We start from the raw sequence: 72,089 nt of genomic DNA, 5'->3' as shown, positions 1-72,089 counted from the left end.
ACAGCTCTCTCCCCTTGATGTGCGTCGCAATAATGGGTAAGGCCCTTACCAGCAGCATTGGGTCACCAAGCCAAGGTGACCCTGATATGGTAGTGGATCCGCGCGCTGCTGAATAATCGGGTAAGTGGACCTACATGCTGTTAAAGGCCGTGGGCATGCATGTTGACATGTTTTTGATTCAAGAACACAGTGTGGTAATTTAAATCTTTATTGTTAATCAGACGGTGGTTCTGAATTGGGTGCCATGGGAGGAAAGACTGATGATGGCTGCGCACCCGGCATCTCCGATGCTCCTTGTGCCTCAAGTGCTGGAGCCAATGTTACAGGATGCTTGTGGTGGTATAATTGTGTGGGGAATATTTTCTTGGCACACATTATATTCTTTAGCACCAATTAAACATGATTTGAATGCCACAGTGTACCTAAGCATTGCTGATGACCAGGTGCATCCCTTCATGGCTACAGTCTACCCTTTGTCAAAATGGTTCTTAATGCAGGATAATGCAGGTGCAGCTGTTCACTCTTACCATCAATTCTCAAAGTGCATAGCATGTCAGAGATGTGCAGATCAGGTGAACCCAAATGCAGAATAGCAAGGCAGGAGACAGGCTTCGAAATCAACAAAGGCTTTACTGGTAGTCTCAGCAGGCAATGAATACAGAACATAAGTCTAGACTAACAAACAAACAGAGAAAGGTGGGTGGCTGAGAACTTAAATACTGGACTAGCAAATTAACTAACAAGACACAGCTGGGGAGGCACTGGAACAGCATGTGGGGAACACCTGACTCATGTTGGAAAACCCCAAACAAGGTAGACTAAGGGACAGATGAGAAGTAAACAAAGGAAACTGAAGCAGGGCCAGGTGTGGAGTCAGGGAGACAGAGGTTGTGACACAGCAGACGTAGTACAACATGGCAAAGTTGTGCATGCAGTGTGGTGGAACTTGGATTGTTAATGGCGGCGCTACCGACGTTTGTGGTGGCCTCTCTCTAGTGCCGAAACCACAGTGCCTTTGTTTTACTTGGCTGTGTCTAAGTCTATGTCTTTGTTTTCATGTGGAATTAATCCCCATATGCATGGGAAATACGTATACGACCGACAATTCCTCCTGGACATCGGTAACAAGAACCATTGCTACGAGAAACGCTGGCTGGGAGAGCTGAGTGTACTCAGCAAACTTAGTCTGCTATGCCCAACAGGCCCCAAGGAGACCACGGTCTTGCAAGGAACTACGCCAGTAAGGAAGCATCGGAAGCGGTGTGACAGGACGCGGAAGCAAGGCAAGCGTGGAGAAGTGCAGGCTAGGCTAGCAGCTAACCCGAACAAGCCGGCAATTCCGACAGTAATGCTAGCCAATGTTCGCTCACTGGATAATAAAATGGACCACATCAGACTTTCGAGAGCTTCACTGCATAACGTGAGAGATTGTTGTGTTTACGTGTTTACCGAGACGTGGCTGAACACATATACCGCGATCCAGCTGGACGGGCTAACACTATACAGAGCGGACAGAGTAGCCTTGCTATCTGGTAAGCTACGGGGAGGCGGTCTGGCTGTGTATGTAAACAAATCGTGGTGCCAGGACACTCAGGTAGTTTCCCAGTCTGTTCACCACATGTTGAGTTCATGACTGTGAAATACCGACCCTTCTACTTGCCACGGGAATTGATGGCGATTGTTATAACGGCAGTCTATGTACCCCCGAGCGCCAATGTGAAGGAGGCTATGAGTGAACTCTACAATGCCATCAACGAGCAACAGACGGCCCACCCCGACGCTTTCTTCATTGTTGTTGGAGATTTCAACCAGGCAAGTCTCAAGTCTGTCTGTGCCATCCCCACACTGCAGGACTGTTTTGAATCCACACAGTGGGAAGTGTTCAAAGTGGCTGCCACATGTGACAACAGCATCGACTTGGAGGAATACACAGAGTCTGTCATTGGTTACATCAACAAGGGTATCGAAGATGTGACTGCTGTGAAAACCACCAAGACGTGCGCCAACCAGAAACCCTGGCCGAATGGGCAAGTCCACTCGCTGCTAAAGATCTGGAATGCTGCTTTCAGAACCGGAGACTGCAGCGTACAGACTAGCCAAAAAAAATCTGTCCTGGGGTATCAGGGAGGCAAAGAGGAAGTATGGGCAGAAACTCAACAGTCACTTCACGGACAATAAAGACACACGCCGCTTGTGGCAAGGTTTCCAGACCATCACGGACTACAAGCCCGCCCCTCAAACATCTATGTTGACAAGACCAAGGAGATGGTCATTAACTTCAGGAAGGCCCGCACAGAGTACCACCCCTGCTGACCATAGATGGCGCGGCCGTGGAGAGGGTCGGTAGCATCAAGTTCCTGGGATGTACCTGGCGGACGACCTGACCTCGACCACCAACACCATGGCCATCGTCAAGAAGGCCCAACAGTGGCTCCATCCCCTCCGGAGGCTCAAGCAGGCCAGTCTCCCCACTCCGGCCCTCATCACCTTCTACAGGGGCACCATTGAAAGTGTTCTGACCTATTGTATCACTGCCTGGTTCAGAAACTGTAAAACTTCCGAACAGAAACAGCTGAACAGGATAATAATGATAGCATTACAAGAAATTAGAAGAGCAGGGTGGAGAAAAGAAAAAAAAAATAGTGATCAATAGTAACAATAGTAAACAATAGTAATCAATAGTAATAATGATGGCATTACAAGAAATTATAAGAGCAGGGTGGAGGAAAAAAAAAAAAAAAAGATAAGTAAAAATAAAATAATGATAATAACAATAATAATAATAATACTAACAACCCCCCCACCCCAAAAAAAAACAATAGTATAAATATAATATAATGATATTTATTATCTATTTAGCTATTATCTTATTATATTATCTATTTATCTTATAACTTCGAAATATTATTGATAATAATAATAACCATAATAACAATATATTTGATTAGAAATGAAAAGAATATTTAAGGAAGTAGTGAGTATACATAATAATAATAATGATGGTTCACGGAAGGAGTTAAGAGGGAAAGAGAGTGAGAAGAGGGGAAAAAATAAATAAATAAACAAATAAAAAAAAATATATATATATGCAGACACACACACATACACATATATATATATACACACACACACACATATATATATATATACATATACATATACATATACATATACATACACATACATACATAAATAAAAATAAATAGATAAGTAAATTCCCCGTGTAGTGTACTCTATGAATAATCTTGTATTGTATGAGTTGGATGTTTGTGTTGGTGGATGTAGAGAAGATGTTTTTGCAGATTTGGGTCCAGAAGTCGGCACCGGGGATGATCTGTAGGTCTTGTTGCCATTTTTTTGAAGGAATGGATATTGTTAGGTCGGATGTGGAAATTATCTTGTAGATTTTGGATAGTAGTTTTTTTTAGTAGTGATGTTGATCAGGTCTAATGTTAATGGGGGAAGATCTAAGTTAGATGATTTAATGTTGATTTTGGTCTGAATAGAGGATTTGATCTGGAGAAATTCTAAAAAGTGATTCTCCCCAATGCCGTACTTCTGGACCAAATGAGGGAATGAGACCAGAGTGCTATTATGGAAGATATGTTTGAGGTGCATGATACCTTTACTAATCCATGATGAAAGATTTTGTGGTTTTCTGTTCATTAAGAAGTCAGGATTGTTCCAGATGGGAGTGTGTTTGGTAGGTGAGATTGTGGTGTTAGTTATTTGGTGAAATTTCCACCAGGCTGTCAGAGTTGTAGCTATGGTAGGGTTTTTGAAATGAGAGACATTGTCATCTCTACAAGCAGAGAATACAATGGGGACTAAGATGACAGCTTTTAATAAGATTGAACACACATTACAGACAATGTCATCTTCATATTTAATGTCTGCCCCAGTCTGTTTAAATACAAAAAATAGAAATGCATGCTGTATTGAATTTTGGGTTTTCTTCTGCTGTGGAAATGGTATTAATTTGCTGAGGTCTTAAAAATGTATTAAAAAGCATTGCATCTTATTTTAAAAAATTGTGCAGCAACCCTGATCAAAATCCTATTACTTTTACTTACTGGAAAACTGTGTATCTTTAATGTTGACTCTTTGTCATCAACATGTAGGCATTCTGATGTTAACTGACCAATACAGCCACCTAGAGGCAACTACTATCAGGTAGGTTTCTTAAACAGTACATAAATCAAATAAATCAATAACAAATGCTACATAAATCTATGTCCATGTATTATAAGCAATATGTATTATGTATTAAGCCCAAACCAGCCTACATAAAACAAATACAACAGGGTGCTCAATAGACTCCATGGTAAAACCTCTCACGGCAATATTGGATGCCTACAGCTTTCTCTCCTAGACCACGGAACATGGAAGCGTTACAGAGTCTAGCCTACATTTTCAGCCCAAATAAGGGATTGCTGCATATTAAGCCTTCAAAAGTTGCCCGGGGTCAGGGTTCTGCCATTGCTGCTCTCACAGAAGTGGATGTAGGCAAGGCAAGGCAAGGCAGCTTTATTTGTATAGCACATTTCATACACTGGGGCAATTCAAAGTGCTTTACAGTAAAGGTAAAAAGTGCAAAAATACAGACAAGAGATACAAAAGATAAAAGACTTAAAAGTAAACTAGTGCAGTTCAAATCAAATGAGATAGAAAGATGAAAGAACACAACAAATACAGCAAATACTTCCACTTTTAGATGCACATTGTGAGTGGACTGTGATGCAATGGGAGAGACCCTTGATTACAAACACATATTCAAAGCATTCACTTCAACCTGTTAGTGGCATTTCCCTTGGTTAGGAAAGCTGAGCATTTCCACTGACAGCATAGGTGGTACATGAGGATGGGTCTGATGGTTTGGTCTCTTAGGCCATAGATGAGAGCATTCAGACACCTGGGGAGGATACTGAAGCACACAAAGAAAACACTGTAGAGACGCACAAGAACTAATCTGTCTCCTGTTCTAGCAATGGCTATGATCATGGTGGAGTACAGGGTAGAGATGAGAATCAGGCCCAGCTGAGACAGGTGAAGCAGAAGAGTTTGACTAGCCTTTCTGGTCGAGGCTTTGTCTGTTGAGGCAGACCTGGCTACAAGCATCACACCCATATAGGAGCAGATAATTGCCACACCCACTGACAGGAAGAGAATGCCTGCATATGCTTTGTCAAAATGATACAAGATCGATGCAAGAAACATGGCTTCTTTGGAGCAGAAGTCCTTCATCTGCAGAGTCAATGAGAATTTAGTGTTTGAATATAACAGCAACACACGAATGAGGATGTTGAGGAAACTGAAGGCCCACACCAAAGTGATGGATATGCCTGTGCTTCGGATGGTGATGATGGCAGTGTGCCTCAGCGGATAGCACACAGCCACATATCTCTCCAACGACATCACCGCCAGGGTGAGAGGGGAGATTGTGGTCATGAGAATTGAGAGCATGATGAGGGAGCCACATACATAAAATGTCAGTTTTATCCGACAAGCAGCCAACACGTACAGCAGCAGGTTTGATACCAGTTGAAGAGTGTCTGCGAAGAGGAGATTGTACAGCAGGATGAAGCGGGAGGTTTCACGAAACACCGTCTTACTCCTCAAGGTGAAAAGCAGAACACTGTTAATGTAGAGGAAAGTGCAGCTCAACCCTGCACACACAATAATAGATATTGTTAGATCCTGTGATGTTTGATACTGCAGGCCAGCAGTGATATTGGCCTTAGACTGTGGCATATTCAACATGTCAGAAATGCATCTGAAGAAAAAAGAATATCTTTCAGCCTGGTTCTGTTATTGGAGCAGAAGACTACAAAGAAAACAAAGAAAAGTGCATCATCCCAGAATAGTTAAAAAATGATCCACACCAGAGATACTTATGTCGACCTATTGAGTTTGCATGCAGAATACAAAATCATTCATCAATTTTCCCAGTGCAGACAGTTAACAGGTTAGAGGTTGTGCTGATTTCCACAAAAGCAGAGCTGGTCTGGAGGGTTTGCCTGCCCTCCCATCCTGTATATGAGCTTTGTCCTCACACCTACACACATGACACCGTCACATGTGCCAGCATGGTCACCAGATTAGAAATGTGTGATGTAATCTTTCTGCCACCATTTCCCCAATACCCTCCAATTTTCCCTACTCTCCCTGTCCTTCTTAATGAGTTTATGACAAGTGTTCCTTCGAAGCTTTGAAAGGTTAGAGTTAGGGTTAGGGTTGCCCTCACCCTCCACACTGCCCTCTCCCACATGGACCAGAGGAACACATATGTGAGACTGCTGTTCATCGACTTCAGTTCAGCATTCAACACCATTGTGCCCTCTAGACTGGTCACAAAGCTCAGGGATCTAGGTTTCAACTCCACACTGTGTAGCTGGATCCTGGACTTCCTGACGGGCAGACCCCAGGTGGTGCGGAGGATGGAGGGTAGCGTAAAAAAGGTAGGGTAAGAAATAGGAGGGAAGGTGAGGCTTTCCAGGGGGTTGCTGGGGAGAGAAGGTCGAGTGAATGAATATAAGTATAACACCACATTATACAGTGAAGCATCGACATTCTCCCATCTCATTCTTTAAAATGTCCATAATTTGAGCTTTAAAATCAGATATGGTAATGAAAGCCTGTAGTTTCAGAGTTTTTTGAAGTCCATTCCAGGCAGATGGAGCAGAGAACATGAAGGCCCTTTTCCTAAACTCAGTGCGGGTTCTGGGTACTGAGGCATATAAATAGTCCTGTGATCGTAAGCTGTAAGATGGGTTTGATGTGATAGTGAAGTATGAACAGAGGTAAAAAAGGGAGCTGAACAATGATTGCCTTATAAATGAAGGTATACCAATGAAGCAGCCTATGGGCAGTCAAGGACGGGCAAGTGCAATGATGGGCAAGTGATCTATAACCGGTAATAAATCTTAATACACCATGGTAAGCAGTGTCCAACATGTGTTGTGAGGTGGAATAGGCATTAATGTATAAAACATCACCATAATCTAATACTGGTAAAAAAAAAAGTGGCAGCGACTAGTTTATTTTTTGCAGAAAGAAGCAAGAAGAAAAGCACGACTTGTTTCTGAAAAAAAAAAATATTTTGAAAGGTGTACATATATTTTATTTTATTCTATTTATATATTCTATTTTATACTGTTATTTACTCTGCCACTTTATATTTGTATTACTTCCTGCTGATGGTCACTTTAACATCAGTTCACTAGCTCTAGGCTCAAGAATTTCATAGCTAGCATCTGCATCTTGATGTTTTGTTGCTTGATTGCTTATGACAATAAAAAACCTTGAACCTTGAACGTAGAGGTGCTAACTTGTCAACTTTTCCAAACTCAGAGACCTCAGTAGTTTTGTCTTTTAAACACTTTATGCTGTATTTGCTCTAGACTTGTGGGGGGCCCAAGCGCAAATGCCTCAGGGATACAGTCAGCAAGTGGCAAAAACCACAGGTGAATTCTGAAGCCAATACTGAAGTGTCCTGAAGTGAAATGTTCCTCTAACGTCCGCTAGAGGCCGGCTCCAAAAAGACTCCAAACTGCCCAACTCTATCAATCAATCAATCAAACTTTATTTGTATAGCACATTTCATGCAAGCAAATGCAGCTCAAAGTGCTTCACAACAGATAAAAAAATTCATTAGAATAACTAACCGAAAAGGAGACAATGTATATAAGAGTAGAATAAAATGGGAACATTAAAATTTAAGATAAAAGTAAACAATAGTAAAAGATTAAAATAAAAAACATTATACATAAAAATATTGTAAAAAAAAAACCCTCCGTGAAGTCAATGGGACCACAACCCAACTTCTACTAAAAATATAAAGTCAATAAAATTTTTCCACAAGAGTGTGTCCTTATAGAGATTTTCAAAATAGCCGTGTCATTAACGGGATATAATGGATATAAAACGGTGTTGTTTCGGGTTGTTTGCCTAGTGATTGACAGGTGCATCACCTATTATGGGCCAATAGCAGGCAGCACTGTGCCACCATGGCTCTACGCTTTGCCTTGCTTTGGTCAGTGGGTGATGTCTAAGGGCGTCACTTTGTGTTGAAAAGTGGTGGGGACGTAAGGGCTCAGATGAAAAAACATTTTTTGAATGGTCTTCAACATATGCGATTTTAGGCAATGTACCAGGGGGATTGGTATGAGGTCAGAGTAGATAATTATGGCAAGAAAAAAATTGCATAACGGTGCATCAAACGGGCATAGCCTTGGCTACTACAGAGTCGACAATATGAAAATACTCAGCATAAAACGCACAACATCGACCGAGCTCAGCGATAACAATATCCAATATCACTGCCCTAAAATATGACTAAGTAGAAACAACTGAATGCATAATGTTAACAATGTTAACTAAAGATAATAAATCAGCCTTACCTTTAGATGGTAAGTTAAACTGCCTTGTTGTTTCGATGCTGCATACTTTTTTTAGAGAAACAGAGAGTTCACAACAGTTCATGGGTCAAGTTCAACCAATCATGACTCATTCTAAGCAGAAGGTTTAAATATCGATATGTGAGAACATGAATTAAACTGGAGCAGGGATTAGATGTGTATGTTTTCTTATTGTGCAAGTAAACCTTTCTCAAAGCGTTCCCATTTGTTAGTTAACATTTTTTGGTGCAAGCTATTTTTCAGAACATTTTTAACAAATTATGCTTTTAAAAAGTGATGGGGACAAAATCGGCCATTTCAAAAAGTGGTGGGGACATGTCCCCAGCGTCCCCAGTGTAAATGACACCTATGGTGATGTCACACTCACTAGTCCATCTGTTTTTACAGTCTATGGTCAGCACAGCGGTGTGAAACATTGCTGAGTTGTATTTGCAGGCCAAAGAAGAGCTATTTGCTGTAAATCAGCACAACAAATGTAGAATACAAAGTGTTGTATTTATTTTCACCATGAACACAATGAACAACAGCAGCTCTGGCTCTTCCACTACACACATCATGCAGCTGATGGAACATCCAGCCATCCATTACTCCAACAAGGCTGTTTCAGGCCTTGCCAGGTGTAATTCCAGGCTTCCACACGGAAGAACCTGTTGACCTCCCTTGAGAAATAACAGCTGATGAATGAATTATTGATATGTTTTAAAAATGGAGCAGGGGAGGCTTCTGACTGACACCTCCCTTCTAATTGGCTCCTCAGGAGTGGAACTTTTCCTCGAACTTGTCAACAGGTCTCAACGTTCAGGCCTTGACAAGTTTCGGCGCTGCGGGATTCATTCATGCTAGCAAGGACTACAGTTTCACATGGGTGAATCCATCTAACTATGAACTAGATAAAGCATGCAGCATTTCTACAAAAGGATTAAGGTTAATTCACATTTCCAACTCTGTTGCTTGTATGTATCTTGACCAGTTTTCAAAGTTGGTTCTCTGAAACAGTTCCCAGTCACAAAAGAGATAAATGGAAGTGAATAAAGATGGAGGCTTCCTGGATTGACATGTTGAGTCTATCCAAATCCCCATTAGCTGGCACCAAGGAGACGCCTATTCTTCCTGCTTTCCACATTAAAGTAATAATCTGTGGCATTTTCATATAAATAAAATTTTGTTACTTTCCATTGCAAAAAGATATAACACAATAGTGATCCAACCTATATCCACTTCATGAAAGTTTTTATGCATATATTGGGAATGCAGAAGCTGAATACAATGGAGGCAGACTTGTTTTGCATTAAATCATTGATAAAAGAGCAATCGTATGGCGTCAAAAGACTTTTGAGGATTATGAGGATTATGCTGCATGAGCTGAATGGAGAACATTTGTGGACATTTTTACCCTTTTTGAAGCCTAAAGGACTGGCCTCCACTGGTTTGGAAGAAAGCTTCTCTGGCAGTGAGCCTGGCGAACTCCTGGTACGTTGTATGAAGAAAAAACTCATCAACTCATTTGTACTGGCATGAGGATGAGTAGATAATGACCCAATTTTAATTTTTGGGTGATCGATCCCTTTAATGTTACCACAGACTTTGGATGGGTTACAGACATGCAACTCAAAAAATTCACCTTTGCCCCTAGTGGTCAAATATGGTAGTATTCTCTCTCACAGAGTTACAGTAGAATAGGACTCTATGAAGTGTCTTATGAATGATTGAAACCTCCAATTGTGGATTGAATTTACTGACATGTATAATACAACCCATATAGTATTTCCCGTAGATCCGCTTGATCATATGTTTTGTTTCTGATAAAAGGTGTGCTTTTGTCCATTTCCACATGGTCTGATCAACATGATTTCCAGTTATAGCAAACTTTTTGTTTTCGGCAGTAGTGTTTTGCTGATTGTGGAAGTATCAAAGACTCTGGGCCATGATTTTATTATTATTTTATTTTGCCTTATTTTATTTCTTTTATCTATTTTTTTATTAAGGTTATTCTGTTCTTATTGCTGACAAGTAAAAGAACAAAGTGGCACATCATCGTTTTCGCTGAAATCTTTGATCACCCACTTTGTACATGCTGGACTTGTCCACCTGTCACTGGATAGGCAGCACGTCAGAAGCAAGCACAGCTATGCCCTTATATCTTATATCCTGAACGTGGGAATGTAGTACATAATTGTATGTATCTAAACAAGCTGACATTATCTAAACACTAAATCAGTGAGATAGATCAGTGATTAAATGATCAGTTAAGTCAAAAACAGCACAGAATTTAACCATGTCTATCTATTTTGATGGACAAGTTATACGATTAGAAAAACATCAACTGTTCACACCCACTGCTGGGTTAGGCCCTGGCCCAAGAGCTGAGGACCTTTAATATGGCTGCCAGAGGGTGAGTTATGTCATCTGAAAACCCTCTATTGCAGTTTAACATATGGTTAAGATACAGAATAAGAGAAGATTGTCCATTCTTTTTGTTGGCAAAAGGAAATAGCTGACTCTCTTTTAAGGTCTCATACCAAAAACAAAACAATACGGCAATATGGACATAAGTCAGAAAAGGTGGACTTCTGCTGACTACTCCAAACAATGAAGTTTGTTACTATTGTTGTGGCAAAGTTGTTTTTCCACTGCTGAAATACTCTGAGGTGTCAGAGAGAGAAATCCCTTCTGTCTGATCCGGTCCTCTGGTAACTCATTTACACACATTAAATATTCAAACCCTTACTGACCTTTCTTCAGGGTTGTCATGAATGTTTTCAGTAAATATTGACAGGATTAACGCCTACCATGGATGTGTTTATCAGGCATCTTCATGGAGATGATGTACAGGCTACCTCTGGGGAGACAGAATCTGCCAAAGTTTACCAAGACACTGAAAGTACAAACAAGTACAAAGTGAAAAGAGAAAACTTCACTTGGACCTGATGCCCTCAAAGGTTAAGGTTTTATATCATGTAAATAACTGCACTAGGCAAGATTTTTTACGCAAAACTCCAACTGTCGTATCAGCTAAATCATAAAGTGGGGCTACAACAGAGAACAGCATGGTGGGAAGTCTTCCACACAGGAGGTGACGAATCCAAACTTAGCAGTGAAATCCAAAAGTGTCTCCTAAACAGCAGAGAACAAGCGCTTCGTCCAGAGAAAGCTGGACTCACCAGTGTTAGAACTTTTGTCTCTCTCATCCCTTTGGTATCCTTTGGTATAGGGAGCCGAAGTCAATGTCATCCCAGCCCGGCTGTGGTTCACTCCTGTCTATTCCAGTACGTTGCAGATTACTTGAAACTACAAACTGTACGCTCCTCACACTAGATTACCAGTATCTGCTCACCTTTGCTGTGTTTGGTGCCTAAGAACAAATCTGCACACTGAAGAGGGCACTAGCCGAAACGGTTGCATTTATGAGAACATAAAAGTTTCTTTTTTGAGTGCGAACCATTTTCTCGACTGACAATTTAGTAGTTAGAAATGTTCCAAATACGTGACAGTGACAATCATTCATATGAACTCGCGATATACAGCATTATCCGTGGTGAAAATAATTACAAATCAAGCCATGTTGAAGAGTTTAGGCAATATCAGGGGCGGCTACGATGTCTATTCAGAGCTAGCCTGAGGGACAAGTTTTACAAAGTCTAGTGTACACTGTCACCAACCAGAATAATTTTGATACACTCCTTACTGTGAAGAGAAGCCATTTCATGGGAAATGTAGTTCAATAACTACAGTTGTAAGTACACAATCTTGTACCCAAGCCTTTTCCCTAGTCTCTTAATTGCCTATGTAACTGTGGGACACACAAGATGGTTTTGAACACAATCTATTGCTTTGTGTAGTTGATATAAGAAGTGCCTCCCTCCAGTTTACTCACATTATTTTACAGGATTTTTGTGTGGCTGCCAATGTGCGAAGTTGCCTAGTTGCAGCTTTAATCACGCCAAGCTACGATGAAGATAAGATGAAACTTTAATGACAGACAACCCATTTTCCCATGGGGATCATTAACGTTTCATCTTATCTTATCATAAGCTGTAAGCCAAGCTGTCAGAGTTAGACATCAAACATGTAGAATGGACTTTAGGGGGGCAGCAGCCTTGAGGTTTGAGAAGTGAGCGGAAAGTTTCTGGTTCGAATACCAGCTTGGAGGTGGTGAATGAGAAATGTTCTTCCCTTGCTGAACAACTATCATTGAGATACCCATGAGCAAGGCACTAAACCCCCAACTGGTCCATTTAGGCCATAAGGTGAAGCCGTTTTTCGTTTAATCCTGTTCCCATATATGTGGCACTAAATCATTTTTACTTCATTAAAAGATCTATTGCTTTCAGCGAGAAAATAAAAGTTCTCCATGTGTCATCCTGCAGTTTTTTTTTATTAGTGTTTAAAGTCGACAATTTCCTCTCATAATCATATTTTGATCACGAGTGATGAGGCTTTGCGGACCAATTGCCACGTGCTTCCCGCTAGACCAATCAGGTGGCCGCTTTTTGGAACAACAACAACCAGGATCCAAAATGTCTGCTCCGTTGTTATCAACATTGAGTAGCGAAGAAGAGGAAATTATGGCCAGACCTCCTTCAAAAGTGCATAAAAGGGATTATAAACAATGCTATATGCTATGCTTGGCTTTCAGGGTGAGAATCAGAGAATAGCAGAACCATACAAACATTGTATAGAAATCGAGTTTGACAATGTTCCCGAAGACGCTGGGTTTCACTCCACTTGCTACAGGCGTTTCATAGACAATAAGTGGAGCTACTCAGTAGACACCAGCTGAAGTAAAATATATGATCTGGATTAACTGGTGTAATGGAGGCTCATGCTCTGTGGGGCTTGTGTAAGCAGCAGAGACAGACACAGAGCAGATGCCTTGAATTCTTTAGTGATGTAGTTGCAGGGAGTTACAGATGAGATGAGAACAGATATATGGACATTGAGTTTGATTACGCATCCTGAGTCAAGCAGCCTTTGAACCTCAGCATTGTAGATGGCAGCCTTTGCAGGACCTTTAGTCAGTCTCTTCTCAGGACTCCTGAGATTTGCCATTACAGACTCCTTGGTAGCCTGCAGAAGGGGAGCACCTATAATGCGCAGCAACGGGGTAGCCTTATTGTGTCCTTGATTGCAGTGTGTCTATGGCCTCTTGGTCCTGACAGGACCGTGTGAAGGTATTCCTTGGGGGTGGCAGTAGCATCTCTGCCGATAGGCGACAGGTTTGCTTTGTGGAGTAGGCGGCTCATCAGCCTGATGGCGCTGTGTCATTTTCAAGGACAGACGGTGGGCTTCTGCCTTAAACTGAAGCCATGAACCTGCAAGTGCTCAATGAAGCTATCCGTGTACACCAGTAGAAGTCAAAATGAAACGGAGATAATGAACATTGCTTATGTAATTAATCTATTTTTTCTTTTAGAAAATAAAAAAACACTACAGCAATGCTTAGCACCAAAGATGGAGACTAAATCAGTAAAGCAAGAATCTGAGCTTTCTTGCTGAACAAATTTAGACAAAACACACAGAGAAAAATCAAGAATAACAAACACTCTCATTCACACACACATGCACACACACACTAAAATGTTCCAGGTTACTTTGTTGTCCCCCACAATGAAATCGGGGCAGGGACTATAGATCGGCCCTGGGGCCTCATGTATAAAAGTCAGTGTAGATTTCATACTGAAAGACGACGTACTCCTGCGCACCTTTCCTATACACATCCTAATCAATGTGAAATTGAGCGGACATGCATGAGCCTCTCACCCCGCCTTGTCTCCTCCCAGAATTTACTATGCAAATGACTATAAATGCCCCCTCTTGTCACTTTCTTGTCAAAAAACAATGGTGAATATGTGGCATGTTCAGTGCTCCCTGCTCCAAATATTTCCAGTGTGCTATCACACACGCAGTGTCTTTGTAAATAATGTAAAATTGCACAAATAAACTGATTCAAAGATAAAAACAATATGTGCTGTGTTCAGTGTTCTCCGCTCTGCCGCTCCAAATATGGACAATGTGCTTTTCCACGTTTTTGTTGTTTTGATTTTGTTACTTTTACGAACAGGTTGCCTTTCTTCTCTTACCGTTCAGTCCTACAGTCAGCGCACAGCTCCGATGGTTTGTGTGAGCAGGTACTACACACAAATCATTTGGACATCACACAGTTGTTCCAGGCCGTTGGCCCACCTGACACTGCATTTTCTTCCCAGGAGAGATGGATCTCTGTGCACCTCAGCAATCGTACAGTCCCTGCTGTGCATTAACATGTCCATGTCACATAAACAAAGAAAACCGTCTTTACTGGTGATCTTGGTTTTGGCACAGGAAGTGGGGCCTGCTGTCATCTGTGGGAAATTAGTTTCACTAGGTTTTCCATTGTGCTGTCTGTCTCAATGGGTCAGCTGTTCACGTATTTCGAGCGAGCCGGAGGACAGAGAGACACACATTAACACATACCCACGTACTGAGGGTTTTATATAAATTGCAATGAGTGCCTGTATCTATTTCCTAAGCCCTCATTTTTAGGAAACGTTGTGGTAGGAGCACGAAATTGCATTTTCAGTGTTGGAGGAACATAAAATTGAAAATAACAACGCCAGATGGGCTTTGGCCTTTCTATGTTTCAACTGAAACGGGCCCCGCCCTCCCAAAGGGCCCCCGACTGACATGCAAGCATTGAATAATTCACCCACTTTTTAGTATTGTGGCAAGCTGTGGTTACTTCAATCAAAGATATCGCACTGGACACTGTTTCAAAGCTAACAGCCGTCTTTAATTGCAGTTAGAACCAGTTAGCAGTTCAATATTCACAGCAAAACGGTAGGCGGGTCATTTCTTTCACTACGAACATTACTAACCCTTTAAATAGCAGGAAAATACTGCGGCATTGACTTTAGACCAGGTTTTTGTTGGTCAATGGCGCAATCGCTTTCCGCTGTCTCAAGATAGCAATGCGCCAACAATGCGCCTGACCACACCTCATTTTAAGACCAACACGTGGGCGCTGGGCGTGAAAATGACAACTGCGTTTCTATGTTGAGCTGTCCATGATGCTGAAAGTACACATAATGCATTTAAGTTGAAGTCCGAAAATATATCATTATTGATGCAAACCAACTTGAATCCTCCCTTTTTTTTCTTTTATGCTTTTTTCTTTCGCACATTAGCTCTTTAAACGGGCCCCCAGATGCTTAAGGCCGCCTCTAGCCTTTCTAGTGTTAAACATTATCCATATAAATAACCACACTATTATGGTGTATCAATGGAAATAATTATGGTTTTATCATTTTTGCCTTTATTTGATAGTTCAGTAGAGACTGACAGGAAAGTGAGGGCAGAGAGAGGGGGATGACATGCACCAAAGGGCAAGGGCCAGATTCAAGCCCCCCGGCGACAAGTTTACCTGTTCCTCACCGTCATTGGTGGCTGGACTGTCGTGTGGAGGTGTGACTTGAATGGTCAACTTTTTATAAGAGTCGGCTCGGTTTGCTCAGCACATCACCTATCAACTTTCAACCATGACGGTAAAGTTATTTCATTATGATAATATTACTGTAACAATGAACTACTTTAGTTTGTTTAGTGGGCCTGAATAGAGACAGAAGTAGAACTCTTCCCTCTGTTATAGTTTCCTTTGTTCAAAAACACTGAATTATTGTTATTGTTATTATTGTTATTATTATAGGGTTAGAGTTGGTTAGGTGTAGGGTTAGGTTTAGCTACTAGTACAACCACTACTACTAATTTATTACAACATTATAAATGTTATTGTCTTTGTGGAAAGTTATGTATTATATAGTAGTAATAGTAGTAGTAATAGTAGTAATAGTAGTAATGTTATTTGTCATTTTTGTAAAGTATTGGTCTTTTTATCCAATCGCTGAATCAGAGTTTTTGCATTTGAATGATGTGAAAGCGAGTTTTACCAAAAGGATGTGATGTTGGTTGTGTTGTTTTAGGTCTGAGAGCATCAGAGCGTCTGTGTAGAAACCTGGTAAGTTACTGGCTTTATCAAGTAGGCTCCTAGATCAAAAATGCTTTGTTGAATGGTTGATTCAGCACAGCACCTCCAGAAAAAAGGGATGGTTATTCTGTTTTGATTGACCAAACCACACTAAAACATGCAGAGGTGGTGTGTTGTGTGTGTGTGTGTCTGTGACAGATTTTAACCTCATGGCCTGAAATGTAAAGAGTAAAACTCTGCAAATGAAAGGTTTCATTCCAAAGCCATATAATTTTTCATTTTGGAAAAACAAACTTCTCGAAAAAAAAAAATCTATATTTAAAAAACAACAACAACAGAGATCACGTCGTCTAAAATGGTACAATTTTCTAAGTGAAGGCCTCCGGGAAAATTATCACTTCAATAATATTCAACAGTAGGGGTGTAACAATACACTCAGCTCACGGTTCGGTACGATACACGGTACAGGCTTCACGGTTCATATAATGACAATATTTTTAACAAAGTTTAAATGGAGACAAATTATGACTGTAGAAAATTGTTTCCTTATTGCTTAGACATAAAATGTAAAAAAAACAACAACAATATCTTCAACTTGAAGTTTAACCTATTCCTACAATTTATTTTATAATGGTTTCTTTCTTTGGGTTAGGGTTAGGTCTAGGGTTAGCTAACCCTTACAAATAATAGAATCTGTTGAATAAAATAAATCAGCTTTTAACAGCGGATGCTTGTCTAAATGAAATAAATTGTAAATTAAAATAAAATTTCCAAACAAGAATGTCCTCTTTGCAACTAAGTGCAAATGTCTGAACATTGATCTAACATTCTCCAAACACCTTAGTTGGACATGCAGGCCACAAAACTTCAACTTAAATTAAAACAACAAATATGTTCAGACACTGATTTTGTAACCTGGGAGGACATGTTTTATTTTTTTAAGAAAATTAGCATGTCAACATTTTCAGGCAGCAGCTGACACCTTTGACAGTTAGCTATGTACACCATAGAGATATAACACTAGAGGGAACATGTCATAGAGAATTCCTATTCTGGAATGGGACCATATGGCAGCCACCTTACTTGGGTCAACTTCTCAAATGACTGTAATTGGAATCAATGGTGATAGTGCCTTATGCTGCCATTATAATGCATCACTACTACTTTTTATTTAGCTGACTGTATACAAGACAATTGTGACTGTCTAAAATGGTACCAAACATGAGCATTTTTTGTAGTTTGTAGATAAAAATATCTAAACTATGTTAAGTAATTATGTTTTAAATCATAAAGATTATCTTCTGGAAGTATTTTAATGGTGCATTTACTTTACAGAAACTATGAATCCTTTTTTCAACAAGACTATAATTATCAGATTTCTTTGGTACTCTTTGGTACTGAGTAGTTGTATTAAGAGTATATATGAAAATCTGCTTATTTTTTTATGTAAGCCCCCAAATGATCTGTTATTGTAGCAATAGACAGATGTTGACAGCAATTAAATATCACCATCACTGAAACACACCTAACAATACACCCAGATAAAATATACAATAAAAGGCAAATGTAATGCCATTAAGTGGTTAGTGTGAGCTTTAACAGTGATGCCCCCAGACATTTTTCATAGGGGTGGCCACATGGGGCCACTGAAAATCTTGGGGTGGCACACCAAAACCTAAAGCCATAACTGAATTTCAGGAGTTCTATTATGCTGTTGTAGTCTATAGGCTATTTGAAAACTATGTCAATATGAGAGTTAAAGAATCGCACACTGATATACTTTGGTTTCTTATTTTATAGTTAATGTTACTAATTATCTGATGTGCATAGACTAATACTATGCACATCAGTGCATAGTATTAGTATTAGTATAATAATTAGTACTACATACGGTTTGTCGCCAGCAGACCACCACTGTGCGGAGACCACAATACTGAGCATTTCGTGCATCATGATAAAGGGCTATATTTGAAAAGGCGATATTATCTATATCAATACAGATGAAATCAGTCAGGGATTGCCATTGCCATTTTTAGCACTTTAATTTGGTAACTTTCAACAATAAATATTTAAATTAACCAACACCAGGTAACAATAAATTCTAATAAACTATAACGTTGTCTAATAACAAACTATAAACAATTAAAAGGTGGAGTAAAGGGATGGACATGTAGAGAGAGGCACTGAGCCTCTTGATGCCGTTCCACCGGCAGTGGAAATGTTGTTGGTGCTTGCACTACTGAGGTCGTCAGTAGTTTTTGCACATTTTGATGTCTAAGCTTCACAGGCCTTTCGTTTTTGGAAGGATTCCTTTCCATTTTGTGAAGTTTTACTGCTGTCTGATCGCGCTGATCAGCTCTTCTGACGCTCCATTCGCGAGAGGTGGAAGCATAACTCACTTACCGCTCTCTCGCTCGCTCACTCACCTGTCTCTCTCTCACTCTCTCTCGCTCACTTTCTCTCTCTCGCTCACTCACCGCTCTCTTTCGCTCACCCACCTCTCTCTCTCTCTCTCTCTCTCTCTCTATCTCTCTCTCTGTATAACTGTAAAATAGTGGGGCGGCATAGCTCAACATATCATAGCAATTGCTCATTTTGTGATAAAAGCACCAAATTTGGCAGATGTGTTGATAGATATATTGGGAACAAAACTGGATATTGGGCCATCACAAACTCGAACCCTGGTGGCCGTGGCAGCCATTTTTCAAAATGGCCACCAGCGGTTGGTCAAACCTTCCTATCCCATTGGACCAAGATGCAGTAATGGAAATAATCTAGATCCTAGTAACCCTGACTTTTACAAAGTAATTGGTCATTTCATTATATTATGTGTGTTCATTATATTATATCACTATATTATTATATAGTGCCGTGAATCAGTAAAAACCGGTCTTGTAGTATTATTTTGTCAGATGGTGGATACTACATCAAACGTTTTTGCTGGACATGGAACAAAGGCAGCATGGTCAACATGGAAGTCACTGCCGGAACTGACAGATGCACTACTGATGCTGGCAAATGGACCAAAGGAGATCCCAGATGATGCTACCAGGGTGGTCACATCTGGGAGAAGACACTGCTACTAGACCCTGTGCTGCCATCACCAACTGACTAGGGGTGGGTGAAGACAGAAGGAATGTATGAGCCCTACTCGACGACGTTGCCACAAGCATCAAAATCCTGCCACAAGCTGATCTCTTGTGGCTGCAAGAGTGGTTGCAGAAAGTGCTGCAGGTGCAAGAAGGCTGCACTTTAGTGCACAGGCCTCTGCTTCTGTGAGGGAGAATGTGGCAGCTGACTCTAATGCTGCTTTTCCACTGCATGGTACCGGCTCGACTCGACTCGACTCAATTTCAATTCAATTTCAATTTCACATTTGGCAGACGCTTTTATCCAAAGCGACTTACACATGAGATTTGCATACAACACAAGCAAGTTTCTAGATAGGAGAGAACAACGAGAGTAAGTGCTATAGAGCTAAGTTCTGGTCCAACAGGACAAAGGTGCTACGAGACAGTGCAACAAGCTACGTTCTGGTCCAACAGGACATAGGTGCTACGAGGGAGTGCTACAAGGCAGTGCTATGAGGCAATGCATAGAGTGCATCAAAATTTTTTTTTTTTTTTTTTTTTTATGAAAGGAGGTATTCGCTAAAGAGCTGGGTCTTTAGCCTTTTCTTAAGGATAGAGAGTGATTCTGCGGATCGAATGGAGTTTGGCAACTCGTTCCACCACCGGGGAACCACAGAAGAGAAGAGTCTGGCTAGAGACTTAGGGCCTTGCTGTGGTGGCAGCATCAGGCGCCACTCCATGGCAGAGCGTAGTGAGCGGGAGGGAGCATAGACCTGAATGAGGGAGTTCAGGTAGGTCGGAGCCGTTTTGGTTATTGTTTTGTAGGCGAGCATCAAGGACTTGAACTTGATGCGGGCAGCAACTGGGAGCCAGTGGAGGGATATGAATAGCGGAGTGACATGTGCTCTTTTGGGCTGGTTGAAGACCAGACGCGCCGCCGCGTTCTGGATCATCTGCAGAGGTTTGAGAGTACAGGCCGGGAGCCCTGCCAGTAAGGAGTTGCAGGAGTCAAGGCGTGATATTACAAGAGCCTGTACCAGGAGTTGTGCTGCATGCTCAGACAGGTAGGGTCTGATCTTCCTGATATTGTATAGAGCAAATCGGCATGACTGAGCAACAGAAGTCACATGCTCCTTGAAGGTTAGCTGGTCATCAATCATGACACCCAAGTTTCTGGCAGACTTTGTGGGTATGAGCTCAGTTGATTCGAGCTGGATACTGATTTGTTGTTGTATAGAGGACTGGCTGGGATGACAAGGAGCTCAGTCTTTGACAAGTTAAGCTGAAGGTGGCGTTCCTTCATCCAAGCCGAGATGTCGGCGAGGCATGCCGATATCCGCGCCGAGACTGTGGGGTCGTCTGGCGGGAACGACAGGAGGAGCTGGGTATCGTCAGCATATGAATGATAAGAGAAGCCATGTGAGTGGATCACTGCACCCAATGAGGTGGTGTATAATGAAAAGAGAAGGGGTCCAAGCACTGACCCTTGAGGTACCCCTGTGGACAAGTAGTGGGATTTAGACACTTCCCCTCTCCAAGACACTCTGAAGGATCTCCCTGAGAGGTAGGACTCAAACCAGCAGAGGGTAGATCCTGAGAAGCCGAGCTCAGCGAGTGTGGAGAGGAGGATTTGGTGGTTCACCGTGTCAAAGGCGGCCAATAGGTCAAGTAGCAGTAGGACAGAGGACTGACCGGCAGCTCTAGCTGATCGCAGTGTTTCTACTACAGACAAGAGCGCAGTCTCTGTAGAGTGTCCGCGTTTGAAGCCAGATTGGTTGGGATCATACAGGCGGTTCTCAGAAAGGAATGCAGAGACTTGATTAAAGACCGCCCGCTCAAGTGTTTTGGAAAGAAAGGTGAGTAGTGAAACCGGCCTGTAATTATCAACCTGAGATGGGTTGAGTGTAGGTTTCTTTAGTAGCGGGGTAACCCGCGCTTGCTTAAAAGCAGTGGGGAACACACCCGCTGAGAGTGAGGAGTTGATGATGTGCGTGACTGCAGGGATAAGTGTGGGAGAGATGGCCTGCAGGAGGTTGGAGGGTATGGGGTCCAACGGACAGGTAGTGGGACGAGAGTCAAGTAATAGTTTGGAGACTTGCTCTTCAGTGAGATGGGAAAAGGACAGGAGTGAGGTCCTGTTAGCTGGTGGCAGCAGACTGAGTTGGTCAGGCTCAGAGAACTGATTACTGATGGTAGAAACCTTATCAGTAAAGAAGGATGCAAGGAGGTCAGCCGTGAGCAAACTTGAGGGTGGGGGTGGTGGAGGTTTGAGGAGTGAGTTAAAAGCTGAAATAATTTGCGAGCATCCTTGGCGCTGCTGATTTTATCCTGATAGTATGGGAGAAAGTGGAGTCAGCTGAAAGCGCAGCTGGTGTGGCTGTGTTCTCTGGACGGAACCAGGTTTCGGTCAGGGCTAGGACCTGAATGTTGGATAGGTTTGCAAGTGCTTGGATAAATTCTGTTTTATTTACAGCAGACTGACGATTCCATAAGCCAAAGGAAAAAGCAGAGGAAGTAGCTGAGGCTTTTCTGAGAGAGTAGTGATTCTCAGGATTGCGCTGTCTTTTATGACCGATGCGTTTTTTGCGGTTGCCGTGGATGACAGGGATATATTGATAGCACATGGTGAGTGCGAAGGGAGGCCAAGAGAGTAAAATGAGAGTAGCTTATGTGTGTCCTTGCTCAGTGGACTCGCACAGGTAGACTCGAAGGTCTTTACCCAATTAGGTCTCGCACAGGTAGACTCGAAGGTCTTTACCCAATTAGGTCTCGCACAGGTAGACTCGAAGGTCTTTACCCAATTAGGTCTCGCACAGGTAGACTCGAAGGTCTTTACCCAATTAGGTCTCGCACAGGTAGACTCGAAGGTCTTTACCCAATTAGGTCTCGCACAGGTAGACTCGAAGGTCTTTACCCAATTAGGTCTCGCACAGGTAGACTCGAAGGTCTTTACCCAATTAGGTCTTCATACAAGAAGGGCTGCCATACAAGGGCTGACGCTTCCGCTGACGCTACAGCACAGCTTACTTGTTTAAATACCAGGAAATGCCACGGCTGTGCCCAATCACGGCTCGTTAGCAGGGCTGAACCCGCCCCATTCAGATTTCCACAACAAAGCAACAGATAGAGGGCGTGACCCGCGTCAGCTGACCCACCTATTGAAACTCAGAGAGTGAAACCAGGAAGTGCTCAGCCACAACAAAGCCTGACAACAGCCTAAGTCCAAATCTAACACAGAAACAAAGATTCTAAACTCTTACTGACCAACTGCTGTTTCCTGTCCTAGATCCGAGCTTGACTCTACTTGCCTTTTTTGGTTTTCCATTGGGCAAGTACCAGGTACCAGGTACCATATTACCTGGTACCTGGTACTTTTTTTGATAGCACCTCCGTCAAGGTTCCAAGCGAGCTGAGGCGATACCAAAAGGTGACGTGAAAACACTGCAGACTACTGATTGGTCAGAGAGAATCGTCATCACGACACGGGACATATATGCTAATGTTAGCTACCAGGTTAGCTTACCCTCTTGCATCGCCTTGAGCAACCAGAGAGCAGTCTTTTGTCTTGCTGCCTTCAGCCTCTTCTGAAATAAAATCTGTCTCCTTGCTGTGACTAACAGCCACATACTGAGAATCAAGAACATCCCTTCCACATCCTCCATTATTGCTGTGTGTGTCGCGTTTCATGCAGCGTCGCGGCGTCGCTATGACGACCAGTTGTGGGGGGTGGGGCACATTGAGGGGGTACTATCTGCAGTGGAAAACCAAAATGGTACCACCAAAAGCGAGCAGAGTCGAGTCAAGGCGAGGCGAGTTGAGCCGGTACCATGCGGTGGAAAAATAAAAAGGGAAAATATGGGGAAAATTACCAAACGGGAGCACGGCGGGAGAGGGGGTGAAAATACAGGAGAAACCTGGGAAAAACAGGAGAGTTGACAGGTCTGAGCTCAGCTGCTGCTGTCCATGAGGCAGACTGTCATCTGGCAGCGCACTGTGCAGCAGCAGCAGGCCGGGGGGGTCGGCGTGTGACGCAGTGACGGACGGTCAAAAATCGGCTGGCTGGCTATGCATTCGTTATTTTCTTTCACATGAACTACTATGAAAATATACATTATTGATTTAAATGAATAGTACCTAATGTAAAATATCAGATAGAAGCATATTATGCATACTCAGAAGCATGGTATGCATACTCAGAAGCATATTATGCATATGCGACTAGTGAGGGGGGGCCAGCGATTGTTTCAGGCCTGGCCACCTCTTGGCAGCGCCATCGAGCTTTAAGCCAATTTAAGCAGGTAATAATGGATATAAGCCCTCACATTTTTTTTTAACTTTATTGGCAACCCTAACCCATAGAAAATGTGAGAATGTCTCACAACACTTACCTCCGTCTCTTTCAAAATAACGATGCTAATGTTACGTAACGTAACAAGTGTATTTCGATATCACCGCTTTCCATTTTCCTGTTGCACGCCACACACCTGGCTCATCCGGTCTCGAGTGAACGTCAGTGTCAACGACGTCATAACACCAGTCAGGCAAACTAGGATCTAGGATTACTGATTCCGCCCTCTGGCGTTTAAAGTATGTAAATAACAAAGAGTAACATTTTGGTGGCGCAGCTAACTGATAAGCTTTACTTGATATCGCAAACCATTTTTCATCTCCACAATGCCTATCGTCACGTTTTTGGATAACGAAATTTAGTTCCACGATATATCATTACACCCCTATTCAACAGGGATTTTTATGTCGGGAATTATTTCAAATGCTAGTTATCGCTGTCATGTGAAAACCTCATAACTCTGTGCAACTTTCATGCTTTGTTTGAAGGATTAGCTGCTCCTCTATGGGTTGAGAAATTTTCACAAGCCTTTCAAACCCCATTGGATAAAATCTAAAATGCATTGTCATCAAGCTAAAAACAAGGCTGTTTTTCTTAGCTCCTGAAAAGTTGACATTTTGATTATACAAGGTTTTCATTGTGATGTCATTTTTGAATGAAACTCTCACAAACATACACAGCACACGCTAGGTATATTGGGGGTTTGACTCCCTGTAACAGGAAGGAGAACACACTGATGGGCAGGTTGTTCCTGTTTCCACTGTCGCTCCTACAATACAATACAACACAATACTACAGTATGTAGAACTGTCTCTGTTTCCACTGTAAGTTGTTTTATCAGCATTGCACTCTCCAAATAAAGTGGAACCAAAATGTTTCTCCTTCTGTCTGTTTATTTCAGATGCAGTGTGTATCTGTGCTGACAGGCTGTCTGTGACCAGCCAGCATGTCCAACACCATCCAGTCATGGGAAAACTCTTCAGCCAGTCAGCAGTATGAGGTGGAGCTGGTGAAGGGGCTCTACCGCTTCCTATCGGCCTTGCCCTGCTTAATCTTCCTCTACATCAACAGCATCATGCTGTTCACCTTGAGGAGCAAGCCGGTGTTCAGCGAAACACCCCGCTACATCCTGCTGTACAACCTCCTCTTTGCAGACACCGTCCAGCTGGCACTGGGCCAGTTACTTTACATCCTAGCAGCAGCCAGGGTGTACATGGCACGCTACGTCTGTCTCATCATCACCATGGTGACGGCACTCACCACTGGCATCTCCCCCTTCAACCTTGCCGTCATGTCCCTGGAGCGCTATGTGGCAGTCTGCTTCCCACTGAGGCATGCCAGCATTGTCACCATCAGGAACACCATTGCTGCGGTTGCTGCCATCTGGGCTGTTTGCTTGGTGAACATGCTTATCCGCCTGCTCATGCTGGTCTTCCTGGATTCTATGCCTTTCCACCACTTCATGCAGGACTTCTGTGCCAAGGATGCCCTCTTCCAACTGAAGATTTTTCACGACTTTGAGAAGGGCTTCATGTGTGTGGTGTTTGTGTCCGTAGGCATGGTCATCATCTGCTCGTACATTGGCGTGATCGTCACTGCCAGGTCGGCCTCGTCAGACAAAACCTCAGCCAGCAAGGCTCGTAAGACGGTCCTGCTGCACCTGATCCAGCTGGGTCTGACTCTTGCATCCACACTGCATACCACCATCATGGTGGCCCTACACAGAAGAGTCGACCGAGTCACCATCGTACGCATCCGCTATGTTCTGTTCCTCTGCCTCATCAATTTACCCAGATGCCTCAGCTGCCTCATATATGGCCTGAGAGACCAAACCATCAGACCCATCCTCATATATCACCTCAGCTTCTGTCTCAGATGTCCCATGATGTCTGTTAGATCGTTGAAAAAGCGCTGATTATTACAAACTTTCAAACTACTGGCCTCGTTACTTTACTTTTTCCGGTGCCTTTTCCCCAATTCCACATCAAGAGGGATTCCTTCTCTTGCCGGGCCATCATTGTAAATAAGAGCTATTTGTTCTTTATTGACTAGGGTTAAATATATAAATTACAATTACAATATTATAGAAAAAACGTATTTCTCTAAAGGGATCAACAAGGTTTCACATAATCACAACTAAAGACTTTCTTGTCCTTCTTGTTCTTGTCTTTTTTGATTGTGCTGTGTGTATGTGTTTTACAGGCAGTTGTGAATGTTTCCTTTACAAAAGCTACTGGAGGAGCAGCCACGCACCTTGGCGGGAGCCTATGAGTTGGTATACAGGTATGAGACCCCCTGGAGAGTAAATGGTTACCCAGCTCTGTTACATCTGCCTCTGCTGTCACTCCTTCCACTTCCCGTTCTGTCTCCTAACCTGCTGCCACGCCCCCAGTTGCTCTCTCCCTGTGTGTCTGTGTGATTGTGTAGTGGAGTCAGGTGTGCTGGAGTCAGAGCGGAGCACCACCAGCTGCAACCTATCCTGTGATCAAGACCTCTACAAAGACTCAGCTCTGCCACATCCACCTTGCCAGATTGTAGTACTAACTCAGTCAGTCTATGTCTAGCTACTCTCTTGCACAATTGCTTATTGCCTGTTTCTCTCTGCCTGATTCTGTCTCTCCTGTTCCGCAGTTCCGTCTGCTCCGCTCTGCTCCAGCCCCGTCTCCAGTCCTGCGTCCCGTCTGCCCAGCTACTCTGCTCCAGCCCCGTCTGCCCAGCTACTCTGCTCCAGCCCCGTCTGCCCAGCTACTCTGCTCCAGCCCTCTCAGCCCAGCTACTCTGCTCCAGCCTTGTCTCCAGTCCTGTGCCTCGTCAGCCCAACTCCTTGGCCTTGGACCACCTCACCTTGGTCTCTACTAGCCAGCAATAAATACCTGTTTGCCTGATTCCTGTCTCCGGCTTGTCTGTGTCCGCACCTGGGTTCACCAGTGTTAGTTGCCACATAACAAGCTCATGCGGGTGGGTGCACGGGCAGCCACAGTACAGGAGAATGCAAACTCGGGACTAAGTGGTGAAGAGTGCAGCCAATTCGCCAACTAAACTGCCTGCAAGGGCACCAAAACCCCACCAGCAATTGAGACCCAAGAAAGGTAACTATATGAATCTTGAGAAAACAGAAGAAAAAGTGTCACACACTCCAGCTCCATAGAAAATACTCTTTAATTGATAATGTTTTGGCCTTGCGGCCTTATTCTAGATCAAGAGTGAAAACACAAGCCCTGGTAAACTATATAGACCAACAACACCTGATGGTAATCACACAGTCAGGCTATACCATTCAGGGTAAAGTAGGAGGCTCCAGGCCAATCAAATTACTTTTAAGAAAACGACAGAAAATCAAATAATAAACATAGATATATACACATCAAAAATACACTGGTCAGTAACATTATAGAATAAACAAATGGATAAATATATCTTGATTAGATTTCTCATAAACATACAGAAAAAAGTTTAAACATTAATTCAAAGAGAACATCATAAATAACTTGATCTGTACGTCCAATAGGTTAAAGTGCATTACAAGAAACTTTTCAAATCAAAATCTATATTTAATCCAAGAGGTGCCAGAGCTCATTAATGGCTTGGCTCAGAGAACTGAACAACTGAGTACGCCACTGTATCATCCGCGTAAAGGTGCAACTTATATCGGCTCCAAGGTGCGTCGGCCCACCGGGAAAGTGTCCGGTATGCCAGATTACCAGTCCACCTCTGGTGTACACTGTCACCAGCCAGAATAATTTTGGTACACTGTGAAGAGAAGCCATTTCATGGGAAATGTAGTTCAATAACTGCACTTACAAGTACACAATCTTGTACCCAAGCCTTTTCCCTAGTCTCATAATTGCCTATGTAACTGTGGGACCCACAAGATGGTTTTGAACACAATCTATTGCTTTATGTAGTTGATATAAGAAGTGCCTCCCTCCAGTTTACTCACGTTATTTTACAGGATTTCTGTGTGGCTGCCAATGTGCGAAGTTGCCTAGTTGCAGCTTTAATCACGCCAAGCTACGATGAAGATAAGATGAAACTTTAATGATAGACAAAAAGAGTAATGTGCTCCCTCTTTTTTGACCTTGTCAAAACTGTTGCTGCTGCATTTTCAACTAGTTGAAGACGGGATAAACAAGACTGAGTGATACCAAAATATAACGAGTTGCAATAATCAAGGCGGGATGATTTGAAGGCATGGATGACTTTCTCCAGGTCAGATGTACAGAGTCCTGTGATCGTAAGCTGTAAGATGGGTTTGATGTGATAGTGAAGTATGAACAGAGGTAAAAAGGGAGCTGACCAATAATTGCTTTATAAATGAAGGTATACCTATGAAGCAGCCTACGGGCAGTCAAGGACGGCCAGTTTACTTTAGCATACAGAGTGCAATGATGGGTAAGTGATCTATAACCGGTAATAAATCTTAATACACCATGGTAAGCAGTGTCCAACATGTGTAGTGAGGTGGAATAGGCATTCATGTATAGAACATCACCATAATCTAATACTGTTAAAAAAATGGCAGCGACTAGTTTCTTTTTTGTATTAAAAGAAAAGCACGACTTGTTTCTGAAAAGAAATATATTTTGAAAGGTGTACATATATTTTATTTTATTCTATTTATATATTCTATTTTATATTGTTATTTACTCTGCCACTTTATATTGTTTTTATAGCCGTGTCATTAACGGGATATAACAGATATAACACAGTGTTGTTTCGGGTTGTTTGCCTAGTGATTGACAGGTGCATCACCTATTATAGGTCAATAGTAGGCGGCACTGTGCCACCATGGCTCTACGCTTTGCCTTGCTTTGGTCGATGGGTGATGTCACACTTACTAGTCCATCTGTTTTTACAATCTATGGTCAGCACAGCGGTGTGAAACATTGCTGAGTTGTATTTGCAGGCCAAAGAAGAGCTATTTGCTGTAAATCAGCACAACAAATGTAGAATACAAAGTGTTGTATTTATTTTCACCATGAACACAATGAACAACAGCAGCACTGGCTCTTCCACTACACACATCATGCAGCTGATGGAACATCCAGCCATCCATTACTCCAACAAGGCTGTTTCAGGCCTTGCCAGGTGTAATTCCAGGCTTCCACACGGAAGAACTGGTTGACCTCCCTTGAGAAATAACAGCTGATAATGATGTAAATATTTACCCAGAGCATTAGTGATTACCTGGAGGCTTATGTCTCCAGTGATTAAATGAATTATTGATATGTTTTAAAAATGGAGCAGGGGAGGCTTCTGACTGACACCTCCCTTCTAATTGACTCCTCAGGAGTGGAACTTTTCCTCGAACTTGTCAACAGGTCTCAACGTTCAGGCCTTGACAAGTTTAGGCGCTGCGGGATTCATTCATGCTAGCAAGGACTACAGCTTCACATGGGTGAATCCATCTAACTATGAACTAGATAAAGCATATAGCATTTCTACAAAAGGATTAAGTTTAATTCACTTTTCCAACTCTGTTTTCCAAGTTGGTTCTCTGAAACAGTTCCCAGTCACAAAAGAGACAAATGGAAGTGAATAAAGATGGAGGCTTCCTGGATTGACATGTTGAGGCTATCAAAATCCCCATTAGCTGGCACCAAGGAGACGCCTATTCTTCCTGGTTTCCACATTAAAGTAATAATCTGTGGCATTTTCATATAAATAAAATGTTGTTATTTTCCATTGCCAATAGATATAACACAATTGTGATCCAACCTATATCCACTTCATGAAAGCTTTTACATATACAGTATATGCATATTGCGGAAGCTGAATACAATGGAGGCAGACTCGTTTTGCATTAAATCATTGATAAAAGAGCAATCGTATGGCATCAGAAGACTTGGATTATGCTGCATGAGCTGTATGGAGAACATTTGTGGACATTTTTACCCTTTTTGAAGCCTAAAGGACTGGCCTCCACTGGTTTGAAAGAAAGCTTCTCTGGCAGTGAGCCTGTCGAACTCCGGGTACGCTGTATGAAGAAAAAACTCATCAACTCATTTGTACTGGCATGAGGATGAGTAGATAATGACCCAATTTTAATTTTTGGTTGATCGATCCATTTAATGTTACCACAGACTTTGGATGGGTTACAGACATGCAACTCAAAAAATTCACCTTTGCCCCTAGTGGTCAAATATGGTAGTATTCTCTCTCACAGAGTTACAGTAGAATAGGACTCTATGAAGTGTCTTATGAATGATTGAAACCTCCAATTGTGGATTGAATTTACTGACATGTATAATACAACCCATATAGTATTTCCCGTAGATCCGCTTGATCATATGTTTTGTTTCTGATAAAAGGTGTGCTTTTGTCCATTTCCACATGGTCTGATCAACATGATTTCCAGTTATAGCAATCTTTTTTTTTTTTTCGCCAATAGTGTTTTGCTGAGTGTGGAAGTATCAAAGACTCTGGGCCATGATTTTATTATTATTTTATTTTGCCTTATTTTATTTATTTTATCTATTTTTTATTAAGGTTATTCTGTTCTTATTGCTGACAAGTAAAAGAACAAAGTGGCACATCACACACATTGATGGACAAGTTATATGATTAGAAAAACATCAACTGTTCACACCCACTGTTGGGTTAGGCCCTGGCCCAATTTCCCTTTAATATGGCTGCCAGAGGGTGAGTTATGTCATCTGAAAACCCTCTATTGCAATTGAACATATGGTTAAGATACAGAATAAGAGAAGATTGTCCATTCTTTTTGTTGGCAAAAGGAAATAGCTGACTCTCTTTTAAGGTCTCAAAACCAAAAACAAAACAATACGGCAATATGGACATAAGTCAGAAAAGGTGGACTTCTGCTGACTACTCCAAACAATGAAGTTTGTTACTATTGTTGTGGCAAAGTTGTTTTTCCACTGCTGAAATACTCTGAGGTGTCAGAGAGAGAAATCCCTTCTGTCTGATCCGGTCCCCTGGTAACTCATTTACACACATTAAATATTCAAACCCTTACTGACCTTTCTTCAGGGTTGTCATGAATGTTTTCTGTAAATATTGACAGGATTAATGCCTACCATGGATGTGTTTATCAGGCATCTTCATGGAGATGATGTACAGGCTACCTCTGGGGAGACAGAATCTGCCAAAGTTTACCAAGACACTGAAAGTACAAACAAGTACAAAGTGAAAAGAGAAAACTTCACTTGGACCTGATGCCCTAAAGGTTAAGGTTTTATATCATGTAAATAACTGCACTAGGCAAGATTTTTTACGCAAAACTCCAACTGTCTTATCAGCTAAATCATAAAGTGGGGCTACAACAGAGAACAGCATGGTGGGAAGTCTTCCACACAGGAGGTGACGAATCCAAACTTAACAGTGAAATCCAAAAGTGTCTCCTAAACAGCAGAGAACAAACGCTCCGTCCAGAGAAAGCTGGACTCACCAGTGTTAGAACTTTTGTCTCTCTCATCCCTTTGGTATCCTTTGGTATAGGGAGCCGAAGTCTATTCCAGTATGTTGCAGATTACTTGATACAAGCAAACTACAAACTGTACGCTCCTCACACTAGATTTCCAGTATCTGCTCACCTTCACTGTGTTTGGTGCCTAAGAACCAATCTGCACACTGAAGAGGGCACTAGCTGAAACGGTTGCATTTATGAGAACATAAAAGTTTCTTTTTTGAGTGCGAAAAAAAGAAACTGCGTAAACTAAGCTTTCAGAGTTAGACATCAAACATGTAAAAAGGACTTTAGGGGGGCAGCAGCCTTGAGGTTTGAGAAGTGGGCTTGTGAGCGGAAAGTTTCTGGTTCGAATACCAGCTTGGATGTGGTGAATGAGAAATGTTCTTCCCTTGCTGAACAATTATCATTGAGATACCCATGAGCAAGGCACTAAACCCCCAACTGGTCCAGTTAGGCCATAAGGTGAAGCCGTTTTTCGTGTTGAAATCCTGTTCCCATATATGTGGCACTAAATAATTTTTACTTCATTAAAAAGATCTATTGCTTTTGAGCAAGAAAATAAAAGTTCTCCATGTGTCATCCTGCAGGGTTTTTTTTATTAGTGTTTAAAGTCGGCAATAGTTCTTTCCTCGTGTAATCATATTTTGATCATGAGGCTTCGCGGACCAATCGCCACGTGCTTCCCGCTAGACCAATCAGGTGGCCGCTTTTTGGAACGACAACAACCAGGATCCAAGATGTCTGCTCCCTTGTTATCAACATTGAGTAGCGAAGAAGAGGAAATTATGGCCAGACCTCCTTCAAAAGTGCGTAAAAGGGATTATAAACAATGCTATATGCATCTCATGTCCATAAAGAAAGAAGAGACAAAGGATTTTACACGCACACGGTGGGATACATTCAGAAACAGCGTCAAACGGTGGCTTGGCTTTCAGGGTGAGAATCAGAGAATAGCAGAACCATACAAACATTGTATAGAAATCGAGTTTGACAATGTTCCCGAAGACGCTGGGTTTCACTCCACTTGCTACAGGCGTTTCATAGACAATAAGTGGAGCTACTCAGTAGACACCAGCTGAAGTAAAATATATGATCTGGATTAACTGGTGTAATGGAGGCTCATGCTCTGTGGGGCTTGTGTAAGCAGCAGAGACGGACACAGAGCAGATGCCTTGAATTCTTTAGTGATGTAGTTGCAGGGAGTTACAGATGAGATGAGAACAGATATATGGACATTGAGTTTGATTACGCATCCTGAGTCAAGCAGCCTTTGAACCTCAGCATTGTAGATGGCAGCCTTTGCAAGACCTTTAGTCAGTCTCTTCTCACTACTCCTGAGATTTGCCATTACAGACTCCTTGGTAGCCTGCAGAAGGGGAGCACCTATAATGCGCAGCAACGGGGTAGCCTTATTGTGTCCTTGATTGCAGTGTGTCTATGGCCTCTTGGTCCTGACAGGACCGTGTGAAGGTATTCCTTGGGGGTGGCAGTAGCATCTCTGCCGATAGGCGACAGGTTTGCTTTGTGGAGTAGGCGGCTCATCAGCCTGATGGCGCTGTGTCATTTTCAAGGACAGACGGTGGGCTTCTGCCTTAAACTGAAGCCATGAACCTGCAAGTGCTCAATGAAGCTATCCGTGTACACCAGTAGAAGTCAAAATGAAACGGAGATAATGAACATTGCTTATGTAATTAATCTATTTTTTCTTTTAGAAAATAAAAAAACACTACAGCAATGCTTAGCACCAAAGATGGAGACTAAATCAGTAAAGCAAGAATCTGAGCTTTCTTGCTGAACAAATTTAGACAAAACACACAGAGAAAAATCAAGAATAACAAACACTCTCATTCACACACACATGCACACACACACTAAAATGTTCCAGGTTACTTTGTTGTCCCCCACAATGAAATCGGGGCAGGGACTATAGATCGGCCCTGGGGCCTCATGTATAAAAGTCAGTGTAGATTTCATACTGAAAGACGACGTACTCCTGCGCACCTTTCCTATACACATCCTAATCAATGTGAAATTGAGCGGACATGCATGAGCCTCTCACCCCGCCTTGTCTCCTCCCAGAATTTACTATGCAAATGACTATAAATGCCCCCTCTTGTCACTTTCTTGTCAAAAAACAATGGTGAATATGCGGCATGTTCAGTGCTCCCTGCTCCAAATATTTCCAGTGTGCTATCACACACGCAGTGTCTTTGTAAATAATGTAAAATTGCACAAATAAACTGATTCAAAGATAAAAACAATATGTGCTGTGTTCAGTGTTCTCCGCTCTGCCGCTCCAAATATGGACAATGTGCTTTTCCACGTTTTTGTTGTTTTGATTTTGTTACTTTTACGAACAGGTTGCCTTTCTTCTCTTACCGTTCAGTCCTACAGTCAGCGCACAGCTCCGATGGTTTGTGTGAGCAGGTACTACACACAAATCATTTGGACATCACACAGTTGTTCCAGGCCGTTGGCCCACCTGACACTGCATTTTCTTCCCAGGAGAGATGGATCTCTGTGCACCTCAGCAATCGTACAGTCCCTGCTGTGCATTAACATGTCCATGTCACATAAACAAGAAAACTGTCTTTACTGGTGATCTTGGTTTTGGCACAGGAAGTGGGGCCTGCTGTCATCTGTGGGAAATTAGTTTCACTAGGTTTTCCATTGTGCTGTCTGTCTCAATGGGTCAGCTGTTCACGTATTTCGAGCGAGCCGGAGGACAGAGAGACACACATTAACACATACCCACGTACTGAGGGTTTTATATAAATTGCAATGAGTGCCTGTATCTATTTCCTAAGCCCTCATTTTTAGGAAACGTTGTGGTAGGAGCACGAAATTGCATTTTCAGTGTTGGAGGAACATAAAATTGAAAATAACAACGCCAGATGGGCTTTGGCCTTTCTATGTTTCAACTGAAACGGGCCCCGCCCTCCCAAAGGGCCCCCGACTGACATGCAAGCATTGAATAATTCACCCACTTTTTAGTATTGTGGCAAGCTGTGGTTACTTCAATCAAAGATATCGCACTGGACACTGTTTCAAAGCTAACAGCCGGCTTTAATTGCACTTAGAACCAGTTAGCAGTTCAATATTCACAGCAAAACGGTAGGCGGGTCATTTCTTTCACTACGAACATTACTAACCCTTTAAATAGCAGGAAAATACTGCGGCATTGACTTTAGACCAGGTTTTTGTTGGTCAATGGCGCAATCGCTTTCCGCTGTCTCAAGATAGCAATGCGCCAACAATGCGCCTGACCACACCTCATTTTAAGACCAACACGTGGGCGCTGGGCGTGAAAATGACAACTGCGTTTCTATGTTGAGCTGTCCATGATGCTGAAAGTACACATAATGCATTTAAGTTGAAGTCCGAAAATATATCATTATTGATGCAAACCAACTTGAATCCTCCCTTTTTTTTTCTTTTATGCTTTTTTCTTTCGCACATTAGCTCTTTAAACGGGCCCCCAGATGCTTAAGGCCGCCTCTAGCCTTTCTAGTGTTAAACATTATCCATATAAATAACCACACTATTATGGTGTATCAATGGAAATAATTATGGTTTTATCATTTTTGCCTTTATTTGATAGTTCAGTAGAGATTGACAGGAAAGTGAGGGCAGAGAGAGGGGGGACGACATGCACCAAAGGGCAAGGGCCAGATTCAAGCCCCCCGGCGACAAGTTTACCTGTTCCTCACCGTCATTGGTGGCTGGACTGTCGTGTGGAGGTGTGACTTGAATGGTCAACTTTTTATAAGAGTCGGCTCGGTTTGCTCAGCACATCACCTATCAACTTTCAACCATGACGGTAAAGTTATTTCATTATGATAATATTACTGTAACAATAAACTACTAGTTTGTTTAGTGGGCCTGAATAGAGACAGAAGTAGAACTCTTCCCTCTGTTATAGTTTCCTTTGTTCAAAAACACTGAATTATTGTTATTGTTATTATTGTTATTATTATAGGGTTAGAGTTGGTTAGGGTTAGGTGTAGGGTTAGGTTTAGCTACTAGTACAACCACTACTACTAATTTATTACAACATTATAAATGTTATTGTCTTTGTGGAAAGTTATGTATTATATAGTAGTAATAGTAGTAGTAATAGTAGTAATAGTATTAATGTTATTTGTCATTTTTGTAAAGTATTGGTCTTTTTATGCAATCGCTGAATCAGTGTTTTTGCATTTGAATGATGTGAAAAGGAGTTTTACCAAAAGGATGTGATGTTGGTTGTGTTGTTTTAGGTCTGAGAGCATCAAGAGCGTCTGTGTAGAAACCTGGTAAGTTACTGGCTTTATCAAGTAGGCTCCTAGATCAAAAATGTTTTGTTGAATGGTTGATTCAACACAGCACCTCCAGAAAAAAGGGATGGTTATTCTGTTTTGATTGACCAAACCACGCTAAAACATGCAGAGGTGGTGTGTTGTGTGTGTGTGTCTGTGACAGATTTTAACCTCATGACCTGAAATGTAAAGAGTAAAACTCTGCAAATGAAAGGTTTCATTCCAAAGCCATATAATTTTTCATTTTGGAAAAACAAACTTCTCGAAAAAAAAAAATCTATATTTAAAAAACAACAACAGAGATCACATCGTCTAAAATGGTACAATTTTCTAAGTGAAGGCCTCCGGGAAAATTATCACTTCAATAATATTCAACAGTAGGGGTGTAACAATACACTCAGCTCACGGTTCGGTACGATACATGGTACAGGCTTCACGGTTCATATAATGACAATATTTTTAACAAAGTTTAAATGGAGACAAATTATGACTGTAGAAAATTGTTTCCTTATTGCTTAGACATAAAATGTAAAAAAAAACAACAACAATATCTTCAACTTGAAGTTTAACCTATTCCTACAATTTATTTTATAATGGTTTCTTTCTTTGGGTTAGGGTTAGGTCTAGGGTTAGCTAACCCTTGCAAATAATAGAATCTGTTGAATAAAATAAATCAGCTTTTAACAGCGGATGCTTGTCTAAATGAAATAAATTGTAAATTAAAATAAAATGTCTAAACAAGAATGTCCTCTTTACAACTAAGTGCAAATGTCTGAACATTGATCTAACATTATCCAAACACCTTAGTTGGACATGCAGGCCACAAAACTTCAACTTAAATTAAAACAACAAATATGTTCAGACACTGATTTTGTAACCTGGGAGGACATGTTTTATTTTTTTTAAGAAAATTAGCATGTCAACATTTTCAGGCAGCAGCTGACACCTTTGACAGTTAGCTATGTACACCATAGAGATATAACACTAGAGGGAACATGTCATAGAGAATTCCTATTCTGGAATGGGACCATATGGCAGCCACCTTACTTGGGTCAACTTCTCAAATGACTGTAATTGGAATCAATGGTGATAGTGCCTTATGCTGCCATTATAATGCATCACTACTACTTTTTATTTAGCTGACTGTATACAAGACAATTGTGACTGTCTAAAATGGTACCAAACATGAGCATTTTTTGTAGTTTGTAGATAAAAATATCTAAGTAATTATGTTTAAAATCATAAAGGTTATCTTCTGGAAGTATTTTAATGCTGCATTTACTTTACAGAAACTATGAATCCTTTTTTCAACAAGACTATAATTATCAGATTTCTTTGGTACTCTTTGGTACTGAGTAGTTGTATGAAGAGTATATATGAAAATATGCTTATTTTTTTATGTAAACCCCCCAAATGATCTGTTATTGTAGCAATAGACAGATGTTGACAGCAATTAAATATCACCATCACTGAAACACACCTAACAATACACCCAGATAAAATATACAATAAAAGGCAAATGTAATGCCATTAAGTGGTTAGTGTGAGCTTTAACAGTGATGCCCCCAGACATTTTTCATAGGGGTGGCCAAATGGGGCCACTGAAAATCTTGGGGTGGCACACCAAAACCTAAAGCCATAACTGAATTTCAGGAGTTCTATTATGCTGTTATAGTCTATAGGCTATTTGAAAACTATGTCAATATGAGAGTTAAGGAATCGCATACTGATATACTTTGGTTTCTTATTTTACAGTTAATGTTACTAATTATCTGATGTGCATCGCCCACTCTTTTAGCTCAGGTCAAAGCAAGCAGCAGAGCCGTCTTGACCGACAACAGCTTAAAAGAAGTCTGCCTAATCGATTCAAAAGGCTCCTACACAGAGCCTCCAAGACCAAAGACAGTTCCCACTGGGGGGTGGTGGAACGCACCACTGGGCGTTTTCTCCTAGCCCCCTGCAAAAAATGCTTCATGAGGGGGTGGCCGAAAACCGACCTCTCTCCAAACCCCTCATGTCAGGAACAGACTGCCGACGCATACACTTTAATAGTGGAGTGCGCCAGCCCCCTTTCCAGCAGGCACTGGAGGAAAGAGAGAACATATCCAATTGAAGCATCAGAGAGGCTGGAGCTAGAGGCCTTGCAGCGGAGGGGCTCCTTCCAGGATGCTTCCACAGCTGCCCAAACCTTGTCCAAGGCGGGAGCGACGAAGACCGGCTTGGTCTCTGCTGCCCTCTGATACACTCCCTGGGCCAGGTGATCAGCGGCGCAAGGGGGTTCGGGGGGTGGAAGCGGGATCCCGGCGTTCTCGGTGGCCGTCCTCATCAAGTTGGGGAAGTCTAATTTCAACGATGGATGAGGTAGAGCACCGGAGGTGAAGGATGCAGCCGTGACGGAGACAGAGGAGATGCTGTCATCACTGTCCCCCGGCGGCATCCCGTCTTCATCCTCCACCACCAGGGGAGGAGCCAGCAGCGGAAGCGCTGTGATAGGGGCAGAGGAGCCGGTCTCCGCCTCGCTGTCATCACAGCAGAGCTCATCACAGCAGAGTTCAATTTCAGGGGAAATCTAACGCTGATAGCGTTTGAAATGAGCCCAACGCTGCCGGCGTCTCACCCTGGTGAGAGCCCTGCAGCTGCTGCAGTCCAGCGAGTCGGAGACACTGTCCATGGCGTGTTCCAGGCTGAGGCACTCGAAACACGCCTCATGGGGACTCGAAACTCGCCTCATGCGGATCCGTCGTCGTGATCAGGCCGGGGCAGCCCAGGCAGTCTTTGGCGATGTTGGTCTCAGATGATGCCATCCTAGGCAAACTTGTTCTTCGCTGAAGAAAAAGCGGATGCTGAATGAGGGGTCGCTTGCCATTTATAGTGCGAGGCCCCTAGAGGGTGTATAGGCTCGTCCTGATTGGCTGAGCACGTGCATGCAAATTTCAGTGCGCTGAGACGACTAGATGAGTGGCTAAGCCAAATGAGCCCTGTTAGAGGGCGAAACCTGTGTGAAATAGAACTGTTTGTTGGCTCAACGACACAGACGGCAAGTAAGGAGAAGCAGCAGCTGACATCAATGAAAAGTGATGTTGAGCTGTTCTCACAACTCTACATGACGAGAGATGGAAACCTGGAAGACTTCTTTCAGCATGAGAACCAAGCATGGCCACCAGTGCTCTCCGATGGAGGAAGATTACGACTTGGTACCAAGAGTGACCTTCTGACATGCCTGGAGGACCTGTCCTCAGCTCAGACTAAGGCCTGATGCTACCTGTGTAGTTCTTGATGGAGCTGCCATCATTCAGATGATGAAGCCAGCAGGTGCCAAGACATTTGATGGATATGCCCAGCAGTTATCCATCCCATATATCTCTTCTCAGCTGTGCAGTGTGTCACATGTGGACCTCGTTTGGGATACTTACAAGGATGACTCCCTGAAAGGCACAGCAAGAGCCAAGCGCAGAAAGGGCATAAGGAGACGTGTGGTTGGGAAGGCTGCCATACCAGGAAACTGGCAGAACTTTCTGCGGGTTGACAGCAACAAGACAGAACTATTCAGTTTCCTGTCCAACGTCCTCCTTCAGGCGTTCTGTGAGGAAGATAAGGAAGTTGTCCCCACTGATGGGAAGGGGGTGCTCAGCACACAGCTACTGCAGGATCTCCACACCCTGGCCCCATGTAGCCATGAAGAAGCTGATAGTCGTATGCTACTGCATGTATCACACGCTGTACAGCATGGCCACCACCAGATGCTCATTCGCACTGTTGACACTGATGTTATGGTCTTGGCTGTGTTTGCCACAAGTCAACTACCAGCTGGATGTGAACTGTGGCTAGCATTTGGAACTGGCAAGAGCTTTCGCTACCTGGCAGCCCACCAAATAGCTGCGTGCCTTGGACAAGAGATGTCATGTGCCCTTCCAATGTTCCATGCTTTGACAGGCTGCAACACCGTATCCAGCTTTGCTGGACATGGAACAAAGGCAGCATGGTCAACATGGAAGTCACTGCCGGAACTGACAGATGCACTACTGATGCTGGCAAATGGACCAAAGGAGATCCCAGATGATGCTACCAGGGTGGTCACATCTGGGAGAAGACACTGCTACCAGACCCTGTGCTGCCATCACCAACTGACTGGGGGTGGGTGAAGACAGAAGGAATGTATGAGCCCTACTCGACGACGTTGCCACAAGCATCAAAATCCTGCCACAAGCTGATCTCTTGTGGCTGCAAGAGTGGTTGCAGAAAGTGCTGCAGGTGCAAGAAGGCTGCACTTTAGTGCACAGGCCTCTGCTTCTGTGAGGGAGAATGTGCCAGCTGACTCTAATGCTGCTTTTCCACTGCATGGTACCGGCTCAACTCGACTCGACTCTACTTGCCTTTTTTGGTTTTCCATTGGGCAAGTACCAGGTACCAGGTACCATATTACCTGGTACCTGGTACTTTTTTTGATAGCACCTCCGTCGAGGTTCCAAGCGGGCTGAGGCGATACCAAAAGGTGACGTGAAAACACTGTAGACTACTGATTGGTCAGAGAGAATCTTCATCAAGACACGGGACATATATGCTAATGTTAGCTACCAGGTTAGCTTACCCTCTTGCATCGCCTTGAGCAACCAGTCTTTTGTCTTGCTGCCTTCAGCCTCTTCTGAAATAAAATCTGTCTTGCTGTGACTAACATCCACATACTGAGAATCAAGAACATCCCTTCTACATCCTCCATTATTGCTGTGTGTGTCGCGTTTCATGCAGCGTCGCGGCGTCGCTATGACGACCAGTTGTGGGGGGTGGGGCACATTGAGGGGGTACCACCAAAAGCGAGCAGAGTCGAGTCAAGGCGAGGCGAGTTGAGCCGGTACCATGCGGTGGAAAAATAAAAAAGGGAAAATACAGGGAAAATTACCAAACGGGAGCACGGCGGGAGAGGGGGTGAAAATACAGGAGAAACCTGGGAAAAACAGGAGAGTTGACAGGTCTGAGCTCAGCTGCTGCTGTCCATGAGGCAGACTGTCATCTGGCAGCGCACTGTGCAGCAGCAGCAGGCCGGGGGGGTCGGCGTGTGACGCAGTGACGGACGGTCAAAAATCGGCTGGCTGGCTATGCATTTGTTATTTTATTTCACATGAACTACTATGAAAATATACATTATTGATTTAAATGAATAGTACCTAATGTAAAATATCAGATAGAAGCATATTATGCATACTCAGAAGCATGGTATGCATATGCGACTTGTGAGGGGGGACCAGTGGTGGGGGCCAGTGGGGGGGCCAGCGATTGTTTCAGGCCTGGCCACCTCTTGGCGCCATCGAGCCAATTTAAGCAGGTAAAAATGGATATAAGCCCTCACATTTTTTTTTTACTTACCTAACCCATAGAAAATGTGAGAATGTCTCACAACACTTATCTCCGTCTCTTTCAAAATAACGATGCTAATGTTATGTAACGTAACAACTGTATTTCGATATCACCGCTTTCCATTTTCCTGTTGCACGCCACACACCTGGCTCATCCGGTCTCGAGTGAACGTCAGTGTCAACGACGTCATAACACCAGCCAGGCAAACTAGGATCTAGGATTACTGATTCCGCCCTCTGGCGTTTAAAGTATGTAAATAACAAAGAGTAACATTTTGGTGGCGCAGCTAACTGATAAGCTTTACTTGATATCGCGAACCATTTTTCATCTCCACAATGCCTATCATCACATTTTTGGATTGCGAAATTTAGTTCCACGATATATCATTACACCCCTATTCAACAGGGATTTTTATGTCGGGAATTATTTCAAATGCTAGTTATCGCTGTCATGTGAAAACCTCATAACTCTGTGCAACTTTCATGCTTTGTTTGAAGGATTAGCTGCTCCTCTATGGGTTGAGAAATTTTCACAAGCCTTTCATTCCCATTGGATAAAATCTAAAATGCATTGTCATCAAGCTAAAAACAAGGCTGTTTTTCTTAGCTCCTGAAAAGTTGACATTTTGATTATACAAGGTTTTCATTGTGATGTCATTTTTGAATGAAACTCTCACAAACATACACAGCACACGCTAGGTATATTGGGGGTTTGACTCCCTGTAACAGGAAGGAGAACACACTGATGGGCAGGTTGTTCCTGTTTCCACTGTCGCTCCTACAATACAATACAACACAATACTACAGTATGTAGAACTGTCTCTGTTTCCACTGTAAGTTGTTTTATCAGCATTGCACTCTCCAAATAAAGTGGAACCAAAATGTTTCTCCTTCTGTCTGTTTATTTCAGATGCAGTGTGTATCTGTGCTGACAGGCTGTCTGTGACCAGCCAGCATGTCCAACACCATCCAGTCATGGGAAAACTCTTCAGCCAGTCAGCAGTATGAGGTGGAGCTGGTGAAGGGGCTCTACCGCTTCCTATCGGCCTTGCCCTGCTTAATCTTCCTCTACATCAACAGCATCATGCTGTTCACCTTGAGGAGCAAGCCGGTGTTCAGCGAAACACCCCGCTACATCCTGCTGTACAACCTCCTCTTTGCAGACACCGTCCAGCTGGCACTGGGCCAGTTACTTTACATCCTAGCAGCAGCCAGGGTGTACATGGCACGCTACGTCTGTCTCATCATCACCATGGTGACGGCACTCACCACTGGCATCTCCCCCTTCAACCTTGCCGTCATGTCCCTGGAGCGCTATGTGGCGGTCTGCTTCCCACTGAGGCATGCCAGCATTGTCACCATCAGGAACACCATTGCTGCGGTTGCTGCCATCTGGGCTGTTTGCTTGGTGAACATGCTTATCCGCCTCCTCATGCTGGTCTTCCTGGACTCCATGCCTTTCCACCACTTCATGCAGGACTTCTGTGCCAAGGATGCCTTCTTCCACCTGAAGATTTTTCACGACTTTGAGAAGGGCTTCATGTGTGTGGTGTTTGTGTCCGTAGGCACGGTCATCATCTGCTCGTACATTGGCGTGATCGTCACTGCCAGGTCGGCCTCGTCAGACAAAACCTCAGCCAGCAAGGCTCGTAAGACGGTCCTGCTGCACCTGATCCAGCTGGGTCTGACTCTTGCATCCACACTGCATACCACCATCATGGTGGCCCTACACGGAAGAGTCGACCGAGTCACCATCGTACGCATCCACTATACTCTGTTCCTCTGCCTCATCAATTTACCCAGATGCCTCAGCTGCCTCATATATGGCCTGAGAGACCAAACCATCAGACTCATCCTCATATATCACCTCAGCTTCTGTCTCAGATGTCCCATGATGTCTGTTAGATTGTTGAAAAAGCGCTGATTATTACAAACTTTCAAACTACTGGCCTCGTTACTTTACTTTTTTCCGGTGCCTTTTCCCCAATTCCCCATCAAGAGGGATTCCTTCTCTTGCCGGGCCATCATTGTAAATAAGAGTTATTTGTTCTTTATTGACTAGGGTTAAATATATAAATTACAATTACAAAATTATAGAAAAAACGTATTTCTCTAAAGGGATCAACAAGGTTTCACATAATCACAAATAAAGACTTTCTTGTCCTTGTTCTTGTCTTTTTTGATTGTGCTGTGTGTATGTGTTTTACAGGCAGTTGTGAATGTTTCCTTTACAAATGCTACTGGAGGAGCAGCCACGCACCTTGGCGGGAGCCTATGAGTTGGTATACAGGTATGAGACCACCTGGAGAGTAGCCAAAATGGTTACCCAGCTCATGCGGGTGGGTGCACGGGCAGCCACAGTACGGGAGAATGCAAACTCGGGACTAAGTGGTGAGGAGTGCAGCCAATTCACCAACTAAACTGCCTGCAAGGGCACCAAAACCCCACCAGCAATCGAGACCCAAGAAAGGTAACTATATGAATCTTGAGAAAACAGAAGAAAAAGTGTCACACACTCCAGCTCCATAGAAAATACTCTTTAATTGATAATGTTTAGGCCTTGCAGCCTTCTTCTAGATCAAGAGTGAAAACACACAAGCCCTGGTAAACTATATAGACCCGCAACACCTGATGGGAATCACACAATCAGGCTAAACCATTCAGGGTAAATTAGGAGGCTCCAGGCAAATCAAATTACTTTTAAGAAAACGACAGAAAATCAAATAATAAACATAGATATATACACATCAAAAATACACTGGTCAGTAACATTATAGAATAAACAAATGGATAAATATATCTTGGTTAGATTTCTCATAAACATACAGAAAAAAGTTTAAACATTAATTCAAAGAGAACATCATAAATAACTTGATCTGTACGTCCAATAGGTTAAAGTGCATTACAAGAAACTTTTCAAATCAAAATCAATATTTAATCCAAGAGGTGCCAGAGCTCATTAATGGCTTGGCTCAGAGAACTGAGCAACTGAGTACGCCACTGTATCATCCGCGTAAAGGTGCAACTTATATCGGCTCCAAGGTGCGTCGGCCCACCGGGAAAGTGCCGGGTATGCCAGATTACCAGTCCACCTCTGGTGTACACTGTCACCAGCCAGAATAATTTTGGTACACTGTGAAGAGAAGCCATTTCATGGGAAATGTAGTTCAATAACTGCACTTACAAGTACACAATCTTGTACCCAAATCTTTTCCCTAGTCTCATAATTGCCTATGTAACTGTGGGACCCAAAAGATGGTTTTGAACACAATCTATTGCTTTGTATAGTTGATATAAGAAGTGCCTCCCTCCAGTTTACTCACGTTATTTTACAGGATTTCTGTGTGGCCGCCAATGTGCGAAGTTGCCTAGTTGCAGCTTTAATCACGCCAAGCTACGATGAAGATAAGATGAAACTTTAATGATAGACAAACAGAGTGATGATAAATAATAATGATAATAATAATAAATAATAATAGTAAAGGCACATGGTCACACAGAGCCCAAAGTGACAACACAGACCTACAGAGACTTCAGGAGAAATACCTGAGCTAGTTAAGTTAAGTTAGGAACAGTTAAAAGCTAGTGAGTAGAAGTGTGTTTTAAGATGACTCTTGAAGATCTCAATAGTGGGGGAGAATCGGATGGTGGGAGGAAGAGAATTCCAAAGTTTAGGGGCAGTGATAGAGAAGGTCCTGTCCCCATAACACTTAGTCCTGGATCTCGGGACAGACAGAAGTCTTTGGTCAGACGATCTCAGTACTCTGACAGTGTGATATGGGGACAGGAGTTCTGTATGTAAGAGGGGGCGAGACCAATTAACACCTTGTAAACAAAGATCAGGATTTTAAAATCAATTCTGTAGCTAACAGGCAGCCAGTGTAGGGAGGCAAGAATGAGAGTAATGTGCTCCCTCTTTTTTGACCTTGTCAAAACTGTTGCTGCTGCATTTTCAACTATTTGAAGACGGGATAAACAAGACTGAGTGATACCAAAATATAACGAGTTGCAATAATCAAGGCGAGATGATATGAAGGCATGGATGACTTTCTCCAGGTCAGATGTACAGAGTCCTGTGATCGTAAGCTGTAAGATGGGTTTGATGTGATAGTGAAGTATGAACAGAGGTAAAAAGGGAGCTGACCAATAATTGCTTTATACATGAAGGTATACCAATGAAGCAGCCTACGGGCAGTCAAGGACGGCCAGTTTACTTTAGCATACAGAGTGCAATTATGGGTAAGTGATCTATAACCGGTAATAAATCTTAATACACCATGGTAAGCAGTGTCCAACATGTGTAGTGAGGTGGAATAGGCATTCATGTATAGAACATCACCATAATCTAATACTGTTAAAAGAATGGCAGCGACTAGTTTCTTTTTTGCATTAAAAGAAAAGCACGACTTGTTTCTGAAAAAAAATATATTTTGAAAGGTGTACATATATTTTATTTTATTCTATTTATATATTCTATTTTATACTCTTATTTACTCTGCCACTTTGTATTGTTTTTATAGCCGTGTCATTAACGGGATATAACAGATATAACACGGTGTTGTTTCGGGTTGTTTGCCTAGTGATTGACAGGTGCATCACCTATTATAGGTCAATAGTAGGCGGCACTGTGCCACCATGGCTCTACGCTTTGCCTTGCTTTGGTCGATGGGTGATGTCACACTCACTAGTCCATCTGTTTTTACAGTCTATGGTCAGCACAGCGGTGTGAAACATTGCTGAGTTGTATTTGCAGGCCAAAGAAGAGCTATTTGCTGTAAATCAGCACAACAAATGTAGAATACAAAGTGTTGTATTTATTTTCACCATGAACTCAATGAACAACAGCAGCTCTGGCTCTTCCACTACACACATCATGCAGCTGATGGAACATCCAGCCATCCATTACTCCAACAAGGCTGTTTCAGGCCTTGCCAGGTGTAATTCCAGGCTTCCACACGGAAGAACCGGTTGACCTCCCTTGAGAAATAACAGCTGATAATGATGTAAATATTTACCCAGAGCATTAGTGATTACCTGCAGGCTTATGTCTCCAGTGATTAAATGAATTATTGATATGTTTTAAAAATGGAGCAGGGGAGGCTTCTGACTGACACCTCCCTTCTAATTGGCTCCTCAGGAGTGGAACTTTTCCTCGAACTTGTCAACAGGTCTCAACGTTCAGGCCTTGACAAGTTTAGGCGCTGCAGGATTCATTCATGCTAGCAAGGACTACAGCTTCACATGGGTGAATCCATCTAACTATGAACTAGATAAAGCATATAGCATTTCTACAAAAGGATTAAGTTTAATTCACTTTTCCAACTCTGTTGCTTGCATGTATCTTGACCAGTTTTCCAAGTTGGTTCTCTGAAACAGTTCCCAGTCACAAAAGAGACAAATGGAAGTGAATTAAGATGGAGGCTTCCTGGATTGACATGTTGAGGCTATCAAAATCCCCATTAGCTGGCACCAAGGAGACGCCTATTCTTCCTGGTTTCCACATTAAAGTAATAATCTGTGGCATTTTCATATAAATAAAATGTTGTTATTTTCCATTGCCAATAGATATAACACAATAGTGATCCAACCTATATATACTTCATGAAAGCTTTTACATATACAGTATATGCATATTGGGAATGCGGAAGCTGAATACAATGGAGGCAGACTCGTTTTGCATTAAATCATTGATAAAAGAGCAATCGTATGGCATCAGAAGACTTGGATTATGCTGCATGAGCTGAATGGAGAACATTTATGGACATTTTTACCCTTTTTGAAGCCTAAAGGACTGGCCTCCACTGGTTTGAAAGAAAGCTTCTCTGGCAGTGAGCCTGGCGAACTCCTGGTACGCTGTATGAAGAAAAAACTCATCAACTCATTTGTACTGGCATGAGGATGAGTAGATAATGACCCAATTTTAATTTTTGGGTGATCGATCCCTTTAATGTTACCACAGACTTTGGATGGGTTACAGACATGCAACTCAAAAAATTCACCTTTGCCCCTAGTGGTCAAATATGGTAGTATTCTCTCTCACAGAGTTACAGTAGAATAGGACTCTATGAAGTGTCTTATGAATGATTGAAACCTCCAATTGTGGATTGAATTTACTGACATGTATAATACAACCCATATAGTATTTCCCGTAGATCCGCTTGATCATATGTTTTGTTTCTGATAAAAGGTGTGCTTTTGTCCATTTCCACATGGTCTGATCAACATGATTTCCAGTTATAGCAAACTTTTTGTTTTTTTCGCCAATAGTGTTTTGCTGATTGTGGAAGTATCAAAGACTCTGGGCCATGATTTTATTATTATTTTATTTTGCCTTATTTTATTTCTTTTATCTATTTTTTTATTAAGGTTATTCTGTTCTTATTGCTGACAAGTAAAAGAACAAAGTGGCACATCATCGTTTTCGCTGAAATCTTTGATCACCCACTTTGTACATGCTGGACTTGTCCACCTGTCGCTGGATAGGCAGCAAGTCAGAAGCAAGCACAGCTATGCCCTTATATCTTATATCCTGAACGTGGGAATGTAGTACATAATTGTATGTATCTAAACAAGCTGACATTATCTAAACACTAAATCAGTGAGATAGATCAGTGATTAAATGATCAGTTAAGTCAAAAACAGCACAGAAGTTAACCATGTCTATCTATTTTGATGGACAAGTTATACGATTAGAAAAACATCAACTGTTCACACCCACTGCTGGGTTAGGCCCTGGCCCAAGAGCTGAGGACCTTTAATATGGCTGCCAGAGGGTGAGTTATGTCATCTGAAAACCCTCTATTGCAGTTTAACATATGGTTAAGATACAGAATAAGAGAAGATTGTCCATTCTTTTTGTTGGCAAAAGGAAATAGCTAACTCTCTTTTAAGGTCTCATACCAAAAACAAAACAATACGGCAATATGGACATAAGTCAGAAAAGGTGGACTTCTGCTGACTACTCCAAACAATGAAGTTTGTTACTATTGTTGTGGCAAAGTTGTTTTTCCACTGCTGAAATACTCTGAGGTGTCAGAGAGAGAAATCCCTTCTGTCTGATCCGGTCCTCTGGTAACTCATTTACACACATTAAATATTCAAACCCTTACTGACCTTTCTTCAGGGTTGTCATGAATGTTTTCAGTAAATATTGACAGGATTAATGCCTACCATGGATGTGTTTATCAGGCATCTTCATGGAGATGATGTACAGGCTACCTCTGGGGAGACAGAATCTGCCAAAGTTTACCAAGACACTGAAAGTACAAACAAGTACAAAGTGAAAAGAGAAAACTTCACTTGGACCTGATGCCCTCAAAGGTTAAGGTTTTATATCATGTAAATAACTGCACTAGGCAAGATTTTTTACGCAAATCTCCAACTGTCTTATCAGCTAAATCATAAAGTGGGGCTACAACAGAGAACAGCATGGTGGGAAGTCTTCCACACAGGAGGTGACGAATCCAAACTTAGCAATGAAATCCAAAAGTGTCTCCTAAACAGCAGAGAACAAGCGCTTCGTCCAGAGAAAGCTGGACTCACCAGTGTTAGAACTTTTGTCTCTCTCATCCCTTTGGTATCCTTTGGTATAGGGAGCTGAAGTCAATGTCATCCCAGCCCGGCTGTGGTTCACTCCTGTCTATTCCAGTACGTTGCAGATTACTTGATATAAGTAAACTACAAACTGTACGCTCTTCACACTAGATTACCAGTATCTGCTCACCTTTGCTGTGTTTGGTGCCTAAGAACAAATCTGCACACTGAAGAGGGCACTAGCCAAAACGGTTGCATTTATGAGAACATAAAAGTTTCTTTTTTGAGTGCGAACCATTTTCTCGACTGACAATTTAGTAGTTAGAAATGTTCTAAATACGTGACAGTGACAATCATTCATATGAACTCGCGATATACAGCATTATCCGTGGTGAAAATAATTACAAATCAAGCCATGTTGAAGAGTTTAGGCAATATCAGGGGCGGCTACGATGTCTATTCAGAGCTAGCCTGAGGGACAAGTTTTACAAAGTCTAGTGTACACTGTCACCAACCAGAATAATTTTGATACACTCCTTACTGTGAAGAGAAGCCATTTCATGGGAAATGTAGTTCAATAACTACAGTTGTAAGTACACAATCTTGTACCCAAGCCTTTTCCCTAGTCTCTTAATTGCCTATGTAACTGTGGGACACACAAGATGGTTTTGAACACAATCTATTGCTTTGTGTAGTTGATATAAGAAGTGCCTCCCTCCAGTTTACTCACGTTATTTTACAGGATTTTTGTGTGGCTGCCAATGTGCGAAGTTGCCTAGTTGCAGCTTTAATCACGCCAAGCTACGATGAAGATAAGATGAAACTTTAATGACAGACAACCCATTTTCCCATGGGGATCATTAACGTTTCATCTTATCTTATCATAAGCTGTAAGCCAAGCTGTCAGAGTTAGACATCAAACATGTAGAATGGACTTTAGGGGGGCAGCAGCCTTGAGGTTTGAGAAGTGAGCGGAAAGTTTCTGGTTCGAATACCAGCTTGGAGGTGGTGAATGAGAAATGTTCTTCCCTTGCTGAACAACTATCATTGAGATACCCATGAGCAAGGCACTAAACCCCCAACTGGTCCATTTAGGCCATAAGGTGAAGCCGTTTTTCGTTTAATCCTGTTCCCATATATGTGGCACTAAATCATTTTTACTTCATTAAAAGATCTATTGCTTTCAGCGAGAAAATAAAAGTTCTCCATGTGTCATCCTGCAGTTTTTTTTTATTAGTGTTTAAAGTCGACAATAGTTCTTTCCTCGCATAATCGTATTTTGATCACGAGTGATGAGGCTTTGCGGACCAATTGCCACGTCCTTCCCGCTAGACCAATCAGGTGGCCGCTTTTTGGAACAACAACAACCAGGATCCAAAATGTCTGCTCCGTTGTTATCAACATTGAGTAGCGAAGAAGAGGAAATTATGGCCAGACCTCCTTCAAAAGTGCATAAAAGGGATTATAAACAATGCTATATGCTATGCTTGGCTTTCAGGGTGAGAATCAGAGAATAGCAGAACCATACAAACATTGTATAGAAATCGAGTTTGACAATGTTCCCGAAGACGCTGGGTTTCACTCCACTTGCTACAGGCGTTTCATAGACAATAAGTGGAGCTACTCAGTAGACACCAGCTGAAGTAAAATATATGATCTGGATTAACTGGTGTAATGGAGGCTCATGCTCTGTGGGGCTTGTGTAAGCAGCAGAGACGGACACAGAGCAGATGCCTTGAATTCTTTAGTGATGTAGTTGCAGGGAGTTACAGATGAGATGAGAACAGATATATGGACATTGAGTTTGATTACGCATCCTGAGTCAAGCAGCCTTTGAACCTCAGCATTGTAGATGGCAGCCTTTGCAGGACCTTTAGTCAGTCTCTTCTCAGGACTCCTGAGATTTGCCATTACAGACTCCTTGGTAGCCTGCAGAAGGGGAGCACCTATAATGCGCAGCAACGGGGTAGCCTTATTGTGTCCTTGATTGCAGTGTGTCTATGGCCTCTTGGTCCTGACAGGACCGTGTGAAGGTATTCCTAGGGGGTGGCAGTAGCATCTCTGCCGATAGGCGACAGGTTTGCTTTGTGGAGTAGGCGGCTCATCAGCCTGATGGCGCTGTGTCATTTTCAAGGACAGACGGTGGGCTTCTGCCTTAAACTGAAGCCATGAACCTGCAAGTGCTGTAGCGGTTGCGGGCGGTAGCCAGGGGGTGCCAGTCAGAGTCTCAGTCTGACAAAGAAAATAAGAATACATGCCCAGCCAGTCAACCCTACAAAGGACCTGGTACCTACGTGCCTATCCCTCAAACGGCCAGTTGCACACAACATATATCGGCAAGCCAAAAAAAACACACAACACAGCCAACTTCAAAGATCCCCACAGTGTATTGTACAAAAAATGTAAGTGCAACTCCCCACCCAACAACAATTCAATATACAGTGAACAACCTCAACCAACAGCAATTCAGTACACAGGGCAATGCACAATCAAACACCAATTGAGTCCAGAACCACCCCCAACCCACAGTCAGCTCCACAGTCGGGTCAGTCAGAGTCACTGCTCCCAAGTGGACGCTCTCACCAGAGCAAAACAGCTTTGTGCGGGTCTCCGGGAAAACCCCGGCGTTACCTCCGGTTGTGTACTCCGATACGGACGTGGCAGCGGCTCCCGGGAATAGTCGGCCAGGGCGATGTGCGGTGGGTTGAAGAATAAATGGCGTGTTCTGGAAGTGAAGGTGGTTCCGGGCTGTACAGACGGTTGGCCTACAAAAACGGCGGACTTTTACTCGCTGCCAGGGGTTGGCAGGCTAACGCGGGACACTGGGACGGACTGGCCTCTTCCTGCATGTGTCGGTCTGTGAGTAGGCGCCATTAGCTTTTGAAATCTCCATTGCTTCGTCTATGGGGGTGTGTGTCTGTGTGACGTGGGGGGGTGCGTCCTTAAAGGCGCAGATCGCCACACATTCCCCCCCTTGGAGAAAAGCTGCATGTCCGCAAGCTTTCATTATCTCTTCCTTTGTCCTCCTCCTCCTCCTCACTGTCGGTTCTTTCATTTAAGGGACGTTTTCCTTCAGAGGTAGGTGAGCTAGCGGGGAAGCCCAGAAATTCCTCATGGTCACTTTCCTCATTAAAAATGTCCAAGAGGCGCCTTTTCTCCAGCTCCTCAACTTCTTTTGCGGTGGGATAGCAGGGTTTCAATCGTGCAACATGCACCACCTTCCTGTTCTCTCCACTGTCCTCCAGAACAATATCGTAGTTGACCGGTCCCACTTCAGCAACAATTCGGTATGGACCGAGCCACTTGGGAGCCAGTTTTGCAGTAAATGATTTTTCTGCTTTAGATACTGGATGGGACCGGAGCCATACTCTGTCTTTTTCTTGGTATTGCTGATCTCGGTGAGTCTTGTCGTAATTTCGTTTTTGCCTTTCTCTGCTTTTCTTGAGGTTACACTGGGCGAATGCGGTGAGGTCCTGAAGTTTGGTTATTGTTTTGTAGTTTGATGAGTCAGGGGTGGCTTCCCTTGGCTGGAGCAGGGCGTCTGCAGGTCCTCGGAGGGCCCGTCCAAGGTTCAGTTCTGCAGGGGTGACTCCAGTGGATTCGTGGACGGCTGAATTGAGTGCAAAACGGAATTCAGGTAGATGTTTGTCCCAGTGTTTATGGTTCTCTCCGACATAGGAGGCAATCATTGTTTTTAGTGTCCGGTTTATCCTCTCTGTCATGTTGGTTTGTGGATGGTAGGCTGAGGTCATTTTTTGTTTCAGGCTCCATTTTTCACAGGTGGCTTGGAAGATGGCGGAGACGAACTGGCTGCCCTGGTCCGACAGAAGGTAGTTGGGGACCCCCCATCGGGTGAGAATTTCCTGGGTGAGTATTTTTGACACCGTCTCTGCTGTGGCTCTCCGTAGGGGATATAGCTCCACCCAACGGGTGTAGTAGTCCACAAAAACCAACAGGTGGACATTTCCCTTGGAGCTCCTTGGAAAGGGGCCCATCAAGTCCACTCCCAGCATCTCCCAAGGGTGGTTCACCACAGTCTGCTGCAATTTCCCGGCGACCATGCGACTCTCAGGTTTGAAGCGCTGACACAAGTGACAGTTTTGAACGAAAGTCTTGACCTCGAGGCTCATTCGAGGCCAATATGCCAGAGCTTGCAACCTCTTGTAGGTTTTGTACCTGCCGAGATGACCAGCCAAAGGGTCCTCGTGGATCATCTGTAGCAGTTGTGGTCGGAGACTTTCAGGTATGAGGATTTGATAGAGGGTTTTATGAGGCAATTGTAGCACTCGATAGACTTTGTCCTCCAAGATGGTGTACTTTGTGGAGTCTGTTAAGGTGATTTCTCCCTCGTCCATCGCAGCCTGGTACAAATGCTGGCAGTCTGGGTCGTCCTGCTGTGCTCTCCATATCTGGTCATCCGAGATGGGCAAATCCTTTCCTCCCTCCCCTTTGACTGACAGCAGGGTGGCGCAGGCAGGTGGTAAGTGGTGGCTGGCAGTGGTGGCGGAATCGTGAGGGGCTCTGGATAAGGCATCCGGAACAGTGTTATATTTTCCTTTCCTATATTCCACAGCGAAAGTGAATTCCTGTAGCCGGAGGGCCCACCTGGTGAGTCGTGCACTGGGCCTCTGGATTTTGAAGACCCATAGCAACGCTGAGTGGTCGGTGACTACCGTGAAGAATCTTCCATCCAGGTAATATCTCCACCTTTCCAAGGCCCATACCACAGCCAAACACTCCTTTTCCGTGGCTGAATAGTTGCGCTCTGCTTTGTTTAGGCTCCTGCTGCCATATGCCAGAACTTCTTCGGATCCAAGCCCGGTTTTCTGGGCAAGCACAGCTCCAAGGCCCACGTCACTGGCATCTGTGTAAACCACAAAAGGGAGGTCAAAGTTGGGATACCCAAGGATGGGTGGGGAGACCAGACATGTCTTCAGGGTTTCAAAAGCAGACTGGCACTCAGGTGTCTACTTGAATTTGGCTCCCTTGCGCTTCAGTGCATTCAGGGGTTCGGCCAGCTGAGAAAAGTTCGGGACGAACCGATGATACCAGCCGGACATGCCAAGGAACCGCTGGACTGCCTTGAGGTTAGTTGGCACTGGGAATTCTTCTACTGCCTTGGTTTTGTCTGGATTCACCTGGATACCTGCGGCAGATACAATGTGACCCAGGAACTTGAGGGAGGTTTGGAAGAAGTTGCATTTTTTCATGTTGGCAGTCAGCCTTGCTTCTCTGAGTTTTTGGAAAACCACCTGCAGGTCACTGAAGTGCTGTTCCCACGAGGGAGAGTAGATGATGATGTCATCCAGGTAAACAAAACAGATGTGGCCTCTCAGCTCTCCCAAGGTCATTTCCATCAGCCTCTGAAAGGTTGCTGGTGCATTTTTGAGACCAAAGGGCATGACCTTGAATTGGTAGAGTCCAAAGGGACAGGTGAAGGCTGTTTTGTCCCTGCTGTTCTCATCCATCAGGCACTGCCAGTAGCCACTGTTGAGGTCGATGGTGGAGAAAACAACTGAGCCCGTAAGGGAGTCCAGAATTTCCTGTATCGTAGGCAGAGGGTAAGCATCGGTGTGGGTCACTGCGTTGAGTTTAATGTAGTTCACGCAAAACCTGGGCTTCCCATCTTTTTTAGGAATGAGGACCACAGGAGACGCCCAAGCCGAAGATGAGGGTTCGATGATGTCAGCTGCCAGCATTTCCTCCACTAGCTCCTTTATCACCTTGAGTTTCGCTGGAGAGACTCGGTAGGATTTTTGTTTGATGGGAAGGTCCTGAGTAACAAAGATTTTATGTGTCAGAACATTGGTTCGGCCCAAAGACGAGGTGCACACGTCAGCATTCCTCTGTAGCAGGTCACAGAACTGATTCTTTCCGCCTCCATCCAACTGAGCGCTCTCCACTGCCTTGTGAAACAGCTCCGCATCCAGGCTGGAGGGGGTAGGAGGAGCGGCACTCCGGGGATCAAGGGCAGAGTAAAAGGAAAGCAGGCTATTTTTTCCCACTGTTGCTCCTGAACCAGTACAAACTCTGTCCCACATCCATTTGCAGCCCACTGAGGCTCAGGAAGTCCAGTCCCAGGATCGCAGGAAAGGCAAGGCTCTCAGATGAAAGCACTACCACTGGCAGAGTACAGGTATGATCCTGCAATTTCACCACAACATATTGCCATCCCAATGGCCATCTCTCCCCCCCGTCCGCCAAATACAGGGGTTTCCCATCCCAGGGATATAAATTCTTGTCCTCCAACTTAGTGGCCTGCCACAACTCCTCATTCAGAAGCGTGTAGGATGAACCTGAATCCACCATAGCCCTGCCATTCACTGAGCCAATGGTTATAGGAACGACCAGTTGGCGAGGAAGAGGTCTGGAAGCTGTGAAGGGGAAGGCTCTCTCCCCGGGCTGCTGATATGACACTGCGTGTATTGTAGGATTGCTGCTGGTGGATGGCTCAGATGGAGGTGGAGGCTGGTAAGTAGGCTTCTGATTCTTCCCCTTATTAGAAGAAATATTTGGACAATTGTGTGGTGAATGGGATCCTTTACACCGCCAACAGAAAGGTTGAGCAGGTCTTGCGGCTGCAGGAGTGAGAGATGTGGGTGGGGTAGAAGTGGGCGTTACTACAGTCTGATATCTATTGGTGTCAGGGGGGTATTTCCGGGGAGTCTCTTGCTGTAGTTGCTTCTCTCTGTCCTTTTCCAGCTGCTGGCCGAGCCTCACCAGGGCATCCACTGTTTGGACACCACTGCTCCTCAGCTGGCTCGCCAAAGATGCCCGTATGTTCTTCAGTATGAGCTGGATGACTTTTCCCTCAGAGATATCCGGTTTCCAGCGGCGGCAGAGTGCTCGGTACATGTAAGCGAAGTCCCGGATGCTTTCCTGCTCGCCTTGCACCCGCGTCCTGATCCGCTCTTCCAGTTCATCAATATAATCCTCTGAGAGGAAGGCTGACAGAAACTTATGCTCAAAGTCCCTCCAGGTAAAGGTTTCCAACCCCACTACATCCCACCAGTCGCGAGCTGTGCCAAATAGGACATTGCGAAGGGTGGCGAGAAGTTCCTCATCCGTTAGGGGGTTCAAAGCCAGATAGTCCCGACACTGCTCCAGGTACATTAGAGGATCCGTACAATCTCCCATTCTGCCAAAACAAGGAAACTGCAATTTAATTGGACTTTTCCCCATTAACCTTCCCCTCAGGTCTCTCTGGATAGGGGAGCCCACCGGAGATGGGAAAGGCTCTGGACCACAACCCAATTGCATGGTAGAGTGCAATCGCAGCCGGGCTTTAATTTCTGGTTGCACCGTAGGTAGGGAGGCGGAGGGAGGTGGAGGTGGATTGGTGGTGGTCTGTACTGCAGTCGATTGCAATGAAGCGTGTGGTGTTCGGAGGGTTTGTTCCTTGATGGCGCTAACTCCCTCCACCATACTGTGCAATTGCTCCTTAAATGTTGTTACTTCTTCCTGCAGGTGCGTGACCGTGGCCACCATCGGAGTCATCACCTCACTGATGTCCTTAAGCATCTCCGTATGGTGATGATGGAGCCTCCACTTGAGAGTGTCTGTGAACTGCGTCCTGAGATACTCTGTATGCTGTATGAAGCAGTCCTTTAGTTGTTGCTGTCCTTGTTCCTGCTTTACAGCAAAGGCATGTTTAAAGGCAGACAGGATGTCCAGCATTTTCTGATCATTAGTTTGTTGCTCTGCTTTCCATCGATGAATTAGACCATTCATTTCCTTTTGGCTTCTCTGCAGATCTGCCAAGGTGTGCTGTATGTTTGTGTTATCAGGAGGCTTCAACAGTGGAGGAGCAAGAGGTTCATCTCCCGTGAGTTCCATGTCCAGTAATGATAGAGTTGTTTTGTCCTTTCCCTTGCCTTGTCCAGAATTAAGAATCTCCTGCTGCCCAGCAGAGGGCAGAACTCCCTGCATGGAGGTTTCCTGGGTTATGGAGGGAAAAGGTGGCAATTGGTCCTCTTGGCCAGCAGAGGGCAATCTCCCTTGCTCGGGGCATATCTGACTGGTGGGGAGAGGAGGAAGTTGCAATTGGCCCTCCTGGCCAGCAGAGGGCAATGCTTCCCAGGAGAGATCCAGCAAATCCAGCAACTCTGCCATGCCAGTTTATTGTCCCTTAATATGAGGTTGTGTTGAATAAATATGGTCTGCGTTCAGTTGAGTGTTGTTTGTCGTCAATGCCAGGGCGTAGGTTTTGCTTGCTCTTTGTGTGTGCACACGACCAGTTTGTTAAATTTTCAGTCTGTCCCATCTGGGGTGCCACTTTTTATGTAGCGGTTGCGGGCGGTAGCCAGGGGGTGCCAGTCAGAGTCTCAGTCTGACAAAGAAAATAAGAATACGTGCCCAGCCAGTCAACCCTACAAAGGACCTGGTACGTGCCTATCCCTCAAACGGCCAGTTGCACACAACATATATCGGCAAGCCAAAAAAAACACACAACACAGCCAACTTCAAAGATCCCCACAGTGTATTGTACAAAAAATGTAAGTGCAACTCCCCACCCAACAACAATTCAATATACAGTGAACAACCTCAACCAACAGCAATTCAGTACACAGGGCAATGCACAATCAAACACCAATTGAGTCCAGAACCACCCCCAACCCACAGTCAGCTCCACAGTCGGGTCAGTCAGAGTCACTGCTCCCAAGTGGACGCTCTCACCAGAGCAAAACAGCTTTGTGCGGGTCTCCGGGAAAACCCCGGCGTTACCTCCGGTTGTGTACTCCGATACGGACGTGGCAGCGGCTCCCGGGAATAGTCGGCCAGGGCGATGTGCGGTGGGTTGAAGAATAAATGGCGTGTTCTGGAAGTGAAGGTGGTTCCGGGCTGTACAGACGGTTGGCCTACAAAAACGGCGGACTTTTACTCGCTGCCAGGGGTTGGCAGGCTAACGCGGGACACTGGGACGGACTGGCCTCTTCCTGCATGTGTCGGTCTGTGAGTAGGCGCCATTAGCTTTTGAAATCTCCATTGCTTCGTCTATGGGGGTGTGTGTCTGTGTGACGTGGGGGGGTGCGTCCTTAAAGGCGCAGATCGCCACAGTGCTCAATGAAGCTATCCGTGTACACCAGTAGAAGTCAAAATGAAACGGGGATAATGAACATTGCTTATGTAATAATTTTTTCAAATTAATCTATTTTTTCTTTTAGAAAATAAAAAAACACTACAGCAATGCTTAGCACCAAAGATGGAGACTAAATCAGTAAAGCAAGAATCTGAGCTTTCTTGCTGAACAAATTTAGACAAAACACACAGAGAAAAATCAAGAATAACAAACACTCTCATTCACACACACATGCACACACACACTAAAATGTTCCAGGTTACTTTGTTGTCCCCCACAATGAAATCGGGGCAGGGACTATAGATTGGCCCTGGGGCCTCATGTATAAAAGTCCGTGTAGATTTCATACTGAAAGACGACGTACTCCTGCGCACCTTTCCTATACACATCCTAATCAATGTGAAATTGAGCGGACATGCATGAGCCTCTCACCCCGCCTTGTCTCCTCCCAGAATTGATTATGCAAATGACTATAAATGCCCTCTTGTCACTTTCTTGTCAAAAAACAATGGTGAATATGTGGCATGTTCAGTGCTCCCTGCTCCAAATATTTCCAGTGTGCTATCACACATGCAGTGTCTTTGTAAATAATGTAAAATTGCACAAATAAACTGATTCAAAGACAATATGTGCTGTGTTCAGTGTTCTCCGCTCTGCCGCTCCAAATATGGACAATGTGCTTTTCCACGTTTTTGTTGTTTTGATTTTGTTACTTTGCCTTTCTTCTCTTACCGTTCAGTCCTACAGTCAGCGCACAGCTTCGATGGTTTGTGTGAGCAGGTACTACACACAAATCATTTGGACATCACACAGTTGTTCCAGGCCGTTGGCCCACCTGACACTGCATTTTCTTCCCAGGAGAGATGGATCTCTGTGCACCTCAGCAATCGTACAGTCCCTGCTGTGCATTAACATGTCCATGTCACATAAACAAAGAAAACCGTCTTTACTGGTGATCTTGGTTTTGGCACAGGAAGTGGGGCCTGCTGTCATCTGTGGGAAATTAGTTTCACTAGGTTTTCCATTGTGCTGTCTGTCTCAATGGGTCAGTTGTTCGCGTACTTCGAGCGAGCCGGAGGACAGAGAGACACACATTAACACATACCCACGTACTGAGGGTTTTATGCAAATTGCAATGAGTGCCTGTATCTATTTCCTAAGTTCCTACATTTTTTTCAATTACAAAAACACAGTTATTTAAAGCCCTCATCTTTAGGAAACGTTATGGTTGGAGGACAAAATTGCATTTTCAGTGTTGGAGGAACGTAAAATTGAAAATAACAACGCCAGATGGGCTTTGGCCTTTGTAGTGTTAAACATTATCCATATAAATAACCACACTATTATGGGTATCAATGGAAATAATTATGGTTTTATCATTTTTGCCTTTATTTGATAGTTCAGTAGAGATTGACAGGAAAGTGAGGGCAGAGAGAGGGGGGACGACATGCACCAAAGGGCAAGGGCCAGATTCAAGCCCCCCGGCGACAAGTTTACCTGTTCCTCACCGTCATTGGTGGCTGCACTGTCGTGTGGAGGTGTGACTTGAATGGTCAACTTTTTATAAGAGTCGGCTCGGTTTATTCAGCACATCACCTATCAACTTTCAACCATGACGGTAAAGTTATTTCATTATGATAATATTACTGTATAAAGTCATACAGTCATAAAGTGTTACTAACTGTCATTACTGTCATAAACTACTTAAGTTTGTTTAATGGGCCTGAATAGAGACAGAAGTAGATAGTTTCCTTTGTTCAAAAACACTGAATTATTGTTATTGTTATTATTGTTATTATTATAGGGTTAGAGTTGGTTAGGGTTAGGTGTAGGGTTAGGTTTAGCTACTAGTACAACCACTACTACTAATTTATTACAACATTATAAATGCTATTGTTTTTGTGGGAAGTTATATATTATATAGTAGTAATAGTAGTAATAGTATTAATGTTATTTGTCTTTTTTGTAAAGTATTGGTCTTTTTATGCAATCGCTGAATCAGAGTTTTTGCATTTGAATGATGTGAAAGCGAGTTTTACCAAAAGGATGTGATGTCGGTTGTGTTGTTTTAGGTCTGAGAGCATCAAGAGCGTCTGTGTAGAAACCTGGTAAGTTACTGGCTTTATCAAGTAGGCTCCTAGATCAAAAATGTTTTGTTGAATGGTTGATTCAACACAGCACCTCCAGAAAAAAGGGATGGTTATTCTGTTTTGATTGACCAAACCACACTAAAACATGCAGAGGTGGTGTGTTGTGTGTGTGTGTCTGTGACAGATTTTAACCTCATGACCTGAAATGTAAAGAGTAAAACTCTGCAAATGAAAGGTTTCATTCCAAAGCCATATAATTTTTCATTTTGGAAAAACTTCTCGAAACAACAATTTAAATGGAAACAAATTATGACTGTAGAAGATTCTTTCCTTATTGCTTAGACATAAAATGTAGAAAAACCCCCAATATTTTCAACTTGAAGTTTAACCTATTCCTACAGTTTCTTTTATAATGGTTTCTTTCTTTGTTATATATTTTTCAGTGCAAAAAGCAAATAATAGAATCTGTTGAATAAAATAAATCAGCTTTTAACAGTGGATGCTTGTCTAAATGAAATAAATTGTAAATTAAAATAAAATGTCTAAACAAGAATGTCCTCTTTGCAACTAAGTGCAAATGTCTGAACATTGATCTAACATTCTCCAAACACCTTAGTTGGACATGCAGGCCACAAAACTTCAACTTAAATTAAAACAACAAATATGTTCAGACACTGATTTTGTAACCTGGGAGGACATGTTTTATTTTTTTTAAGAAAATTAGCATGTCAGCAGCTGACACCTTTGACAGTTAGCTATGTACACCATAGAGATATAACACTAGAGGGAACATGTCATAGAGAATTCCTATTCTGGAATGGGACCATATGGCAGCCACCTCACTTGGGTCAACTTCTCAAATGACTGTAATTGGAATCAATGGTGATAGTGCCTTATGCTGCCATTATAATGCTAATATTTTTTTTATTGAGACATCACTACTACTTTTTATTTAGCTGACTGTATACAAGACAATTGTGACTGTCTAAAATGGTACCAAACATGAGCATTTTTTGTAGTTTGTAGATAAAAATATTTAAACTATGTTAAGTAATTAGTATTTACTTTACAAAAACTATGAATCCTTTTTTCAAGAAGACTTTATAATTATCAGATTTCTTTGGTACTCTTTGGTACTGAGTAGTTGTATTAAGAGTATATATGAAAATATGCTTATTTTTTTATGTAAACCCCCCAAATGATCTGTTGTTGTAGCAATAGACAGATGTTGACAGCAATTAAATATCACCATCACTGAAACACACCTAACAATACACCCAGATAAAATATACAATAAAAGGCAAATGTAATGCCATTAAGTGGTTAGTGTGACAGCTTTAACAGTGACGCCCCCAGAAATTTTTCATAGGGGTGGCCAAATGGGGCCACTGAAAATCTTGGGGTGGCACACCAAAACCTAAAGCCATAACTGAATTTCAGGAGTTCTATTATGCTGTTGTAGTCTATAGGCTATTTGAAAACTATGTCAATATGAGAGTTAAGGAATCGCATACTGATATACTTTGGTTTCTTATTTTACAGTTAATGTTACTAATTATCTGATGTGCATAGACTAATACTATGCACATCAGTGCATAGTATTAGTATTAGTATAATAATTAGTACTACATACGGTTTGTCGCCAGCAGACCACCACTGTGCGGAGACCACAATACTGAGCATTTTGTGCATCATGATAAAGGGCTATATTTGAAAAGGCGATATTATCTATATCAATACAGATGAAATCAGTCAGGGATTGCCATTGCCATTTTTAGCACTTTAATTTGGTAACTTTCAACAATAAATATTTAAATTAACAAACACCAGGTAACAATAAATTCTAATAAACTATAACGTTGTCTAATAACAAACTATAAGCAATTAAAAGGTGGAGTAAAGGGTTGGACATGTAGAGAGAGGCACTGAGCCTCTTGATGCCGTTCCACCGGCAGTGGAAATGTTGTTGGTGCTTGCACTACTGAGGTCGTCAGTAGTTTTTGCACATTTTGATGTCTAAGCTTCACAGGCCTTTCGTTTTTGGAAGGATTCCTTTCCATTTTGTGAAGTTTTACTGCTGTCTGATCGCGCTGATCAGCTCTTCTGACGCTCCGTTCGCAAGGGGTGGAAGCATAAACACCTTGTAATCACTGTTGACTTTGCTTACATGATGGAATATCTTACATCTCGCAAGCTGCATTGGCAAAAACTATATCTAACCGATTTCAAGATCATTTTGGCTAGAAGTGGGTTACACATAGCCGGACTAAATCGGGGCTATATCTAGCCGAGACGTTGAAATTACGTCTATTGCTTGCTGGGAACTCACTGACCGCTCTGTCTCTCGCTCACTCACCTGTCTCTCTCGCTCACTCACCTGTCTCTCTCTCTCACTCTCTCTCTCGCTCACTCACCTGTCTCTCTCGCTCACTCACCTGTCTCTCTCTCTCTCACTCACCTGTCTCTCACTCTCTCTCTATCTCTCTCTCTGTATAACTGTAAAAATGAAAAAGGGAAAATATGGGATATTTACGGGGAAAATGACCAAACGGGAGCACGGCGGGAGAGGGGGTGAAAATACAGGAGAAACCTGGGGAAAACAGGAGCGTTGACAGGTCTGAGCTCAGCTGCTGCTGTCCATGAGGCAGACTGTCATCTGGTAGCGCACTGTGCAGCTGCAGCAGCAGCAGCAGCAGCAGCAGGCCGGGGGGGGGGGGGGGGGTCGGCGTGTGACGCAGTGACGGACGGTCAAAATCGGCTAGGTGGCTATGCATTTGTTATTTTCTTTCACATGAACTACTATGAAAATATACATTATTGATTTAAATGAATAGCACCTAATGTAAAATATCAGCTAGAAGCATGTTATGCATACCAGTGAGGGGGCCAGCGATTGTATCAGGGTGGCCGTGGCCCCCCCTGGCCACCTCTTGGCGGCGCCATCGAGCTTTAAGCCAATTTAAGCAGGTAATAATGGACATAAACCCTCACATTTTTTTTTACTTTATTGGCATGGCATCTTAGCTTTAGCTCTTAGATTACAATCCATAAAGAAATAATTTATGTAGATGCCATCATGTAAACAAGTAGGCTACTACAGTAAAAACGAACATCTCTACACTTGAATCAACTTAAAATCCACAGCAGCCTATACAGGTATGCAAATTCCGTCATTAAAGTGCGTCTTGGCAGAAATAGCCTGCAATTAATTAAAAAAAAAAATTCGGCACATTTTCAGCAGTGGTGCCACTACTGAGTACTATACAAATACTAGCCTCAACAGAGACTAAGATTGTACTATCAATCTTAGTCTCTGTCGCGGGGGGGCTAAAAACACTGGGAGTTCCCTTTATAGCGACCCTACTTCTCCATACATGTAACAATTAAACATATACAGTACTTCCCTTAAAGCCACGGTTGTTGTCCGTCACACCGCACTTAAGTATTCCGTAGTTTTCAATACAGAGGGATTTTAGTCATGTCCGAGCCTGTCATTTCTCTCAAAAACAACTTAAAATGTCCGCTGGTATTCTTCGGCTTCTTCAATGGGTGTAATTCCGGGTTTCAACAGCTGCACAGCGCCATCTGCAGACATCTGACACAGAAGCCAAAGAGCTCATCATTGCTATGTGACCAATGCCCTACACCCTCCAAACAAATAGATGGCGCTGTGCATCCATATTGGCTTTCAGACCAATATGGCGGCTACCGTTGCCTGTGTTTTGTTTACACACCAGTAACACCAGTAACCAGAGGCGTCAATTTATCCATAAGATCTTAATAAACCGCCACTGACAGCGGCGTCATGTTCTCTTTTTCCACCGCATGGACTTGATACTTTCAACCGCAGGGCAGGTTGTTCCTGTTTCCACTGTCGCTCCTACAATACAATACAACACAATACTACAGTATGTAGAACTGTCTCTGTTTCCACTGTAAGTTGTTATATCAGCATTGCACTCTCCAAATAAAGTGGAACCAAAATGTTTCTCCTTCTGTCTGTTTATTTCAGATGCAGTGTGTATCTGTGCTGACAGGCTTGTCTGTGACCAGCCAGCATGTTTAACCCCATCCAGCCATGGAAAAACTCTTCAGCCAGTCAGCAGTATGAGGTGGAGCTGGTGAAGGGGCTCTACCGCTTCCTATCGGCCTTGCCCTGCTTAATCTTCCTCTACATCAACAGCATCATGCTGTTCACCTTGAGGAGCAAGCCGGTGTTCAGCGAAACACCCCGCTACATCCTGCTGTACAACCTCCTCTTTGCAGACACCGTCCAGCTGGCACTGGGCCAGTTACTTTACATCCTAGCAGCAGCCAGGGTGTACATGGCACGCTACGTCTGTCTCATCATCACCATGGTGACGGCACTCACCACTGACATCTCCCCCTTCAACCTTGCCGTCATGTCCCTGGAGCGCTATGTGGCGGTCTGCTTCCCGCTGAGGCATGCCAGCATTGTCACCATCAGGAACACCATTGCTGCGGTTGCTGCCATCTGGGCTGTTTGCTCGGTGAACATACTTATCCGCCTGCTCATGCTGGTCTTCCTGGATTCCACGCCTTTCCACCGCTTCATGCAGGACTTCTGTGCCAAGGATGCCTTCTTCCACCTGAAGATTTTTCACGACTTTGAGAAGGGCTTCATGTGTGTGGTGTTTGTGTCCGTAGGCACGGTCATCATCTGCTCGTACATTGGCGTGATCGTCACTGCCAGGTCGGCCTCGTCAGACAAAACCTCAGCCAGCAAGGCTCGTAAGACGGTCCTGCTGCACCTGATCCAGCTGGGTCTGACTCTTGCATCCACACTACATACCACCATCATGGTGGCCCTACATGGAAGAGTCGACCGAGTCGCCATCGTACGCATCCACTATGCTCTGTTCCTCTGCCTCATCAATTTACCCAGATGCCTCAGCTGCCTCATATATGGCTTGAGAGACCAAACCATCAGACCCATCCTCTTGTATCACCTCAGCTTCTGTCTCAGATGTCCCATGATGTCTGTTAGATTGTTGAAAAAGCGCTGATTATTACAAACTTTCAAACTACTGGCCTCGTTACTTTACTTTTTTCCGGTGCCTTCTCCCCAATTCCCCATCAAGAGGGATTCCTTCTCTTGCCGGGCCATCATTGTAAATAAGAGTTATTTGTTCTTTATTGACTAGGGTTAAATATATAAATTACAATTACAAAATTATAGAAAAAACATATCTCTCTAAAGGGATCAACAAGGTTTCACATAATCACAAATAAAGACTTTCTTGTCCTTTTTGTTCTTGTCTTTTTTGATTGTGCTGTGTGTATGTGTTTTACAGGCAGTTGTGAATGTTTCCTTTACAAAAGCTACTGGAGGAGCAGCCGCGCACCTTGGCGGGAGCCTATGAGTTGGTATACAGGTATGAGACCACCTGGGGTCCGTTTCACAAAGCAGGTTTAGTGAAAACTCTGAGTCTGTTAACCCTGAACTGAGGGAAACTCTGAGTTTTCCGTTTCACAAAGGGAGGTAACTCAAACCAGAGAAAGAGGGGTAACTCTAGCCTGTTTCACAGAGAGAGGTAACTTAAGCTCTCGGTCAGTTACCATAGTAACAGACTCTATGAACCTAACCTGGTCGGGACCAGGTTTTTCTCAATGAACCTCGAGTTTCTCTCTGTCTCCGCCCTCTGTCAGCCACACACGGTATTTGATTTCCTCATTCATTCAGTCAGCAGGCGAGTTTTGGCGTAACATAGTTCTGCCGTCTGTTATTTAAAAAAAATCAGTCAGTAGGCCTATATTAGAAGTCCACTTTTTTCACTAACATGGCATGTCCTTTTGACAACGATCCCGTGGATGAAGGTGCAGCATTACTGCGCAGGGAAATAAATATTTTTATGAATAGGCTTAAAAAAGATATATAGGCCTAGGCATATTACATTTTATAAAGGCACTTGTGTCTTGGGGGGTGAGCTCTGAAGATGAGCTCCCTCCAGGGATTCCCTCAGCCACTGGCCTTCCTAAATTCTGGCTTAGGGCCAGCTCCTCTGCCTCCGTTAGAGGTGGCGGTGCTGGGCCACCACCCGTTTTACGGGCATCTGCCTTCTTTCTGTTGGCTGAGTAGAAGTCTGTGTTAGTTTAAATAGGCTTAATTATTTAACAGAATATGATATAGGCTAGATGAGAAGACATTTATGTGTGTGTGAAAACAGCATTATGTTGGGGATAAAACAACTGCACAGTCAAACAGCCACTTAATATTTACTTTACAATGTAAAACATGATCAAAATGAGGTACCCCCATTAAATTATGCCGAGGTCTCACCTGTTTGAACAATGTTTTTATATTTCATCTTAAGCTGCTGCCAAGTGCGCTTCTCCCCCGCGGGATTGCACCTAAATGAAATAAATTAATGAGCTACCATTCAAGCAGTTTTCCCCTGTAATATTATTGTGATTGCAAAGGACTACATTTAAACTTACGCATTGACCCGAGCAGCAATGTTCTCCCACGCCGTCTCCCTCTCTTTTGCAGCTGCAGCGGTGTTGCACTTTTTTCTAAAAACATGTTCAAATTCGCCGTATGAGCGCATTAAGATTTCCAGTTCTAGTGGGGTAAAAAACGCAGCCCTCCTCTTCCCCGTTGCCATGGTGACTCGTCGAATCGGGGCTCCATTGATGCTGTCTTTTTATAGTGGTGGTGCACGTGCTTAACTCCAGGTGAAACTACTCCGAGTTGATCTAACTACCTCAAATCAGCTGTTCTGGAACCGAGAACTCAGAGTTTCCTATCTCAGAGTAGATCAACTCAGAGTTCAGGGTTAGACTCAGAGTTTGTTGAACCTGCTTTGTGAAACGGACCCCTGGAGAGTAGCCAAAATGGTTACCCAGCTCATGCGGGTGGGTGCACGGGCAGCCACAATACGGGAGAATGTAAACTCGGGACTAAGTGGTGAGGAGTGCAGCCAATTCGCCAACTAAACTTCCTGCAAGGGCACCAAAACCCCACCAGCATTCGAGACCCAAGAAAGGTAACTATATGAATCTTGAGAAAACAGAAGAAAAAGTGTCGCACACTCCAGCGCCATAGAAAATACTCTTTAATTGATAATGTTTCGGCCTTGCAGCCTTCTTCTAGATCAAGAGTGAAAACACACAAGCCCTGGTAAACTATATAGACCAGCAACACCTGATGGTAATCACACAATCAGGCTAAACCATTTAGGGTAAAGTAGGAGGCACCAGGCCAATCAAATTACTTTAAAGAAAACAATGACAGAAAATCTAATAATAAACAGATATATACATATCAAAAATACATTGGTCAGTAACATTATAGAATAAACAAATTGATAAATATATCTTGATTAGATTTCTCATAAACATACAGAAAAACGTTTTAAAACAAGTTTTGAACATCATAAATAACTTGATCTGTATGTCCAATAGGTTAAAGTGCATTACAAGAAACTTTTCTAATCAAAATCTATATTTAATCCAAGAGATGCCAGTGTTCTCAAACGGCAAATCCAATAATGTTTGTTTTTTGGTGTGCGTTACCTCTCTACAAAACTATATGAATCGTAACTTGGACAAGGTTATATGTCAGAACTGTTCAGGTATAGGACATCTGCAGAGAAACTGAATGGGCTGAATCTGGTCAGTCCTTTTGATTGGCCAGGGTGATTGCTTTAGGGAAGAAGTTATTGAGGTGACAAGTAGTTTTTCAGTGACCTGTAGCGCTTTCCAGATGGCAGCAGCTGACAGAGGTGGTTTCCAGGGTGAGTGTGATCCTTGATGATGTTTCCTGCTCGCTTCTTCACTCTAGAAACAGGAGAGATGGAAGTTTGAGGTGAACGATCTTTTCTGCTGTTCTGATAATCCTTGCAGTTTATTTTTAGAGTGGACAGAGTGTCCAAACCATAGTTATGGAGGATGTGAGAATGCTTTCAATAATAAACCTGTAGAATTGCCCACTTCGAGTTGGGAATGAGTCCTTACCCCAAGTGAGGGAGTTCAAGTATCTTCGGGTCTTGTTCTCGAGTGAGGGGACCATGGAGTGGGAGATGGGCCGGAGAATTGGAGCAGCGGGAGCGGTACTGCATTCACCTTACTGCACTGTTGTGACGAAAAGGGAGCTGAGCCAGAAGGCAAAGCTCTCGATCTACCAGGCAATCTTCATCCCAACCCTCACCTATGGTCATGAACTATGGGTCATGACCAAAAGGACAAGATCGCGGATACAAGCGGCCGAAATGGGTTTCCTCAGGAGGGTGGCTGGCATCTCCCTTAGGGATAGGGTGAGAAGCTCGGTCACCCGTGAGGGACTCAGAGTAGAGCCGCTGCTCCTTCGCATTGAAAGGAGCCAGTTGAGGTGGTTCGGGCATCTAGTAAGGATGCTTCCTGGTCGCCTCCCTAGGGAGGTTTTCCAGGCATGTCCAGCTGTGAGAAGGCCACGGGGCAGACCGAGGACCAGGTGGAGGGATTACATCTCCAAACTGGCCTGGGAACGCCTTGGGATCCCCCAGTCAGAGCTGGTTAATGTGGCCGGGGAAAGGGAAGTTTGGGGCCCCCTGCTGGAACTGCTACCTCCGCGACCCGATCTCGGATAAGCGGTTGAAGATGTATGGATGGATGGATAGAATGGACGAGTACTGCTTGTGATATGTGAAATTTTAAAGTTGACGGAGAAAGAACATGCGTTGTTGTGCTTTTCTGGTGTTTGATGAGACATTTTCCTCCCAGGCCAGTGTGCATGAGAAGGTTGTGCTGAAAAATTTAAATGGTTCTACTGTGCAGAGAGTTCTGTCATTAATTATCAGGGATTCCTTAGGTGAGTCTTTTTTCCTACAGTCCACAACCATCTCCTCTGTCTTTGAGTTGTTGAGCTCAAGGTTGTTGTAGGTGTACCACTGAACCAGCCGCTCAACCTCACCCCCATATGGTGCCTCTGTTGCAGCCAGAGACACAGGCGGACACTGGGATGTGATTTCACTGCAGCGCTTTTTATTTCTATAAGTTATTAAACAAAACAAAACAGCATGTGTTCCCTCTTTGAGGTCTTGCCTGCGTGTTCTCTGCCGCTCATCAAAATAACTCCTAGCTTCTAGCTAGTACAATCAACAACGGAACCAGAAAACTACTTCTTCTCCAACCCGTTTCCAAAACTTGCCACTCACAGGCACCACCCGGTGGCGAAAACTGCGCAGCGCACCCCCATCAACAAAAACACTGCTCGGACATATACTAAAACAAGGAAAAAACAAATTGTGGGGGCACCTTATAACCCTAAAGTAAATCTCCTAAACATCAATTAACCTGTCACACCTTGTCCCCATTTGAGATAAGGCCAATCAGGGTGGTGTAGTCCGCAATCTTTATAAGTTTGCTATAGGAGTTTGCTATATAGGAGTTGGAAATCTGCACTCTGCTAGACACTGGTGCAACGAGAAACATCCTGCCACTACACTCCTTCAATGCCATTCCCACTCAGACAAGGCCTCCAATACAGCCATCAGTCGCACAGACTGTGCAGGGTACGGGCCAGGGAGCATAGCATTCCTCAGAGAAATTGTTCTACCGATGCAGTTTGGCAGGCTAATGTGAAGTTCATCATTGCTGATGTAGCCCAGAGCACTGAGGCTATCCTGCGACACTCAGGAGCAGGCTTGGATTATGGCAACAAGAAAATAGTCCTCTTCAAAGATCAAGTATCCCTCTTTATCGCCAAAACCCGGCCCAGAGTGCACACTGTCAGCGTGGCGCACACCATGGTTCTAGAGTCCGGGTAGGAGTACATAATACTCGGAAACGGCCACTTTCATTAGCCTGTTGAGGGAGACATGATGCTAAGTACCACCAAAGGCTTCATAGAGAAACACCATGTTTTAATGGCCCAAGTCTTTGTATACAGTGGTGTAGTGGTATTTGTAGAAGTGGGGGAGCTAATACAAATATTATGTTGCTGTCTTTCACATTAAAAAACATTTATATGGACAATTTGCATCAATGCACAGCTTACCCATAATGTTGTAGGCCAAGCCCAGAGGTGGACTGGTAATCTGGCATACCGGGCATTTTCCCGGTGGGCCGACGCACCTTGTACGCACCTCGGGGCCGATATAATTTAATTTTTAATTTTTAATTTAAAAAAAAAAATAATAATAAAATAAAAATTTTTTGGCCAACGACCGGCCCATAAAGCAGGGCCCATTGGTTAATTTTCTATACTGACACTGGGCTGGCCAAACCCCTCCCCCTCTGTCCTGTTTCTTGTGTCAGATGCCGTGGCTCAGAGCCAAAAATCTGTGGATGGATGAGGGCGTTAAAATGGATAAACAAAAGCGCAAGGAGTGTGCAGAAGTTGCAGGCCAAAAATGTTTGCTGCAGGGGCTGCAGTAGCTTCAATATCTACAGTACGCGACATTGTGCAGCAACAGGAACTTGAAGGAGGAGAGGTGGCTGGCCATGGCCACTGCCAGGCAGAGGAGCAGGCGTTTGACAGGGAAGCCGAGGAGGGACAGAGTGAGCATGACAGGGCCAAGGGACAGAGTGAGCAGGAGCAGGAGGAGAGTGTAGTTGAAACGGTAAGCAGGGAGTAGCTTCATGATTAACAGGGACTCACAGGGAGGGAGCAGGGAGGTAGTGTGTGTGCCATGCCATGATGACGATGATGATGATTAATTCAATTAATGTCGATGATAATAAGATAAGATAACATAATCATAACGCTATCATAAAGTGAGACCGTCACCTACTGCTGGTGGTCACTCAGTCAGTTGTCAAATAGCGCAGCATAAGCTATTTGGCATTGTTTTTGTCGCAACTTCGGCTGACTATTCTAACGTTAACTTGCTAACGTTATTTTGTCAGCATCGCGTTGGCTAAGCCCACGTTTCTGTGAGTGATCTAGGTCCATATCGTATCATCATAATATTATTAAAATTATTAGGCTAAAGGTGTGTTCACACCAAAGGCGAAGCGAATCTTCCCCTTGTGTTACTCTCACGAGTTTGACCGCGGGATCATTTGTGTTTACTCGTGTTACTTGCGCAAGTAAGCCAGCTGTGCTAATGGTTGTGCTAACTGGGGCTAATGCTTGTGCTAACTTGGTTCATAGTAAAGTACAACTAGCTGGAATAAAGTAAAAGAAACACATTTTCAGAACTTACCAGGTAGTCCAACTTCCTCGCTGACTTTTCTCCAAGCCCTCTCCTTTTTGTTACAGTCTCTGTATGCCAGGAGACTTGTGTCATACAGCTCCAGGAGCCCACAGATGGCTACTATTAGCTTATCCTCCATTTTGTGATTCAACGTCAGGACGTCAGGGACGTTGGGAGAATCTCAACGCTGATAGGCTTTCGCGACACGCAAATTATCCACTCAAGTTGAAAAATTTCAACTTGCACGAATACGCGACTGAGGCGAATTTCGCATCATCCATGTTGCCCGGCGCGAAATTACGCCTGTTTGCCTCTTTGCATTGACTTTGTATGTAATCATTTCCAACAACAGGCAACAAAGTTGTCCTATGTTTATTTTCAGCCAGGTGTGGTAACTGTTATACTGTATATGGTATGTATTACTGTTATTACTATCTGTGGGGTAGCTCTCCACCTACAGTAAATTCACATTGTTTGGTGCTGCTGTCCATTGAGCATGCACCTTCACGTGGTAGGCGCGTGGTAACTGTAGGTCAAACTCCCCAAACAAACAAGAACACCATTGATCTCTCTCTCTCGCTTTCACTCAGGATGCCATTTTTGTTGAGGGTGTTCAGAGGGCCATGCAGCCTTTTCCACTAAGTAAGTATACAAAACATGCAACTATCTCTCTACATTGTTCTAGATTAAAGATACCGGTACTGTGATCATTTAACTCAATCATTTAACATTCTCACCTTTCTCTCCCTGTCTCCCCCTTCACTCTTTTAAAGGTTGCCTTGTTTGAGGAGGAGATCTTTGCTGTCCATTGGTGTAGAGTGCAGGCAATATTTTGACTTACTTGTGTACTTCATACATACTTGTATACTTAAACTTTATTAAATTTGAAATGATACTTTGACTTCTAGCAGAGCTTTTTCTTTGACAATTACTTGTACTTCTACTTGAGTATGGAGATTGTGTACTCCACGGCCACCTCTGATCACCAGGGAGTCAGTCAAGAGCGAGTGAGTACACTGGTCCACTTGCACTGCTACACTTGTCCACAGCACTTACTACTCAGCTTTGTAGTGGGGAGGGGTGGGGCCTAGTAAGAGATGTGATTGGGCCAGCCCAGTGTCAGTATAGAAAATGAACCAATGGGCCGCTGTCCCTGCTTTATGGGCCGGTCGTTGGTCAAAAATTTATTTTTTAATTAAAAATTATAAATTATTTTTTATTTTATTTTTATTTAACCTTTATTTAACCAGGAAGTCCCTTGAGATTGAAATCTCTTTTCCGAGGAAGACCTGGCCAAGACATCCCCAAAGCACACCCGTTACAGTTAGTTTAAATAGAAATAAAACACAACAGCCTGGGAATACAAACATCA

The 72,089-nt window shown here is 43.4% G+C and overlaps 4 protein-coding genes across 4 annotated transcripts; 3 read left to right on the top strand and 1 right to left on the bottom strand.

Moving 5' to 3' along the window:
- Window positions 1-4,782: 4,782 nt before the first annotated feature.
- LOC139643452 (odorant receptor 131-2-like) lies at window positions 4,783-5,760 on the bottom strand. Its single transcript, XM_071518599.1, has one exon. The coding sequence runs from the start codon at window positions 5,758-5,760 to the stop codon at window positions 4,783-4,785; it is 978 nt and encodes a 325-aa protein (XP_071374700.1).
- Window positions 5,761-24,742: 18,982 nt separating this feature from the next.
- Window positions 24,743-26,665, top strand: LOC139643451 (odorant receptor 131-2-like). The gene is made up of 3 exons (XM_071518597.1): window positions 24,743-25,673; window positions 26,224-26,344; window positions 26,428-26,665. The coding sequence occupies exons 1-3, from the start codon at window positions 24,743-24,745 to the stop codon at window positions 26,663-26,665; spliced, it is 1,290 nt and encodes a 429-aa protein (XP_071374698.1).
- Window positions 26,666-41,832: 15,167 nt separating this feature from the next.
- Window positions 41,833-42,801, top strand: LOC139643450 (odorant receptor 131-2-like). Its single transcript, XM_071518596.1, has one exon. The coding sequence runs from the start codon at window positions 41,833-41,835 to the stop codon at window positions 42,799-42,801; it is 969 nt and encodes a 322-aa protein (XP_071374697.1).
- A 20,836-nt stretch (window positions 42,802-63,637) lies between these two features.
- LOC139643449 (odorant receptor 131-2-like) lies at window positions 63,638-64,606 on the top strand. The gene has a single exon (XM_071518595.1). The coding sequence runs from the start codon at window positions 63,638-63,640 to the stop codon at window positions 64,604-64,606; it is 969 nt and encodes a 322-aa protein (XP_071374696.1).
- Window positions 64,607-72,089: the final 7,483 nt, after the last annotated feature.

This window comes from Centroberyx affinis, unplaced genomic scaffold (genome assembly GCF_046629955.1).
Source record: "Centroberyx affinis isolate AG114_WGS23_722 - 3 ecotype Tasmania unplaced genomic scaffold, CSIRO-AGI_Caff_v1 ptg000612l_1, whole genome shotgun sequence".
NCBI lineage: Eukaryota > Metazoa > Chordata > Actinopteri > Beryciformes > Berycidae > Centroberyx > Centroberyx affinis.
Note: the sequence above shows the minus strand (reverse complement) of the source record. Positions and strands in the feature narration are given on the sequence as shown.

Coding starts and splice junctions, on each gene's coding strand:
- LOC139643452 (XM_071518599.1), bottom strand. CDS start 5,760: ATGTTGAATATGCCACAGTCTAAGGCCAATATCACTGCTGGCCTGCAG.
- LOC139643451 (XM_071518597.1), top strand. CDS start 24,743: ATGTCCAACACCATCCAGTCATGGGAAAACTCTTCAGCCAGTCAGCAG. Junction 25,674..26,223: donor CCTCAGCTTCTGTCTCAGAT/GTCCCATGATGT, acceptor GTGATTGTGTAG/TGGAGTCAGGTGTGCTGGAG. Junction 26,345..26,427: donor CAGATTGTAGTACTAACTCA/GTCAGTCTATGT, acceptor CCTGTTCCGCAG/TTCCGTCTGCTCCGCTCTGC.
- LOC139643450 (XM_071518596.1), top strand. CDS start 41,833: ATGTCCAACACCATCCAGTCATGGGAAAACTCTTCAGCCAGTCAGCAG.
- LOC139643449 (XM_071518595.1), top strand. CDS start 63,638: ATGTTTAACCCCATCCAGCCATGGAAAAACTCTTCAGCCAGTCAGCAG.